We start from the raw sequence: 72,089 nt of genomic DNA on the forward strand, positions 1-72,089 counted from the left end.
AAGGCAGCCATCAGTGCAGCGCCAGTTCCCGAATTGCAGTCTCCCGTAGGTGTTCTTTGAGAGTGTTTTTGAAGGTGGGTAGTGATTCACATTCCTTTACAGCTTTGGGTAGGGCGTTCCACATTGATGTGGCATAATTGCGAAACGTGTTTAGTCCCTTGTTTGAGCCGAATCTGGGTTTAACATGATTTGTGGAGCTCCCTCTGGTGTTGTGATCGTGGTATTCACTGACCTTTGGGAAGTATTTTGACATGTACATGGGTACCTTGGTCGTGTAGTGTATCTTGTAGACCAGGCCCATTGCAAGTTGCTGTACTCTGTCGTCTACTCTAAGCCATCCTAGGTTGGCAAAGTGTGCAGGGGTGAGGTGGGTTCTAGGAGTCAGGTCAAGCAGTAGTCTGACTAGTTTGTTTTGAGATGTTTGTAATTTAGTTTTTAGCGCCTTTGAGGTGCTTTGGTACCATGAGGTGCAAGCATAGTCGTAGTACCCTTGAATGAGTGCTCCTGCCAGAGTCTTCAGGGTATTCTTGTTTACCAGAGAGGAGATCCGGTACAAGAATCTAGTTCGTTGGTTGACTTTTTTTTTATTACATTGGATGCCATTTTGTCACATGAAAGATTAGTTGAGCCCATTTCTGCAGACCCCTCTCTGATTGGTTGAGCGAAGCCCCTCTCTGATCGCTATAGTTTCCCAACAGGAGTAAAGTCTGGAACGCACCACAGCCTGTCACAAGCAGTAGAGATGTGTCGTAGCAATCCGAAGTGACATTAGGCGTGTTCGAGATGGATTTCAGTTCGCCTCGAAAGTAGACGAGAGTGAATGAATGAATGAATGAAAACTTTATTTAACAGATTGCAGAATGGGTACAATACAGTACGGCTCAATACACACAATTGTTAAGGGGATGCAGACCAGAGAAAGACTTTTGTCTTGTTTCCACCAGGGTCCCCCATTTTCAATTCATATAGACATTTATGACATACACAACATACATGACATATAGGTATTTAGTACTGATACATTTGTGACATAAACGGTATTCAAATATACAGTACTGTTACCCCTAGATCCTGACAGAGTATATACATATGATGGGGAGGGGACTGTACATTAGGAGTGGGTGGGTGGGTGGGAGAGAAATATACATACGGCGGGGAGGGAATATATACATGCGGTGGGGAGGAGACTGTCTATTAGGAGGTGCCACAGGTGGTGGGGGTTTTGGGCATTTACGGTGGCCAATTTCGAATTGCAGCCTCCCGTAGGTGCTCTTTAAGAGCGGTTTTGAATGTGGGTAGGGATTCACATTACTTTACAGCTTTGGGTAGGGCGTTCCACATTGATGTGGCATAATTGCGAAACGTGTTTAGTCCCTTGTTTGAGCCGAATCTGGGTTTAACATGATTTGTTGAGCTTCCTCTGGTGTTGTGATCGTGGTATTCACTGACCTTTGGGAAGTATTTTGACATGTACATGGGTACCTTGGTCGTATAGTGTATCTTGTAGACCAGGCCCATTGCAAGTTGCTGTACTCTGTCGTCTACTCTAAGCCATCCTAGGTTGTCAAAGTGGGCAGGGGTGAGGTGGGTTCTGGGGGTAAGGTCAAGTAGTAGTCTGACCAGTGTGTTTTGTGATGTTTGTAATCTTGTTTTAAGCGCCTTTGAGGTGCTTTGGTACCATGAGGTGCACGCATAGTCGAGTGAAGCCGGGGGAGGAGTTAAAAAGGCGGACACTTCAGATTTCACGAGAGCCTATACACACTGCTTGGAATACCTCCGGATGAACAACAATCTTCACAACAGAACATAGCCCACCCCTGGCTAGGGGGAAGAACTGGATATACATATTTTAAAACTTCTTTTTACTATTTGGAAATAGTTCCATTACTTTTGCACTTTATATTATCTAGGTGTTTAAACTTAGCAAAGCTCTTTCAAGATTTAAGTAAATGTTCTCTACTCTTTGAGGTTCTCTAATTTAGTTCAATACCTCTCTATTATTCTTCGGGTTGTTTTAACTTACACAAGTTCGTACAAGGTTTAAGTGAATATAGTATGATATTTGAGGCATATTTTTATTTTTATTTTTTATTTTTATTTTCATATCTCCTTTTTATTTAGCGGGAGAGTGGCCAAGCCACAGTTGACATTCTACTAATGGTAGAATTGAGAATGTTAGATCCTATGATATACATAGGAAAGTTAAGGATGACTGGTCGTGTACGGGAGGGAGGGATAGGGGAAGAGGGGATTATATGTATGGGTGTTCTATATGTTTGTTATCTTGCTCAAGCTCGGCTCTCAACAGGTCCTCAATAATTGGATATATATCTATTGTGAATCGCTACTCCAGACGAATTGCACACAAGAATACGGCAACATGTTTAGATTATGGCTAGTTTGAATATATTGATTTGGAATACTAGGGGACTAAACAAGCAACATAAACGCAAAAGCGTGCTTACATTGATGAAAAGCAAACAGGTTGATGTGGCTCTTGCGAAACGCACCTTTTAGTGGCTGAAAATGTAAAGCTGGCGGACAAAATATATCATAACATTAGCTACTCATCTTTTGGAACTAGATCCCGTGGGGTAGCTATAGTCGTGAAACGGAAGTTGAATATTAAATTGTTGGACGTATGGTCTGATGCAGACGGCCGAGTAACCATTGCTAAGATAGAATACAGTAACAGGAAAATTGCGTTGGTAGCGGCTTATGCCCCTAATCTTTACGACGCCAACTTCTACGCAACACTCACTAGTGCAATGTTGGACATCCCTGAGTATTCATTTATAATTGGTGCAGATTTTAATGCCATTTGGGATCCCTCGATTGATAAATCTAATCCCACCACTTCCAATGATCAGATACATGCATCTAATGCACTAAAGGAATGGGCCAAGGATACAGGTGTAAATGATCTATGGCGATCACTCAACCCAACGGCCCGAGAGTACTCTTTTTTCTCAGCAAGACACAAGTCATTCTCCAGAATAGATTGTGTTTTTGCATCCCCTAGACTATTTGATAGATTTGATGTGGAATTGGAACCCAGTGCACTATCAGATCACAGATATTTACTCCTGAAGGGCTCATTTGGGAGACTGACATCCCGAGCCCCAAGATGGCGCTTTAACTCGACACTGCTGAAAAACACTGAATACATTCTACAACTCAAAGATAAACTAGATAAATTCCTGGAGACTAATGTGGGTTTGGTACAGGACCCCAGAATGTTATGGATTTCGGTAAAGAGTTTTATCAAGGATAACACTACGGTCTTTGCCTCCATCCTCCGTAAGAAACGGCATTCCAAATTGGTAGAGCTGGAAACGCTTCACTCGTCGTTATTCTCTTCTTTACAACACAACTACTCGGGTCAATTGGAGTCTCAAATTAACGTGTTAAAAAAAGAGATTAACTCCATTTTAAGACAACAATCTGAATTTCAAATACGCAGTACAAGACAACATTATTACTTTCATGGCTCTAAACCAAGTCACCTACTAGCTATGAAGATACGATCCAATGCACAATTTGCTGATATCCCTACTATTAAGGACCAACAAGGGCTTGTTACAGACCCCAAAAAAATCAACGAGACTTTCAGAGAGTTTTACTCCAACTTGTACAAATCAGAAGTGGTTTTCGATCATAATAAAATGGATACATTTCATAATCAAATTAAACTACCTAAACTCTCAGAGGAAGACGCTAAACAGTTAGAAACACCTATTACACTAGAGGAACTTAGGGAGGCTATATCTGAATTGCAAAGTGGTAAGGCTCCTGGATGGGATGGTATCCCACCAGAACTGTACCTCTCATGTTGGGATGTAATTGGACCCCTATTACTTGATATGATTTTATACTCAATCAAAGAGAGGAACTTCCCCAGGGACGTCAATATGGCACTCATATCTGTCCTCCTTAAAAAAGACAAAGACCCCACCGAATGTGGTAGTTATAGACCCTTAAGCCTCCTCGGAACCGATCTCAAGCTGTATGCTAAGGTATAGCCATCAGACTTCAAAAGCATATGACATCTTTAGTTCATCCTGATCAGACAGGCTTCATAAGAGGCCGCCTGATCACGGATAATATTAGACAGTTACTACATGTGATAGACGCCAGCAAGGATGCCGTGCCTCCTACAGCTATATTATCCTTGGATAATGGGCAGTACTCGGAAGGATGGGGTTAGGAGTAGGATTCCTTAATATGATAAAAGTACTATACACAGAGCCATCGGCCATGGTTATAACAGGTAAATTCACCTCCCCTCTCTTTCCTGTTTCACGCTCGTCCAGACAGGGTTTTCCTCTTAGTCCCGGACTATTTGCTCTATCCTTAGAACCTTTAGCACAGTATATAAGACAATCCCAATCCATAGAGCCGATCTCAATTATGGGCACACAGCATCATATTAGTTTATATGCAGACGATGTAATATTGTTCATGCAAAACCCTACCACCTCACTGCCTCATCTTCTCAAGCTGATAGATGATTTTGGCAATCTATCGGGATTTAGGATAAACTGGCCAAAATCGGCCTTCCTTCCACTTAATGTCACTGCGAAGGCTACTTTCCTTCCAGAAAATATACAAATGGTAGAACACTTTAGATGTCTTGGAGTTGAAATATTCCCCACTATATGCCAAACAGTGAAGTATAATTATACAGGAATCCAAGATAGGATCACAAATTACTTTGACAGGTGGCCAAAACTTAAAAACTCAGTACAGGCCCGAGTATCAATAGTTAAGATGGATGTTTTACCCAGAATCAACTTATTCAGCTCAATGCTACCGTTACCCCCCCCCCCCCCCCCCCCTGCTGGTTACTGGAAAAAATTACACTCCGCCGCATATACATTTATTTGGAACAACAAACCTCCACGAATTAAAAGATCCACCGCACAGAGAAACAAAGCCGACGGCGGTTTAGCATTTCCAGACTTCTACCACTATTTTAAAGCGTACTCTTTAAGACCACTGATCACCTGGTTTGATTCTCAAGCATCTGTATCCTGGAGAACATTAGAAGAAAACATAGTGGCACCACAGAGACTGCAGGATGTAGTATACACCAATTTATCAATTAAGCAATGCGACTTGAAATTTGGCCCTCTTATTACACATGTGATCCGGATATGGCGTGACACACAGAAAAAATGTACTAACCTACATAAATGGCATAGCCATTCTCCCATATTTAATAACAATGCACTCCTTATTGCACAACAACCTATCAGATTTCCCAAATGGGAAAAGAAGGGCATACATACTTTGGGAGATATCTTCAATGACCGGGGTTTCTGTAGCTATCAAGATATACATAACAAATTTAACCTCACCAACTTTGAAGGCTCATGGAGTCCCATTAAAGATACCACTTGAGCACCACAGATATCACAAATTCTTTCATGAAAAGGAGACATCAAGAGGCTTCGTGTCTGACTTTTATCGTCACTTACTTACGTCTTCGTATGAAGTCCTTCCCCTAGAATCAGTTTGGAGGAAGGATATACCAGACTTGGAAGTAGATTTTGATTGGGCTGAAGTCTGGGCAAACGTTCGGCTATTGTCACGCAACCCGGATCATCAACAGATTAATCTTAATTTTATTCATAGGACTTACCTGACTCCTATACGACTGAACCGAATGGGGCTTAAACAAGACTCTCGATGTTCCTTATGTTTAAACGGTGATAGTGGTACATTTATGCATATGTATTGGGAATGCCCTACTGTTAAGATATTTTGGTAAGAAGTAACCACGCTATTATCAGAATTTTTATTTCTGACAATACCTGTACTGCCTTCTGTATTGTTGCTGAATAATGTCTCTCAGTTATCACACTTTGTACATGTAAAGAGGCTAATCTTGTCCGGTCTTACGGCTGCCAAAAAGCTAATAGCATCACGCTGGATTCAACCGGATAAAATGTGCCGGAGGGTATGGATTCTTACCTATCTTGATGTGATTTATCTAGAGATATCTACCGCACGAATTCTAGGTGTTAATGAAGCCAGCATAGCAATCTGGTCAGATGTGGTGGAGAGGATAAAGCATTATATGAACTATTAATCCTTGGTGTCAAAGTTAAACGGTATAATGGATGCTATCCAAGAGGGGGTCCTGTGGGGGGGGGGGGGGGGGGAAGAGCGAGCAAGAGCATAGTATATGTATTGTATTGTATTGTATTGTAATTAATTTGTGTATATTCTTTATCTACATCTATTTTGATTTAAAAACTGGGCTGTCATTATTGTTAGTATTATATCGGTAATAGTCCTGTGATTTATAGTGGATTTCTACTGTTAATGTTTGTGTGTAATGAAAAAAAAAGAAAAAAAAAGAAAAAAAAAATTGTTCCAAAAAAAAAAAAAAAAAAAAAAAAATGGATAGTTGATATAGGTTATAAGGTTAGGGTTAGCACCAGACCTCCACCTTCTGGGCTGCTGTCGTCCCTGGTCTCTCTTCAGTAGAGCGCAGAACTCCACCTCCAGGTCTCTCTTCAGTAGATCGCAGAACTCCACCTCCAGGGCATGTGAGCGGATCGGCGCGGGTGAGAAATCCGCTCTTCGCTCTTTAAAGCTTGGTCCGCTCCGCTAATTGCTCATGTTGATCCCGCCGCCACACCGCTCAGCGCGCCGCCAGCGCTCAACTTCATTTTGGCATCAAGCGCTCCTCGCTCCACCCCGCTCAGCAGAAAAAAAATTACAGCGGGGGAAATAAAAGAAAGTGCTGTTTTCCTGAAATTGGCTAATTAAACACATCGGATTTCCTGAAGGCCTTCGTTTCGAGCATGCGTAAATTCTTGATTTCGTTATTTAAAATATCATAGAATAATGAAAACAGACAGACCCAGTTTAAATGTATCAACCGAATATGGTATTTTTTTTATTTACCACTGCACCATGGGCAGGGCACCACCAAGACATTCAACGCAGTGACGGAAAAAACTAATTATGCACAGCCCTCGGCATATACAGTACCTTGTATTATCCGACGTAGCTAATTGAATTACACTGTAGGCCTATACCTTTTTGCATACTGTTAATAAAGTATTAAATCAACCAATCAATCTGAGGTAGAACATAATCACTGACAGCCAGGGCAGCATAAGACGGATACAAAATTACGCGTATGACATGAGCCTCAGAGGAGGCCGTAATAGGCCTAAGTCCTTGGCTTAGCATGCACTGAAGACAATTAATGCAACAGGCTTGTTATCAAACGAACTCAGGAAATCACATAGCTAATATGCCTATGAAAATAAAAATATAACTTACTCGACATAACTGTCTACAAAGTGTCTCACAGTAAAACACAAACGAAAATTTGCAAGTTCCCTATAGCCTTTGAAAAACTCGAATACAATCAACCAATATAAAAGTGCTGTTGGATATGCTACATTTATATAAATGTATAAAATTTAAAACAGAGTGCTACATTCTTATGTATAAAATAAAAAATAATGGCCATTAACTTTAGGCAGGCCTATTGCATTTTGCAATAAAGTAGGATATTATAGGCTATTCGTTTTTGTCACTTTGTGCATTTTAAACAAAATAAAACAATGCTCATGTGCCTATATCTGCCATGCAGTGCCACGGCAGCTACATTATCTTTGAGTTCACTTTCAAGAACACGAGTTTAGCCAATGTCTGAGGCTTCAAACTCATGCAGTGATTTCTTGACATCAAACCAGCAGCGGAAAACACCCGCTCTGCGCTCGCAGAGCCACTGGGAATACTAAACACTTTGCGGGCAACTTTACTCAGGCGTGGAAGGGACTTGGAATTTTGTTTCCAAAATGCAATGACATCTTTGACATCGTCAGGGTTTGATCTTGGGGACGAGAGGTAGGTTTCAACTTCAGTTTTCGCATTGCCTCCTCCCGTGGGCTGATTCTCTGAGAAGTATGATCCAAATATACGAGGCCTCTTGATTTCTTCGGGCGCGTCAGACTCTCCGCCGTCGGACTCGGGTTGACCTGCTGCCTCTCCAGCACCAGCGACTGCTGCGGTCATCTCCTCTGTTTCTTTGACGAGGAGGTCACGTATTTCTCCAAGTTTATTACAAACCAACTCATCACGGATTATCCACTCTGTTTTGAAACGAGGATCTAACAGCGACGCGAAGAGGAGGTGTTTATCATCATAGTACATTCTGAAGCGAGTGGACACGTTATTGGACAGTGTTTCCGCGAAAGAAGCTATTCCTAATGGAAGGGCAGCGTTGTTGTTGACAAGCAGGGATTTGAGCTTGCCTACAGCCGGGAGAATCATGCCCAAATTCCCAAGCTCCCGTTGCATGTTGTCTGTGAGGTCAGCCAGCGGTGACAATACTTCAACAAGGTGATTGAGCCGACGCACGTCATTAAGTGTGAGAATAGCGGCAGTGGTTTTAAGTTTGCTCTGCCACAATGCATCTTTTTTGAATAGCTTTAGGACAGACTCCACCATGTGCAGCTGGCTGCTCCATCGCGTCGGGCAAGCAGTGGTGGGTCGTACACCCAGAGAGTCAGTTTCCTCCGTGTTCAGACAACTCTTACGCACACTTTTCACTAGCTTTCCCACTTTAACTAGCAGGCGATTGATATCATCATGCTCGTTAACTGCGTCTTTGATAGCTAACTGAAGCAGATGAATTGGGCATCGCAGGTGTAAACTTGATACGGTGAAGTACTGGTTTACCATAGCCTCTACAGTATTAGTGACCACGTCCACTTGGTTTTGCGAGAGCGCAGGTTCCTCCTCCGCTATTTCCTCCCCTTCCTCCACCACCAGTGCCACTTCATCATCATCATCATCTTTCTCCTCTTTTCCTTCAGCGTCAGGCAGGATGTTAAATTCCTTGACCATGTTGCTGGCACTGTCTGTCACCACACGAATCACGCGTTGATGAATGTTCCAATTTTTCAGCACACTTTCATACTTTTGATATATGCGATCTGCAGTGTGAGACCCTGTTATGTGCTCACAGCCTAACAGAACCGTGTGGCCCTTGAACGTCCCGTCGATAAAACTTGCCACAATAGCAAGGAAACTGTGGCCTCTTCTACTTGTCCAAATATCAGATGCAAGAACGAACCCTTCACCCATTCCTATGAGCTCTCGTAGTTTGACTTCCATCTCTTGTATGGCATGTGGCATAAGTGTGTCCCGGACAGTATTGTAGCAGGGCGGGGTGTAACCTGGTTGGGCCATGCCGGCAAAATGTCTCATACCTTCACGTTCTCCTTTACTTAAGGGGTCGTAATCCATGGATATCATTTTAAAAAACGCTTCATCCAGCTCCCTTTTTCTTTCACGTGTCACGTTAGGTGCCTTTTTTCCAGTGAGGAAATTGTGCAGCGAGTCACGCTGTTTCTCTTTTTGTTGCTGCTGCGTCTGGGCATCTAAAACAAATAATAAATGCATGCTTTATATTAGGTCTACAATACATTAAGCTGTAATAAGGCTACCAATTTCAAAATGGCTAATAATGACAAGTAACAAACCTTTGGATTTCTTCTCATTATGTTCGCGAAATATGTGGTCATGCTTCCTCCCAATGTGTCTCTTTAGATTCCAAGAAGAATCTCTTCCGACGGTAATATAGTCTGCACATTCTGTCTCCTCACCATCATCGTTAGTTGTTTTCACGATACATTGGAACTTATTATCTGTTACTTTTTTTAAATACTTCGCAAACACGGCCATGCTTTCACGTTGTGGGATTTCTTGTAAGCACATGCAGTTCTGTTTACAGGACGGACACTGAGGACAGGTGCATTGTGGACCGGTGCCATCTGGTCTGGTCTGGTAGACGCCTCCCAGACCAGTGCCGTGCGCACTGAGGAGCGGACCTGAGCGGCTTGGAGCGGAGGAGAACTCTCGCTCCGGTCGTCGCGCCGACCCATTTTAAAACCCACTCCTCGCTCACGTCAAAACGGCCCGCTCCGCGCCCCGCGCCGCTCACATGGCCTGTCCACCTCCAGGTCTCTCTTCAGTAGAGCACAGACCTCCACCTCCAGGTCTCTCTTCAGTAGAGCACAGACCTCCACCTCCAGGTCTCTCTTCAGTAGAGCACAGACCTCCACCTCCAGGTCTCTCTTCAGTAGAGCACAGACCTCCACCTCCAGGTCTCTCTTCAGTAGAGCGCAGACCTCCACCTCCAGGTCTCTCTTCAGTAGAGCACAGACCTCCACATCCAGGTCTCTCTTCAGTAGAGCACAGACCTCCACCTCCAGGTCTCTCTTCAGTAGAGCACAGACCTCCACCTCCAGGTCTCTCTTCAGTAGAGCACAGACCTCCACCTCCAGGTCTCTCTTCAGTAGAGCGCAGAACTCCACCTCCAGGTCTCTCTTCAGTAGAGCACAGACCTCCACCTCCAGGTCTCTCTTCAGTAGAGCACAGACCTCCACCTCCTGGTCTCTCTTCAGTAGAGCACAGACCTCCACCTCCTGGTCTCTCTCCAGTAGAGCACAGACCTCCACCTCCAGGTCTCTCTTCAGTAGAGCACAGACCTCCACCTCCAGGTCTCTCTCTTCAGTAGAGCACAGACCTCCAGGTCTCTCTTCAGTAGAGCACAGACCTCCACCTCCTGGTCTCTCTTCAGTAGAGCGCAGACCTCCACCTCCTGGTCTCTCTTCAGTAGAGCACAGACCTCCACCTCCAGGTCTCTCTTCAGTAGAGCACAGACCTCCACCTCCAGGTCTCTCTTCAGTAGAGCACAGACCTCCACCTCCAGGTCTCTCTTCAGTAGAGCACAGACCTCCACCTCCAGGTTTCTCTCCAGTAGAGCACAGACCTCCACCTCCAGGTCTCTCTTCAGTAGAGCACAGACCTCCACCTCCTGGTCTCTCTTCAGTAGAGCACAGACCTCCACCTCCAGGTCTCTCTTCAGTAGAGCACAGACCTCCACCTCCAGGTCTCTCTTCAGTAGAGCACAGACCTCCACCTCCTGGTCTCTCTTCAGTAGAGCACAGACCTCCACCTCCAGGTCTCTCTTCAGTAGAGCACAGACCTCCACCTCCTGGTCTCTCTTCAGTAGAGCACAGACCTCCACCTCCAGGTCTCTCTTCAGTAGAGCACAGACCTCCACCTCCAGGTCTCTCTTCAGTAGAGCACAGACCTCCACCTCCAGGTCTCTCTTCAGTAGAGCACAGACCTCCACCTCCAGGTCTCTCTCCAGTAGAGCACAGACCTCCACCTCCAGGTCTCTCTTCAGTAGAGCACAGACCTCCACCTCCTGGTCTCTCTTCAGTAGAGCACAGACCTCCACCTCCTGGTCTCTCTTCAGTAGAGCACAGACCTCCACCTCCAGGTCTCTCTTCAGTAGAGCACAGACCTCCACCTCCAGGTCTCTCTTCAGTAGAGCACAGACCTCCACCTCCAGGTCTCTCTTCAGTAGAGCACAGACCTCCACCTCCAGGTCTCTCTCCAGTAGAGCACAGACCTCCACCTCCTGGTCTCTCTTCAGTAGAGCACAGACCTCCACCTCCAGGTCTCTCTTCAGTAGAGCACAGACCTCCACCTCCTGGTCTCTCTTCAGTAGAGCACAGACCTCCACCTCCAGGTCTCTCTTCAGTAGAGCACAGACCTCCACCTCCAGGTCTCTCTTCAGTAGAGCACAGACCTCCACATCCAGGTCTCTCTTCAGTAGAGCACAGACCTCCACCTCCTGGTCTCTCTTCAGTAGAGCACAGACCTCCACCTCCAGGTCTCTCTTCAGTAGAGCGCAGACCTCCACCTCCAGGTCTCTCTTCAGTAGAGCACAGACCTCCACCTCCTGGTCTCTCTTCAGTAGAGCACAGACCTCCACCTCCAGGTCTCTCTCCAGTAGAGCACAGACCTCCAGGTCTCTCTTCAGTAGAGCACAGACCTCCACATCCAGGTCTCTCTTCAGTAGAGCACAGACCTCCACCTCCAGGTCTCTCTTCAGTAGAGCACAGACCTCCACCTCCAGGTCTCTCTCCAGTAGAGCACAGACCTCCACCTCCAGGTCTCTCTTCAGTAGAGCACAGACCTCCACCTCCTGGTCTCTCTTCAGTAGAGCACAGACCTCCACCTCCTGGTCTCTCTTCAGTAGAGCACAGACCTCCACCTCCTGGTCTCTCTTCAGTAGAGCACAGACCTCCACCTCCAGGTCTCTCTTCAGTAGAGCACAGACCTCCACCTCCAGGTCTCTCTTCAGTAGAGCACAGACCTCCACCTCCAGGTCTCTCTTCAGTAGAGCACAGACCTCCACCTCCAGGTCTCTCTTCAGTAGAGCACAGACCTCCACCTCCTGGTCTCTCTTCAGTAGAGCACAGACCTCCACCTCCAGGTCTCTCTCCAGTAGAGCACAGACCTCCACCTCCAGGTCTCTCTTCAGTAGAGCACAGACCTCCACCTCCAGGTCTCTCTTCAGTAGAGCACAGACCTCCACCTCCTGGTCTCTCTTCAGTAGAGCACAGACCTCCACCTCCAGGTCTCTCTTCAGTAGAGCACAGACCTCCACCTCCTGGTCTCTCTTCAGTAGAGCACAGACCTCCACCTCCAGGTCTCTCTTCAGTAGAGCGCAGACCTCCACCTCCTGGTCTCTCTTCAGTAGAGCACAGACCTCCACCTCCTGGTCTCTCTTCAGTAGAGCACAGACCTCCACCTCCAGGTCTCTCTTCAGTAGAGCACAGACCTCCACCTCCAGGTCTCTCTTCAGTAGAGCACAGACCTCCACCTCCTGGTCTCTCTTCAGTAGAGCGCAGACCTCCACCTCCAGGTCTCTCTTCAGTAGAGCACAGACCTCCACCTCCAGGTCTCTCTCCAGTAGAGCACAGACCTCCACCTCCAGGTCTCTCTTCAGTAGAGCACAGACCTCCACCTCCAGGTCTCTCTTCAGTAGAGCACAGACCTCCACCTCCTGGTCTCTCTTCAGTAGAGCGCAGACCTCCACCTCCAGGTCTCTCTTCAGTAGAGCACAGACCTCCACCTCCTGGTCTCTCTTCAGTAGAGCACAGACCTCCACCTCCAGGTCTCTCTCCAGTAGAGCACAGACCTCCACCTCCAGGTCTCTCTTCAGTAGAGCACAGACCTCCACCTCCAGGTCTCTCTTCAGTAGAGCACAGACCTCCACCTCCAGGTCTCTCTCCAGTAGAGCACAGACCTCCACCTCCAGGTCTCTCTTCAGTAGAGCACAGACCTCCACCTCCTGGTCTCTCTTCAGTAGAGCACAGACCTCCACCTCCTGGTCTCTCTTCAGTAGAGCACAGACCTCCACCTCCAGGTCTCTCTCCAGTCATGACAAACCAATTACATAATACAACATATGTGTAAAGAAACAACATATTCCAGTTAACGGTATATTTTTTTAATGATTCATTACGGCGTAATCAATACTTCCATTTGTATAAATTGGGTTAAGCGGAGCGCAGTATTCCTGCCTGGCTGAGCTGGATGCATCTCGGCTGAGGAGCGCGTCGCGGCTCATGCGCATGCGCACGCTCGGCCAATCAGAGCAACGCGGAAGGGCAAGTTGGCCTCCGAAAGTATTCACGCGGCCAGGATGACTCTCATCCAGTAGAAGGGATCTGCAGATTCTGACGACATGATGCCAAACAGGGGGATCTGAGGGAAACACACGTCATTGGAGGGCGGGGTTTGAGCCAGAGGTCAATCGCTTCAGTGAACTATTACTGTTCAGCGTTTTTAAAACACTGCCAAGAAGCCTTAGGGCCCGTTAGAGGTACTGCAGTCAGGAGGTACAACACCAGGCACTGCATACGCTCCTCTGCGTCGGAAACAAGTGGAAATCAGCCGCACTGCTAGACTTGGCTGCTCTGGGAGAGACGGACCATTACACTAAAAGCCCTACTTTTAGTATAATTAGCCCCTAAGCACTAAAAGCCCTACTTTTAGTATAATTAGCCCCTAAGCACTAAAAGCCCTACTTTTAGTATAATTAGCCCCTAAGCACTAATATCCCTACTTTTAGTATAATTAGCCCCTAAGCACTAAAATCCCTACTTTAAATTAGCCCCTAAGCACTAAAAGCCCTACTTTTAGAATAATTAGCCCCTAAGCACTAAAAGCCCTACTTTTAGTATAATTAGCCCCTAAGCACTAAAAGCCCTACTTTTAGTATAATTAGCCCCTAAGCACTAAAAGCCCTACTTTTAGTATAATTAGCCCCTAAGCACTAAAAGCCCTACTTTTAGTATAATTAGCCCCTAAGCACTAAAAGCCCTACTTTTAGTATAATTAGCCCCTAAGCACTAAAAGCCCTACTTTTAGTATAATTAGCCCCTAAGCACTAAAAGCCCTACTTTTAGTATAATTAGCCCCTAAGCACTAAAAGCCCTACTTTTAGTATAATTAGCCCTAAGCACTAAAAGCCCTACTTTTAGTATAATTAGCCCCTAAGCACTAAAAGCCCTACTTTTAGTATAATTAGCCCCTAAGCACTAAAAGCCCTACTTTTAGTATAATTAGCCCCTAAGCACTAAAAGCCCTACTTTTAGTATAATTAGCCCCTAAGCACTAAAAGCCCTACTTTTAGTATAATTAGCCCTAAGCAGATGTAATTGAAAGTGATTGCATTTTGGCAATTGCTGGCGGATGCCTAAAATTAAACGCACAAGCTAATAGAAACACTGTGTCTTAATGTTTTTAACCACTGAACTTATGGCAATTGCTTGAAAACACAAGTTAATAAAGACCACATGTTCCCAGTATGATTATAGAACAAAATCTGCTGGACATTCTGTAGATCAACGTGGAACAATAATGGAGTTACACACTTGTGCATTGACCACATTTACACAGCTGCCGTTCTGCTCTTATGTCGTGCTCAGGTTGGGATTCCTTTCCAGCAGAAGGGAACATGAGCGTGACGTGAGCGACTGTCTCAATTAGGAACAGTCTGCTGTGGTGTTCATGTTACAGTTTGTCTGTTTATTATAATGCATTTCACACTACTTGGAAAAGGGAAAATTAAAATAACTTAAAGATCCAGTACAATGATGTTTTAATTCAGTCATAAATTGCTTATTGTGGAATGTCATAAGTATCATTCTTTCAGCTTCAGATTAATCATTTGATTTGTTATAAGTGTTTTAGGTTTAACCCTCTCCGAGCACAGCCAACTCTGTGGACGGGGGCGTGGCCTTCTGTTCAATAGACACTATATAGATGATTGACACATGGATAAAGGTTACACCACTCAGCTACATGTGACGGCGACAAGCCAATCGGAGCAACTAGATGACGGGCCAATCAGAGTTACCCGAGTATATCACCGAGATCTAACTAGAATTCAGTCATTTTAGCTCCACAAGTCTGACCACTAAGTGTGTCTGACTCTTAACGATAGGTTATGAATATAACCGTAGTTCTATGAGTATTAGTGACGCTCAGCGTCAACTGCACATATCTCACTCCAGTGACGTGCACTGAATAAAAACTTCACAAATGTACCTTTACATACCAACATCCGTCTGGCCACACCCCCATCTGCTACCTACAATAGCAGGGGTGGGGCCACACACTCATCTCCTTCTCAATCATTTCACCACAAGGAAAGATCAAGGGCCGCAGTGGCGTCTAGACGCTGAGCGTCACTAATACGCATAGAACTACGGTTATATTCATAACCTATCGTTCTATATCGTATTAGCTTCCGCTCAGCATCAACTGCACAACGGGAGCTGAGCGGGAGCTGAAGCTCGACAAATGTACCCCACTGAGGCCCCCCACAACCATCAGAACCGGGGAGGACCAAGCCCCCCGACCCTCCCTAATGGAGGGATACCCTCCCTATTGGAGGACGGGAGGGAGACGGATCCGACTGTGCGAAGAGGAACTCGAGCAACTCAACGCACAGGGTGAGCAGACCGTGGCTTGACCCCACGACTACGCACACGCACAACCCGCATGCCACCAGGGAACGAACGGAAGGAACAAACCTCGTTACCGCCCCCAAAATCACGGGGTCAAGAGCAAACCCAACCCCGTGGCAAGGCCGTAGCAGCGGAGCGCGAAGGAAGACCCAGACCCAGAAGGGACTGGATCCCCCCGGAAAAAGGGGGCCCGGAGAGGCCAATGACGCCACAGCATCAAGACCTCACCAGGCGGTCACTAGTGACACCGCCCCCCACATCGCCAGCGGATTCGGACAGGACCCATCCAAGAGCAGGCCCTTCCCCCCACTAGCACGCCACCTCGCACACTGACCCTGGAATACTCAGGAAGCCAGCATGGCTGTAACTTGAAGCACTCAAGAGGCTACACTACAGCGGGAGCAGGCAGCGCACCGGGGAGACGACCTCCAGAAGAGGCCGATCCCTCAATCCAGGCAGCAGGCACTTGACCCGAGCCTGGAGCACTGCGGACGAGACAGGTGCCAAAGGGGTCAACTGAAAACAGCAACCCGGCGGAAGGGGCGTATGCTGGCATTGTTTGAGCACCATGTCAAAGCCTCCACCAAAAAATCCCAGACGCTCTAGAGGGGCCGAGGCAGAGAAGGCTGACACGATTGGCAGACGTCATGAACGTGCAGGGGCACACTCAACCGGGTAACCCGGGAGTTGACTCCGCTCCAACACACCAGGGAATCAACCACCCTCTTGGTTCAACATGCGGTGGTTGTTCCTATAACCCCTCAGGAAAAAACTCCAAAACACACCTGCGGGTATACACTGGCTATACCGCGGTACAAGTGTTTCAGTTTTCAAAAAGGGGTTATCCCAGGCCTACGGGTAGACGAAAACGACTTCGGACCGGGCCCGGCGGACCGGGACGTACACAGGGATGCCAGAGGAGTACTATAAAAACCACCTCAACAGCCCCCTCTCAGCCAAAAAAAGAATGGAGAACGAACATCTCCATAATATCAAACCCCCCTGAAAAAAGCACAAGTCCCTCAGGGTACCAGAACAGCAGATCTGCGTCCCCGGCGGACAACGGGTTAACTGACCTGGACCAGTGTGACCAGAACCAGTCCCGTGCCCTAATCACGCCGACATCCCCAACTCTAAGAGGGGGGGTAGGTACGCGTGTCGATCTAAAACATTATAGAGGGCGCCACCCAGGCGGTCCCGTTCATACCGCGCTCAGTGGCCCACCCCAAGGGCGTGAGACCCCTCTACCTATGCTTTGATCTATTCCGTTAACATCCCCCAGATATGAACGAGAATTCGTCGAGACAAACCTAGTAAACTGGCACTCGGAAGAGACAAACTCCATCCCAGTTGCCCCATAAAAACGCTGTTTTAATGATGAGCAACCAAGGCGCACAAGCCTCATGCGTGATTCCTATCAGAAACACCCAGAGCCAGCACTATGTACACGTCGAGACCCAAAACACATCAATGGATAGTCTAACAAGACACCAGATACCATTCCTCCAAGCCGCCTGGGGAACGACAAAAGCCGCTTTTTCAATTTAAATTTTTTTCAGAAAAAAAGAAAAAATAATACGGACATGGGTCCCATGCGACGCGGCTGAGGGAAAACAACACCCCGTCAACCACACTTCATAAGAGGGGACGGTGAGCGACGTACCCCTATGACGGGGGGAAACCCATGACTCAACAGACCTGTAAGGCGAGGAGTCAGGGAAACCCTAAACAACAGAACAGCAGATCTGCGTCCCCGGCGGACAACGGGTTAACTGACCTGGACCAGTGTGACCAGAACCAGTCCCGTGCCCTAATCACGCCGACATCCCCAACTCTAAGAGGGGGGGTAGGTACGCGTGTCGATCTAAAACATTATAGAGGGCGCCACCCAGGCGGTACCGTTCATACCGCGCTCAGTGGCCCACCCCAAGGGCGTGAGACCCCTCTACCTATGCTTTGATCTATTCCGTTAACATCCCCCAGATATGAACGAGAATTCGTCGAGACAAACCTAGTAAACTGGCACTCGGAAGAGACAAACTCCATCCCAGTTGCCCCATAAAAACGCTGTTTTAATGATGAGCAACCAAGGCGCACAAGCCTCATGCGTGATTCCTATCAGAAACACCCAGAGCCAGCACTATGTACACGTCGAGACCCAAAACACATCAATGGATAGTCTAACAAGACACCAGATACCATTCCTCCAAGCCGCCTGGGGAACGACAAAAGCCGCTTTTTCAATTTCAATTTTTTTCAGAAAAAAAGAAAAAATAATACGGACATGGGTCCCATGCGACGCGGCTGAGGGAAAACAACACCCCGTCAACCACACTTCATAAGAGGGGACGGTGAGCGACGTACCCCTATGACGGGGGGAAACCCATGACTCAACAGACCTGTAAGGCGAGGAGTCAGGGAAACCCTAAACAATACCCCGTCCACCTACTCCAAAAAGGAGAGGACGGGGAACCCCCAGAGAGACTTCCCACGTGAGCTGTATAGATTGAAAAGACATATTGCAGCATTGAGCTATGTAACAATTGGGTTAGGACTCTCCGAGGAGGAGCTCTGAACTCCCTGAGGAGAAGACTCCGAACACCAGAGGAGGAGGCTCTGACCCAATACACACACTACCAGTAGGGAGCAGCGCAGAAGAACCACGTCTCTACTGCGTTGCATCACCCACCAAGCTCAATCACATACAACAGAGCAGCACTCCTTTTCGAAGTTCTACTCATCTTGACAATCGGAGGAGGAGGCTCCCTCACTGGGAGGGAGGTTCCGAACTCACAGAAGGCTCTTCTCCCTGAAGAAGAGCTCTGTGAGGAGGAGGCTCTGAAAACTCCCTGAAACAGAACCATAACATGGAACCTGACCAACTCAAGGAAGTCTTACCAATAGAAACGCGCCCAGTGACGTACTCTATGGCGGGGGAATTTCCGCGGTGCACACGCCCAATCTTTCAGGGCGTGGGACCAGGAAACTCCCCCCCCCCCCCTACCCTGTAACGTGCCGAACCAGCAACGTGACAGGAAGCCCGAAGGACAGGGGGTTTTAACCCCTGCCCAAACGGAAAAAGGTGGAGGAAGGGTTTTGGAAAACATCGTTATTACAAAACATTTAGAAGGGAAGGAAAGAAGAAGTGTTAAAGTCCGGAAGGACTCCTAACTCCACCCTGAGCGCAGGCCGAGAGGACTGCAACACTGGTTAACGGGACAGCCGAAGTCGAACCCGGCGTCTCCTGCGTTGGTGACGAGGGTAATGTCCGCTGCGCCACCCAGCCGCCGTTCTCCATGTTGATGAAGTCCTCGCTGGCATGGCACCCGGTGTAGGGTCGACTAACATCCTCTGTCAAAGATGACGTCATAGTCAGAGTGTTTAAGGCTTGTTATACTCACAGCAACATTCAATAGTGTAGCATTAAGCTAACAGCCGCTCCCGAGTGATAGCAACAAGCTAACGTTTCCTAGCCTAGTGACACAACGGGCTAGTGCCGCAGCTAACAGCTGACTGGCTAACAGTAGGCCACACACTAGCACGCAAGCTAAGCAGCTATCACCTGAACTGTACACAACGACATAACAAGCCACACTTCAGACAGGCCGCCGCCTGAGTCCCTCCTCATCCTAAGAGAGAAGAGAAAAAGAAATGTCAACACAGTTTTCAACAGTGATTTACCAGACATAACAGCGGAGTCGGCACAATTCCCATACGGGCTGCAGCCGACTTGAGCATGGAACTACTGATAAAGAAGATCCAGACCCACATTTCCTCGTGTTAAGGGTGTACTCTGACATTCATTTGAAAGATGGGGCCTTCACGGGACAGAGAAGCATCCGCTCGTCCAGAGAACCCCGGGTTTAAACCAGATCTCGGTCGCGGCCCACTAGTTTGACCATCATGGGCGTCAGACCAGGACCCTCCGTCCGTCGCCTAAGAGGCCGAGCAGAGGACCCCAATCTGGGGCTGGCCTTCGTAAAATTGTCAGCCAACCCCCATAGCAGACAACTGGTGCTCGCATAGCAAAATATTACTCACCCAGCCCAGAAAACAACCAGTTTCTCACAACAGCCGGTACCTCCTACAGTCCAGCTGTATAACCGGAGGTTCAATACCTATCCAGCCGCAGCAAGGAGGACTGCAGGTGGGGAGTAGATCAGCGACGCGAGCCCCTAATACGAAAAAGCCGGTGGAGGTCAGAATGATCATCATCTTCCAGACACCCCAGTGACGAAGACATTATCGCCGTATTTTCTCGAAAATAGTGAGAGAGAAAATAAAGATATAACGTCAACGTATCTCCTTGTTCTTCTGTTTTCCTTTCTTCAGCTAAATACTTTCTTTCCCACGTCAAGTGATTGGTATACAGGCACTCTCTTGGGGTGAAATTTGAGATGGAGATGAGTGTGTGGCCCCACCCCTGCTTATGTAGGTAGCAGATGGGGGTGTGGCCAGACGGATGTTGGTATGTAAAGGTACATTTGTGAAGTTTTTATTCAGTGCACGTCACTGGAGTGAGATATGTGCAGTTGATGCTGAGCGGAAGCTAATACGATATAGAACCACTCAGTGTGTCTGACTCTTAACCACTAAGTGTGTCTGACTCTTAACCACTACAGATGGAGGCATGGAGCACTGGAAAACCGAGCCTCTCCCGCCGGCACCAAGCTTGGTGACGCTATGTGAGGCGAGTTGACGGGAGGTGACGCAGCACTGCCTGGTTCAACCAGTAGGGGGAGTCGAGTTACACGGTGGAGAGAGGGAACTATCGTTCTATGTGTGTGTGTGTGTGTGTGTGTGATTGATTGATTGATTGATTGATTGAATAGTTTATTACACAATAAAGCCATAGGCTTGTTTCCATTGTGGTCCTTCAGAGGCAGAGTAGGGCGGTTCTTCGGATCGTGGATTATTGTGAAGTTCATGCTGTCCTGTGGATTTTGTCTGTTGCTGTACTGAATTTACTGGTAAGTTAACTTAGGTTTAACGTTAGTTTGTTTACTGCAGTTATGTCAGAACGACAATCAACTAAGGTAACGTTACAGTAGCAACTGCTCAAATGAAGCATATCCACATTGCTGTCAAGTTAACAAGTTAACGTTATGGTCCCTCGAAACTTGAATGCGATCTCAAGGCTTTTCAACACTGGCGTAACATTATCATTTAATTATTTTTTAAAGCATCTTCATGGTTTAATAATGCAAACATATGTTGCAGGGACTTATTATAATCTCATGTCCCCCCTCGTTCTGAACGCCAAGCTTTAAAGTCAATGCAATCAACCTTGTGTCGTCAGCCTCACTTCAGTTTTAACACAATCAATGGATTGATTTAATTTGATTTCAGTAGCATCCATCAGAGGTGCTCAGCCACTACATAGGCTACAATCATTGCAATGGTGAACACAATAATGAACAGTGATACAAACTCCATTTCACGTAAACAAAACACTGTCTTTTTGTTGTTTATTGCTTGTTTATTTTACAAGCCTTGCCAATAGAATTTGCAAACATTTACAATTTATTTTATTTTTGCAGGCGTGATGGTTTCACCCCAAACTACAACTCAAGGGTCTGGGTGGCATTTTCCCAAAGGCAAAGCAGCTGGGCCAAAGACTGAGGGAAAGACTTTCCCCGACCATCCCGTTCCTGTAATGTTTCTGTTCTGCCTGTCACTCTTAGTGTCTAGCAGAAAGAATTGAATGTCCACACGATGACAATAGCGGAAGGTTTCTTTAGTAGTCGTTTATTCAGTCATCTCACACAATACAATATACTTAATAAAGTGTCTTCATATATTAGCCTGTTATAGTCAGATTGCATACATATTTACCCATTTTCAACAGCATGAGTGAATATAATCCTATAGCCTAGTGTCTGGGCTGTAGTCAGACTAGTTGATCATATTAACACCTAACATTTTGCCATCCTTCCTCTGCAGAGTTCAAATAAAGCTGACTTGACCTGACTTGAAAAAAACACACTTTCTATTATCTAAAAACGTTATTATTTAGCCTTGCATAGCTCTTTTGGTCAACTAGCTGATTCAAATACAGTACCTTAATGTATTTTCTTGAATTAACAAACAGGCACCAGAGGGGCCATTGCGGGGATATACTGTGTATTGAACTTTAGGCTTCCTCAAGTGTTGAGACATTTGTCTTATTTGTTTGTTCCTCATTTCATATCTCAATAACAACTCCCTCTGTCTTCCCCCGGTAGACAGTCAGAGGGACGTCCCAACAGGCCACCTTGTTTATGGTTTGATTCAGTTTTAAATAGACTATAATAAAAATAGTAAGATAAAATAGACAGAGTAAAATAGTGCAGTGCAATAAAATAGTAGAATAGAATATAAAACTTTTTTTTACAGTGAAATAAAATAGTGATTAATGAATGAATGAACATTTTATTTAACAGATTGCATAATGGGTACAATACAGTACGGCTCAATACACACAATTGTTAAGGGGATGCAGACCAGAGAAAGACTTTCGTCTTGTTTACATCAGGGTCCCCCTTTCTTCTTTCATTATTCTATTTTCTGCTTTGACCTCCCATTATTTTCTATAATTAATGGCAAAACCTTTGTCAAACCAGTTATGAGGTTGTTGCACGTTTCTATGGTGAGTTTATTCGCCCAAAAAAAGTAGCTGGCATCCATCAAAGCATCCTTGGTGCGCGGTTTCGCCTCTCTCCGAATGAAATCCTTCAGCATGTGCCAAACAATTTGAATGGGGTTCAGATCTGGAGATTCAGCTGGCGTTTTGACCCAATTAATCCCCTCTGCTTCAATGCAAAGTTGTGCAGCCGTGTCTGAAAAGTCATGGATAGATTCATCTCCATACAGTCTGAACTTCACTTGGACATTTCCTGGTTGAAGAGCCTTCAGAGCAGATTAGTGGGAACTAGAGGGGTTCAGCAGAGTGGATAAACTTTTGTTAGGAGTGTTGAATCACTTACTGACGGACGTGAATTTGCCTCCTCGGACCCTTGACACAGTGCACTATCATGACACAGCAGAGATAAGGCTCAAAATGGGAACACGCCAACACGCAAATAAACACCATCATCACTACATATACAAATAAACATCATCTAAAGAGAGAACCATGTCTCATGGTTAATAAAGCCGTTATTCTGCACTTATTAACAGTTAACTATGCTTTTTGCAGCTACTGGATATAAAGCAAGAACAATGCCTTATTAAGGTCATCTTCTTTTATGCAACAGTGGAGTCTGTTCTCCTATATGGCAGTGAATGCTGGACCCTGAAGCCCACCCTGCAGAAGTCCCTGGATGGGTGCTACACCAGAATGCTGTGTGTGGTGCTCAACATCAACAGGGAGGAGCATGTCAGCATGGGGGGGGGGGGGGGGGGGGGTATTCTTTTCATCACTAAATTGTATATTGTAAAAATTATTCTGAAAACATTATATAAAACATCACTAATCACATCAACACAATGCAAATAAATGGAATATGTTACAATTGCACTATTTATTTTTTGTTGATGTGATTAGTGATGTTTTATATAATGTTTTCAGAATATTTTTTACAATATATAGTTTAAAGTTCACCCTGTCCCTAGTGGACTTACAGCAGCTTTCGTAGCTACAACGATGGAGTCTGTGAGGTTTCTGTCCTTGCCTTCTCACTCGTTCTGTTCCTTTAACCACCCTCGCTTTGTTTTCATTCATTTTTTCTGTCAAGTATTTCAATTCCCTCGTTCACACGTTTCTCCCCGCTGACGTCATCTGAGACGTCGCTGATTGGTTCCCTCACTTCCCCACGCTTTTCAATCACATTCCCCAGCTGTCACTGCCTTTCAATCAATCGATCCCTCATTATTTATACCCCGTTTTCCCCACCCTAAGTTGTTGATTCGTCTTGATTTGTCGCTGGATGTTTTTCCCCGTTGCTGCTGTTTCACTGTGCTATTCTCCAGGAATTCCTAAGAAGCCTCCGCTTTCCTAGAAGCCTCCGCTTTCCTAGAAGCCTCCGCTTGGATACCTGCTCCGTGGCGCGCGCTCGCCTCCACTGTTGTCCTGTTCCTTTACGCAGCTCGTCTGGGTGAGTTTATCTGGATTGACTGTCTTGACCTATTTCCGATTTTCGTGTGTAAACCTTTACACTGAAGTCTACCACCTTTTTGTCAGACAGTCACTCACCCAGCCATTATCGTTTTTGCTCTTTCCTTTTTTGGAATAATATTTTGGGGATCTTCCACCTCCCACTGTGTATTGACACGAAGATATTATTTCACATTTGGACTGTGTTTGGATTTTTGCTCACTGTGTATTTACACGAAGATATTGTTTCACATTTGGACTGTGTTGGATTTTTGCTCACTGTGTATTTACACGAAGATAGTATTTCACAATTGGACGGTGTTTGGATTTTTGCTCACTGTGTGTTTACATGAAGATATTCACTTGGGCTGTTTTTGGAATATTGCTCTTCACTGTGTTGTTTAACACGAAGAATATAACACCCTGTCCTCCAGCTCGTTTCAAGTCTGCTCTGTCACTGACCCGTTCCCTCTCTCCCTCTCTCGGTCTTGCACAACATCTGAGAGGTCCGCCGTGAGAGTCTGCAGAGCGGTACAGAGGTCTGCTCCTGCTTCCCAAGACTACCCTTCCGGGAGAAGCTGCAGAGCAGCAGAACTTTGCCCCTTGTTCATTGTACCTGTTCTTGTTGACCTGCTTTCCCTGTTTCACTTATTCTAGTCACCAAATAAACAAGCCCTTGTATTTGGCAACTCTGAATCCTACTCTCTTGTGTCGTTAGCGTTTGGGGTCGGTGTCAAACCATAACATTACGAACCAACCAATGACGACCCCAGCCGACACAGAGAGAGTAGTCACCTTGGGCATCGAGGGGGTGGTAAGGCGTGCCCTACGCTTCCATCGCGCTCCAGGCAATGTACCTGTTAACCGTCTCTTTGTCCCCAACTCAGTCCGGTCCCGGGTCCTCCAGTGGGGCCATACCAGCCGGTTCGCCTGCCACCCGGGCGTTCATCGCACGTTCTCCCTCCTGGCTCGTCGATTCTGGTGGCCCACCATGAGGAACGACGTCAAGGGGTTCGTACTGGCCTGCGCAGTCTGCGCCCGCAAGAGAGTCAGCACAGCAGCGGCAGTCCAGTTAGAGTCAGCCAAGGAACACGCCCTACAGCTGGATGCGGCTGCAGCTGCTGTACAGGGACTCCGAGAGCAGGTCCTGCTTGTTCAAGGTTCAATGGCCGCTTTGGCGGGACAACAGTCCGACATTCTCGCTCAGCTTCACTCGCTGGGCGACACCGTTAATGCCTTTCACCTCTCACACCCTTCAGGAACATTCCCCGCAGCCCCAGCAGATCTCGCATCTCGGGAACCCCTTCTCTCCGTCCCACGGCTGTTCGACGGTAATCCCGAGGAGTGTGCCACATTCATCATGCAATGTGAGTTGGTTTTCCGTCATCAACCAAGCCGTTTTTCTGCTCGTGGGTCCCAAGTGGCTTATATAACCAACCTACTTTCAGGCCATGCTGCCCAGTGGGTCACTTCCTCCTGGGCAATGGAGGCAGATTTTTTGTTCTCCTACCCAGACTTCGTGGCGGAGCTCCGCAGAGTGTTCCACCATCCAGCCCGAGGTCTGGACCCTGGAGCCCGGTTGGGGACCTTCCGACAGGGGAGCGGCAGGGTGACGGACTATGTCATGGAGTTTCGACTGGCGGCGGTGGAGAGTGGATGGAACGAACCTGCTCTTCGCCTAACCTTCATGAGGGGGCTCTGTGACGCAGTCAGGGACCAGCTCGCGACCCAGGAGGAACCTGGTTCCCTCGAGGACCTGTTCAGCCTCGCCATCCGCGTCGACGGACGCCTCCAGGAGAGAAGACGTGAGAGAACCCGACGGGGACCCCCAGACGCACCCCCCGAGGACCACGACCTCGAGGAGGATTTCGGTACCCCAGACGTACCCCCCGAGGACCACGACCTCGAGGAGGATTTCTTTACCCCAGACGTACCCCCCGAGTACTACGACCCCGAGGGGGTGTTCAGGGAGTCCAGGGCTCAGGTCTTTCCGCCTCGCCGGCCTTACGACTGTGCCGTCGACCGCCGCTCAGGGGCTCCCTTTCCCAGCGGCCGCCTCTACAGTGCTGTCCGTCCTGCCCCCTCCGTGACTGATGGGTTTGTTCCCTCCCGAGCCGTGACCAAGGAGGAACCCATGCAGCTGGGACGCAACCGCCTTAGCCCGGCCGAGCGGGAGTCCAGGCTCTTCTCCGGCCGTTGCCTCTACTGTGGCCGGGATGGACACCGTGTCTCCAATTGCCGTGCCCGGCCAAGAGGACCAGGCTCGCCAAGACCCCGGGAGATCCTGGTGAGCCGTCTTTCCTGTCCCCCGCCCCGGAGGCCCGCTGGTGAGTCGCCTCCGGACCTCTCGTCCATACCCACCCGTGCACCACCCAACCGTCTGGCGGACGTCACCCTAGCCTGGGCGGACCAGCGGGCGACGGTGGGTGCACTCATGGACTCTGGTGCTGAGGGGAGTTTCATGGACGTTGGGTTTGCCACCCGGGCCGGCATTCCGCTTGAGGACCTCGAGAGGCCCTTGGAGGTCTTCGCAATGGATCATCGCCGCCTGGCTGACGTCACTCAACGCACCTGTCCAGTCCTTCTCACCGTTGCTGGTGACCACGTTGAGAGGCTCCAGTTTTTCGTCACCAGCTCTCCTCTTGTCCCTGTGGTCCTGGGCAGGCCCTGGCTCGCGCTGCACGAGCCCCACATCGCCTGGTCCTCCGGTGCCATCAAGGGGTGGAGCCCCTCCTGTCGTGCCCGGTGTCTTCGGGTGCCGTCCAGCCCCCTCACCGGGTCCCAGTCCTCGTCTCCGGCCTCCCTCGCCGGTTCTCTGTCCCTGTGCCCGGCCTCCGCTGTCGGGTCCCAGTCCCCGTCTCCGGCCTCCCTCGCCGGTCCTCTGTCCACGTCTCCGGTCCCCCTCTCCGGGCCTCTGTCTTTGTCCCCCTCTCCAGTGCCCCTGATCGCCGGCTTCCTTGGGTCCCGTCCGGACAGGCCGGGGCCGTGTGGGTCGCCGGGTGCTGTAAGGTTTGGCTCTTTCCCCACCACGGGCTTCTTGAAGTACTGTGATGATTGGTCCGCTGCTCCAGACGTCTGAGCGCGCCTGTCGTGGTGCCGACCGGCGCCGGGTTCCTGCGCCGACTTACCGCCCTGGGCAGAGGGTGTGGCTCTCCGCAAGGGACCTCCCGCTACGGTCCTCGGCCAGGAGGCTCAAACCCCGTTTCGTCGGACCTTTCGAGGTCCTGAAGGTACTCAGTCCGGCGGCCCTGCGCCTGAAGCTTCCTGCATCCATGCACATCCGCCCCGTGTTCCATGTCTCCCGGGTTAAGCCCGTCTCCCTCAGTCCCCTTTATGCCTCCGGCTCCTGATCCACCGCCTCCTGTGCTAGTGGATGGTCACCCCCAGTGGCAGGTCCGCCGGTTGATGGGCGTTCGACGGCGGGGCCGGGGATTCCAATACCTGGTGGACTGGGAGGGTTACGGCCCTGAGGAGCGTAGCTGGGTCTCCCGGCAGCTCATCGTGGATCCCGGCTTGATCACCGACTTCCATCGGGCCCATCCTGACGAGCCGGGTCGGCCTGGTCGCCGGGCGGCTCCCGTTGAGGGGGGGGTACTGTGAGGTTTCTGTCCTTGCCTTCTCACTCGTTCTGTTCCTTTAACCACCCTCGCTTTGTTTTCATTCATTTTTTCTGTCAAGTATTTCAATTCCCTCGTTCACACGTTTCTCCCCGCTGACGTCATCTGAGACGTCGCTGATTGGTTCCCTCACTTCCCCACGCTTTTCAATCACATTCCCCAGCTGTCACTGCCTTTCAATCAATCGATCCCTCATTATTTATACCCCGTTTTCCCCACCCTAAGTTGTTGGTTCGTCTTGATTTGTCGCTGGATGTTTTTCCCCGTTGCTGCTGTTTCACTGTGCTATTCTCCAGGAATTCCTAAGAAGCCTCCGCTTTCCTAGAAGCCTCCGCTTTCCTAGAAGCCTCCGCTTGGATACCTGCTCCGTGGCGCGCGCTCGCCTCCACTGTTGTCCTGTTCCTTTACGCAGCTCGTCTGGGTGAGTTTATCTGGATTGACTGTCTTGACCTATTTCCGATTTTCGTGTGTAAACCTTTACACTGAAGTCTACCACCTTTTTGTCAGACAGTCACTCACCCAGCCATTATCGTTTTTGCTCTTTCCTTTTTTGGAATAATATTTTGGGGATCTTCCACCTCCCACTGTGTATTGACACGAAGATATTATTTCACATTTGGACTGTGTTTGGATTTTTGCTCACTGTGTATTTACACGAAGATATTGTTTCACATTTGGACTGTGTTGGATTTTTGCTCACTGTGTATTTACACGAAGATAGTATTTCACAATTGGACGGTGTTTGGATTTTTGCTCACTGTGTGTTTACATGAAGATATTCACTTGGGCTGTTTTTGGAATATTGCTCTTCACTGTGTTGTTTAACACGAAGAATATAACACCCTGTCCTCCAGCTCGTTTCAAGTCTGCTCTGTCACTGACCCGTTCCCTCTCTCCCTCTCTCGGTCTTGCACAACATCTGAGAGGTCCGCCGTGAGAGTCTGCAGAGCGGTACAGAGGTCTGCTCCTGCTTCCCAAGACTACCCTTCCGGGAGAAGCTGCAGAGCAGCAGAACTTTGCCCCTTGTTCATTGTACCTGTTCTTGTTGACCTGCTTTCCCTGTTTCACTTATTCTAGTCACCAAATAAACAAGCCCTTGTATTTGGCAACTCTGAATCCTACTCTCTTGTGTCGTTAGCGTTTGGGGTCGGTGTCAAACCATAACAGAGTCAAGAGACTCATCCTCGCCTGAAGCAGAGGGAGACTCTTATCCTACTCCATGGCGTGACCCTTACTAACTACTGGCAGGACGCCATCATCCCGAGGGGCCTGCTTATCGCCAAGGCAAGACATCGAGCGGCATAAGAGATGCTAGAGACGAAGAGACTACAAGACTACCTCCACACATGGTGCCTCCTGCAAGTTCATCGGTCCCGGAGATATACACTATTACAAACATTGGTAACATTGCAGCTGCATATTTGAGTGATTAGCACCACAATGTCCTTTCTTAAGGGTGAATGTTTGTACCGTTTTTCTCCTAATGCAATCTTATTGTTTATGGGACTCGTTAGTCTACAATGCTCTCTAGAGGGGGAGACAGGTTACTATTCATTTGATTAATGGAACTGTACCAAAGGGAATGAATGAAAAAAAATGTGTTATCCTGTTTCCTATAAGTGACTTTTTAACTTTTACTTTTATTATCAAGATTATATTATCATTATTATTATTATTATTATTGAATGGTGAAAAGTTTCCTTCTGTTGTTGTTCTTTGCTTATAGAATTTTGTGTTTGCTACTGGCTTATCTAAGTTTCTGGTTTATATTTGTTTTCAACATTCTACATTATTAAGTCCTTACTCTGGAGGTCAAAGTTCACTAGCATTCCCAAGCTCACCTCTATGATGTCACTTCCTGCCCACATGGTATATAGCTCCCATTTTTACAAGCTATCACGGTTAGCCTATTAACACTGAAGATGGAACACCTGTTCCGAAACATGTCTGTATCATAGGCTGCCATTAATTTTTTTTTTTTGAAATCTGAGAGTGCTGGTCCGGCCTTCGCCTTTTTTCCTCATAATCCTTGGGATTTCAGCACCCAGTGTCAGATACTGAGAAGCGCGGTCTACCTTGACTACTAATCAAATGTTTTTTAAAGAGCTGTTCAAACGTGTGTTTGTGTGCTTCACATTGTATTTATATGTAATTTCCTATTCAACATGTAGTGCTCATTCCAGATGGGGGAGCTGTGTAAAACATAAGTGCAAAATAATTTTTTTATTAACCTTAATAAGACATGGTTGTCACTTTAGTTCCAGTAGTCCCAGTGTTCATAAGTACATAGTTAACTGCTAATAAATGAAGATTTTTTTTTTTTTTTTAAATCTTAATAAAGCAACAAAAAAGCGTAGCAAAGGTTAACAATGTCAGAATAGGTAAGTTAGTAAGACTCAATACATTTGTTTGTAATGCTATTATATAATAAATCATAAGGATTTTATTAATGTTCTTAAGCAGTCTAAATTGTGACCGAGCCCAGCAGTTTGTGGCACAAGTTCTCCCTCTGTAATTTTTCAGGTATTTACAGATTATGAAAGTACAGAATGTAAGCTTTCAAATGATGTGTCATATAATGAAATCTGAACATATCTGAAGAAGATTATGCTTATTTGAATCTAGTTAAACCTCAAGTCTCACAGAGAAACAGAGAAAATCCAATCTAAAGTTTGGCTGCATTTTTAACACCTTGGCAGTCAGGTCCTAGGTGTCACAAACTGCCTACCAAAGGTATTTACTATTTAGAGATACTATAATTGTTAGCTGTTACAGTATGTTCTTATACATTTAAATCCCCCCCCCCCCCCTCTTACCACTGGGCCCGGTCACAATTGTTAACACGTCTTTTTTCTTTTATAACTGTCTTGTAATCTAACAATAAATGTGTTTAGGATGCTATTACTAACAGGTATATAGTCTTATTAACACATAATAATACATCTTAATCTAATCTATTTGTTTTTATAAAACATGTAATATTTTTTATTTTTATTTTTTATTCTACCCTTCCCTGTCTCAAACGTTGTTAGACCATGCCTCCCACAAGCCGGCTGCAATGTGGACAAAGCCTTGCATCACGTGTCCCCTCCGGTACTCGAGGAGGCAGCCGTAGCATCTTTTCACCTGCACAGCGCGATCTCTCAGCGGCGAGGGTCTGCGTGGGAGGGACACGCCACCCTCGTCACTTCCTGATTCTACTGCGCAGGCGCACCAACCGACCTGTAGGAGTCGCTGTCCACAATGTCCAATCCCCACCCACCAGCTTCCCACCCCAATTGTATTAGTATGAACGACCAGCCAAGCTGGTAGCAACGGCTCGAACCCAGCATCTCCTGCGTTGGTAGCGAGCGCTTTGCCCACTGCGCCACCTAGCCGCACTAAAACATGTAATATTATTAAACATTAATTAACTTAATCAAACAATATACTGTTGACATTTCAATGTCGCTGCCTCAGGTTGCCTGGATTTGTCTGGCTTCTCCTCCCATGCAGCATGATAGTAAAATACCATTAATACTAAGACTGAACTACAAAAGACTATATGAAACTAATCTAGTCTGAACTAAACAAGTATTTACATTTAAAAAAAAAAAGCTTCCTCCAACACATGTCCAGCCAGCCCATCGCTTCTTTTCACCTGGCAGCGCGGACTCTCACTGAGAGAGTGTAACGCTGTGCAGGCGCCCCGACCGACCTGTAGGAGTCGCTGTCCACAACGACCCAGACCCACCCACCGGCTTTCCACCCTCTAACACTGCCAATTGTGTTAGTATGACGGCAAGCCAAGCCGGAAGCAATGCTGACAGCTGGGCTCGATACCAGTGTCTCTTGCATTGGTGACGAGCGCCTTGCCCGCTGCGCCACCCAGCCGCTTAAACAAGGCTTTTTTAAACTAGTGATAAAGGAGATCACCTGAATATCACAGTATCAAAGGGAACATTTCTGGGAACATTCTGTCAAAGCTTTAAATGAAGTGGAGTCCAGTGTTCAATCTGGATGTGAACTGAGCTCCTTGGAGATCCTACTCTGAGCCCTGAGCCCTGAGCTCTTCATCATAAAATCACCCTATTCTTAGCCCTGAGCTCCTCTTCATCATAAAACCATCCTATTCTGAGCCCTGAGTTCCTCTTCATCATAAAACCACCCTACTCTGAGCCCTGAGCTCCTCTTCTGCCAGTGGTGACCTCAGGAAGCTCCAGGTGGTCCAGAACAGGGCAGCACGGTTGGTACTGGGCTGCTCACTAAGGTCTAATGTGAGCTGTATGCATGCCCGCCTCTCTTGGCTTAAAGTTGACAATAGGTTGTCTTTTAATACACTTGTGCTGTTCAAGTCGGTCATGAGCAGTAAAACTCCTGTTTTTATACATAAACAGATTGTTTTTAGTAATACTGTGCATGATCATTACACTAGAGGTTCCAGTAGTGGACAGCTTGAATTGCCAGGTCCAAAAACTAACGCTTTAAGGAGATCTTTTATTTTGAGATCATTGACACTTTGGAATAACCTGCCTCAAAACCTCTGCTGCATTTACAGTAAAAATAATCTGAAATTGTATTTAACACTGTAAAGTATTTTTGTTTTGTTTTTTAGTTTTCTGTTTCTTTGCTCACATGTCATTTTTGGTGCTGTCAGGCGATTAAAAAAATGTATCCAATTAATTACAGGATTTGTAATGAATGAATCTAATTAATCACATTTTAATCGCATAACTATTTTATGCCTGATATTCTATATTCTATAATCATATTTCAAATTGCATGTGTCCAGCTGGCAGAATTCAGTACTGTATCTACAAAACCTTCTGTTTAATCATCTTCCATCTATTCATTTGCTTAGATTTTTCAGGTCTGGTCAATTTGAGCATGGTGTTATTCACAGTCAAAGATAAAAAAAAATGTATTGATATTCTCATTTGGTTCATTACAATTTACTCAAAATAAAATGTTCATTCAATCAATCACTGCGCAGATTGATTGATTGAATGAAAATGTTATTAACAGATTGCAGAATGGGTACAATACAGTACGGCTCAATACACACAATTGTTAAGTGGATGCAGACCAGAGAAAGACTTTCGTCTTGTTTACATCAGGGTCCCCCATTTTCAATTCATAATGAATTGTAAGTAAGGGTGCAACTTGCACCGTGCAATCCATTCTTTGTGGATCTAGCCCACAGTATTTCTGACACTAGGAATACATTCCCTGAGATGCATAGATGTCCCTAGAATCAGATACCAAGAACATGTAAATGGACCATATTAAAAAATAAAGTCTGTAAATGTGTATTCTACATAATTTTTTTTTATATTTGATATTTTTATTAGTTTTTTTAGACATTACAGTAGACAATACGAACGTAACAAACAAAATATTTTTTTTTAATTTTTTTTAAAGAGATCAACACCAAAATATTTGTAGAAAGAAATATATATATATAATAATAATATATATATAATATATAATAATAATATACATAACATAATATCGAATAATATATATATATATCATTATATATAATAATAATAATAATAATAATAATAATAATAATAATAATAATAATAATAATAATAATAATAATAATAATAATAATAATAATAATAATAATAATAATAATAATAATAATAATAATAATAATAATAATAATAATAATAATAATAATAATAATAATAATAAGATTAATAAAAAAAAAAAAAAAAAAAAAATATATATATAGGATATATATATATATGAATAAAAGAAAAGATAAAAAATAAAAAGTTCTCAGAGTATTTCGTGTTACAGTCGTTCCTATACAGTGTCCTTGTTTCAGGAGGTGAGAGACGTAGTCAACCGTTCCACATACGAGATAAAGGGTTGCCACACCACATCAAATTTCCCACTTGATTCCTGTAAAGTATATTTAATCTTTTCAACTTTTAAATGGTACATTACATCGCAAATCCATCTGCCAAATGAGGGAGGATGTTCATCTTTCCAGTTCATAAGAAGGGAGGAGTAAGCGATGCAGTTCAGTTGTGCTTTTGGTAGATGTAAGTTGTCGGAGAGAACACCAAAAAAAAACAGGAAGTGACACGGTTCCAGTACCCGACCTGCCAGGTCTGAGTAGAGCTTAAATATGGACGACCAGAAGTCTGCTAAGCTAGGACACGACCAAAATGTGTGGTACAGTCTGGCCGGGGCTTGTTTGCATCTGTTACAAGTAGGACTAAGCTCAGGGAACATTTTTGACAGTTTGAGTTTGGATATATGTAGCCGATGTACAATCTTAAATTGAATAAGCCTGTGTCTCGCACAAATAGATGAAGCATGAAAATGTTTTAGTATTCTTGACCACACCTCTTCTGATATGTCTATTCCAAAGTCCCTTTCCCATTGCCCCTTTATTATTGAGAGTGACGAGTCCTCCATCTCGAAAATGTTCATATAAAGCTTAGACATAGTTCCCTTGAGCTCAGGTTTTATCTCCAGGATTGAGTCCAGTGATGTATCTGGAGGCAGGGATGGAAATGTAGTGGATTGACTATGTATAAAGTTTCTAATTTGTAGGTAACGAAAGAAGTGGTGTGATGGCAGATCATATTTGTTCTTAATTTGTTCAAATGACATAAATATGTTGCTTTCATAGAGCAGTCTCGTGTTCAAAACTCCCTTTTTGAACCACTGATCAAATACGTTATCTAGGAGGGAGGCCGGAAACAGATGATTTGCTGCAATTGGAGCATAAGTAGACATAGATTAAACCATAACTTTTTCTAAATTGGGAACACATTTTCAGGGAGTGTAACACTACAGGATTTAGACAGGGCTGGGGAGATTACAGGGGAATTGAAGAGCACAAAAGAGCGGAGAGTGAAATGCGGGCGGTAGAACTAGCTTCAATGTGTAACCAGGCAGGAACGTCCGGAGCAGATGTATCATGTAGCCAGAACAGTAAACTTCTAATATTCGCGGCCCAATAATATATTTGGACGTTTGGTAGGGCCAAACCCCCACCCATTTTCAGTCTTTGTAAAAATATTTTCCGGATTCTGGGTGGTTTGTTGTTCCAAATAAATGTTGAAATTAGGCTGTTAAGTTTTGTAAAGAATATTTTGGTGAGGAAGATCGGGACACATTGGAAGAGGTATAAGAACTTTGGAAGAATCCTCATCTTAATTATATTAATTCTCCCAACTAAAGATAGGGGCATGGTGGACCAACGTATAAGATCTTGGCGTGTTCGGTCCAAGAGTGGTGTAAAGTTGGCCTTTAGTAATTGGGAGTGGGACTTTGTGATAGATATACCCAGATAGGTAAATCTATCGTTTGTGACCTTAAAGGGCAAAGAATTAAAAGAAACCTGGCTGGCCACATTGTTAATGGGTACAAGTTCACTTTTATCAAGGTTGAGTTTATACCCTGAGAATTCACCGAATTTCCTGAGTGTGTCAAGGATATGTGGGATAGACAAAAGATTATCAGATATATAGAGGAGTACATCGTCAGCGTATAAGGAGATTTTGTGCTCCCGCGTCGCTCTAACTATCCCTTTAATATCTGGGCATTGTCGAACGGACGTTGCCAGAGGTTCCATAACCAGGGCAAAAAGCAGTGGGGATAGAGGGCATCCCTGTCTCGTCCCGCGCTGAAGGGGGAAATATGTTGAATGTACATTATTTGTTCTAACTGAGGCCACGGGGTCGGTGTATAACAGTCTGACCCAGGAGATAAAAACGTCACAGAAGCCGAACCGCCGGAGAGCGTAGAACAGGTAGCCCCATTCCACACGATCGAAGGCTTTCTCAGCGTCCAGCGACATGAGTACCTCTGGGCACTGTATTGACGTCTCTGTGTACAGGATATTAAATGCACATCTAATATTGAAGAAGGAGTGTGTTTCTGATGAAGCCTGTTTGGTCCAAATTGATAATAGATGGCAAAACAGATTCTAGGCGGAGAGCTAGCACCTTAGCTAAGATCTTAACATCGACGTTAAGCAAACTTATTGGACGATATGAGGAGCAACTAAGAGGATCTTTACCTTTCTTTAAGAGCACGGAAATTGACGCCTGGCGGAGGGTTGGGGGTAGGCTTGACTGAGTCAAACTATCATCAAAAACGGCTGCAAATAAGGGATTCAATTGGAAAACCATCTGGTCCTGGGCATTTGCCACTTTGCATACACATAACAGCATTATTTATTTCATCTAATGTAATGGAGTTATCTAGGGTCTCTCTAGAGTCCTCATCAACGGTGGGTATGTCTAGTCCTTCAAAGAAAGTGTCCATCAGGCCCGATTCAGTTGGATGTTCAGTTTCATATAGATTAGAATAGAAATTACGAAATTGTTCATTAATACCTGAGGGGTCAGTCTTTAAGCCAGTCGGAGTGTCAATTTGGTCAATGACCTGAGTGGCAAATGCTTGTCTCAAACTATGTGCGAGGGCTCTACTCGGTTTCTCACCCTGTTCATAAGAGATGTGCCTAGCCTTCAGAAGAGCACGTTCTGCCTGTCCAGTTGAGAGTGTATCAAACTCTGTCTGATGTAACAGCCGTTCTTTATAAAGCTCTGGAGTTGGGATAGAAGCATAAGCTCTGTCTGCGTTCAAGATCAGTTTTAGGAGTTGCGATTGTCTTTCTACTCGTGCCTTATAAGTAAAGGCACTGTAGGAAATTATCTGACCCCTCAGGTAGGCTTTAATGGTCTCCCAAATCAGAGAGGGGGAGGTTTCATTATTCAAATTGGTTTTAAAAAAAAATTCAATGTGTGAATTAATGAAAGAAATGAAAGCCTCCTCTGACAATAGAAGTGAGTTAAGCCTCCAAGGGGATCTATTTGGCTTATTGTTGGGGAAAGCTAATGCTAATGTTACAGGGGCATGGTCAGAAATTACTATACTATTGTAGACACATGACTGCACCAAGGGGAATAAGGTTTTGTCCAAAAAAAAGTAATCTATTAGCGAGAAAGTATGGTGGACGGGTGAGAAGAAAGAATATTCTCTCTTAGTTGGGTATAGGAATCGCCAGGGGTCTGACATAGCACACGCCTCCAAAAAGCCCTTTAAGTGCTCAGATGTTTTAGAGTTGGCACCTCTCCTCCTAGAGGATCTGTCCAGTAAAGGGTCAAGCACACAGTTAAAATCCCCGGACAGGATCAGTTGGTGAGTGTCTATGTGTGGTATAGATGACAGAAAATTGGTCATAAATCGAGAGTCATCACAATTGGGGGCGTATACACATGCGAGTGTAACAGGTACAACCTAGTACCTGCCACGAAACTTCGACCGCGCCTTGAGTGGGAGTCGAGCCCCGGGCGTCCGCACGGGGGGAAGCAACACAAACCGCTGCGCCAAGAGAGGAACTCCTCCCTAAGCGCTCAGTTTGAATGCCTCTGGGGAGTGAGTTTTACTTCCATGTACCGTAGTCACACTATCGCGGTACATATCCGTTACACGAGTATCACAAGTGTTTGATAGAGCTTACCAACAACAATAACAAAGCGCCCATTAGGATCAAAAATAGTTTTGGTTGCTGCAAACGGAATTGATTTTCTAATTAGAATCGCTGCACCCCTGGCTCTACTCTGATAGCTTGACTGAAATACCTGCCAAACCCAACCCTGTTTCAGATTAGTATTGTCGGAAGTTGGTATATGCGTTTCAGTGAGGAAGGCTATATCCGTTTTCAGAAGCTTGAGGTGGGTAAGTACCCTAGTGCGTTTAAAGGAAAACTCCAACATTTTGGGAAATTAGCTTATTTAACATCTTCCCTGGAGTTAGACAAGAAGATACATACCTTTTTTGTCTCTGTGCGTGCATTTAGCTTTGGGAACAGTAGCTCTGTTAGCGTAGCTTAGCTTCATCACTGGAAGTGGGGGGGGGGGGGGGGGGGGGGGCAATAGCATGACGTTCCCTACAGGGTCCTACAGTCACCAAATACACTCCAAATACAACTCCAAAACGTTCCTGTAAACATGTTGTGACCTGTGTATTTACCACGTAGAGAAATAAAAAATAATTGAATTAGACAATTACGTTTTCTAAGCAGATATACTCGGAACTATTTTTTGCCTAAGCACTCGTCTCTGGGCGCAGTCAGTGATTTCTACGTGAAGCCGTGTTTGTTTACATTCTCATTTCATTCAAATGAAACTGGCCACCATAAATGCCCAAAACCCCCACCACCTCCTAATAGACAGTCTCCTCCCCACCGCATGTATATATTCCCTCCCCGACGTATGTATATTTCTCTCCCACCCACCCACCCCCTCCTAATGTACAGTCCCCTCCCCATCATATGTATATACTCTGTCAGGATCTAGGGGTAACAGTACTGTATATTTGAATACCGTTTATGTCACAAATGTATCAGTACTAAATACCTATATGTCCCTATGCCATAAATGTCATGTATGTTGTGTATGTCATAAATGTCTATATGAATTGAAAATGGGGGACCCTGATGGAAACAAGACAAACGTCTTTCTCAGGTCTGCATCCCCTTAACAATTGTGTGTATTGAGCCGTACTGTATTGTACCCATTCTGCAATGTGTTAAATAAAGTTCATTCATTCATGATCCGAAACCGATTGAAGTGTATGGATACCATGACTTAAAATCCTCTCACCTTGACGATTAAAAGCCTCCCCAATTTAGAAAACAGTAATCCAATGGCTGGTATTGATAATATAATACTAACTACTGCACGAAGCTAACCGGAGCTAACACAGACCCGGACGGTCGCTAAAGCAAATATAATGACTTCCTTTCTGGGGTTTTCAACAACAATATCCTTTGCTGTTTACTAAATAATATTCAGTATGTATGTACGCCTTGAAATTACGTGTGGGATTTTACCCGAGTTCGATACCCGTATGCCTATAAAAATCTGTCCCTATTGGCGCACCGTTAATCAGTACAGCTGGAAGCACCTGTGAAGTGATGTAGTCGGTCTGCAGCAGGAACGTTTGGTGCGTCTTTGTTTCGCCTTTGTATTCCTGTGCGTCGCGACTTTTATCCTTTTGTATCATGTATTGATCGTGTGTTTTAAACGGAAGAAAGGACCTTTTCGTTTACATTCCTTGGAGAGCGCAACAAGGTATGCTTTGTTGTTTATTTGATTATGGTTGTAACTTTGTATAAATGTAATTTGTGAATGAATGATTTTATGTCTTGTGTAAGAATGTAATCCTTGTAGTTTTGATACCAATGTTATTTAGTTTAGTGTTTGTACTGTGCTGTGGAAACCATTATGTGAAATGTTTGTTTGTCTGTTTATGTACGTTTCCAATGCAGTTTTCATGGCGCTAAGATGACGTCACGGAGAGACAATCAAATAAAGATCGTCTTATGCATCAGTCGAGACTCTGTCGTTTGGATCCAAGGGCTGTAACAGGCTGGTATTGATAATATAATACTAACTACTGCACGAAGCTAACCGGAGCTAACACAGACCCGGACGGTCACTAAAGCAAATATAATGACTTCCTTTCTGGGGTTTTCAAAATAAAAGAGCGACGTCTATAGCAGCGGAAAACTTTTATTTTGTACATTATCTAACGTTAACACGAACCTAAACTAACTTTAGGTTAGTTGTAACGTTAGTTTAGGTTCGTGTTAACGTTAGATAATGTACAAAATAAACGTTTTCCGCTGCTATAGACGTCGCTCTTTTATTTTGAAAACCCCAGAAAGGAAGTCATTATATTTGCTTTAGCGACCGTCCGGGTCTGTGTTAGCTCCGGCTAGCTTCGTGCAGTAGTTAGTATTATATTATCAATACCAGCCATTGGAATACTGTTTTCTAAATTGGGGAGGCTTTTAATCGTCAAGGTAAGAGGATTTTAAGTCATGGTATCCATACACTTCAATCGGTTCGGATCATTTGAATGAAATGAGAATGTAAACAAACACGGCTTCACGTAGAAATCACTGACTGCGCCCAGAGACGAGTGCTTAGGCAAAAAATTGTTCCGAGTATATCTGCTTAGAAAACGTAATTGTCGAATTCAATAATTTTTTATTTCTCCACGTGGTAAATACACAGGTCACAACATGTTTACAGGAACGTTTTGGAGTTGTATTTGGAGTGTATTTGGTGACTGTAGGACCCTGTAGGGAACGTCATGCTATTGCCCCCCCCCCCACTTCCAGTGATGAAGCTAAGCTACGCTAACGGAGCTACTGTTCCCAAAGCTAAATGCAGGCACAGAGACAAAAAATGTATGTATCTTCTTAGCTAACTCCAGGGAAGATGTTAAATAAGCTAATTTCCCAAAATGTTGGAGTTTTCTTTTAATAGGGTTGTTCAGTCCCTTCACGTTAGTAAAATTAGTCAAACACCTGGTCCCGATCAGGGGGGTCCCTGTATGATTAGCCATAACAGCCCAATGAGTTTATGCTAAACGGATGGAGCATCTGTAGGTGATGGAACATGGCTCCTATCAATTTTTTTTATTTCAAGTGGACTCTGAGACTTTGATAAATACAAACTGCAAGGAAAAAATTAAAACTAGTATTAATACATGGTGTGAAAAGGTAAAACAGAAAAAGCTAAAATATAACATTTAACACAAAACCAACATTAACCCCCCACCCTCCAGCACTACCCCATTCGAAGTGCATAGTCCCCAGGGCAATTGGCCCAACTAGCTAGGGTTTTTTCTGGCTAACCTAAACAAACCCATAGCTAAGTAAACAACAATAATATAAAAGAAAAGGGTATATCCCTATTGCAATGCAGGCAACCTACACTCAAGGTACCCGAACATATATTTTTGGTCACTACCGTGGTATTTTATATTAACGAATAACCCTAGTTGCCATAATACATGGAACATGGAGTTTGAAAAAGAGATGCATTTTTTCTTTTCTTTTTTAAACACCTCCAGAGAGGTAGAGAAACAACAGGGAAAGAAGAGGGGGTAGTAAAAGGACCCCCCCCCCCCTTTTTTTTTTTTTTTTTTTAAATCTAAATCTATAGTCTATATATAATATACAGATGTATAGCAATATTAACATAAGATTCTACATTCTTATGGAATGAATGATACAAAAAAAATATTAAATATTTCTTTTTTCTTTTTTTTGTAATAAATTTTGAGTAAATGTTCATAACACGACAATTTGCTGTGTAATTAATTAATCTAAATAACACGATAAACTGACAGCCCTAATAATTTTAGCTATCTCATTTGTTAGCCTCATTATGCATTGTCTGTTGAGTACTGACTTTTAATAATTTTGTCTTGCAACAATAATTGTTTTTGTACGTTTTTTTTTGTGTGGACCCCAGGAAGACTAGCTGGTTGCTATGGCACCAGGTAATGGGGATCCTTAATAAAAAAAATCAAATAAAAAAAAATCTTCATCATAAAACCATCCTACTCTGAGCTCCTCTTCATCATAAAACCACCCTATACTGAGCCCTGAGCTCCTGCCCCCTCCTCCTTCTCCAGGCGCTTGGCTTCAGCTCTGGAACCAGGCTGGTTGTAGTAATCACGTCTGGCTTCAGTGTTGACAGCTGGCAGAGGAGCGTGATTTTTTTCCGTAGCCGGCAGGGGAGAGTCTGCAACACAAACATGTGGATATGACAACATTCACAACATCACAGCAGATCACATGACATCACAGCTGATCACATCACAAAGTACTCTCATTAAAGACATGGTTAGCACTACAACGTGCATGCACCCCCAGTAGCACAGTCCTGACTGAATGAAATGTCCATTTCCTGTTTTCATGTTCTCATTCTCTGCTGCAGTGCGCTCTGAGTCAGAAGTTGCTGTGCTACTTAATATACTTTTTGTGAAGGTACATAGTACATGTTATATACCTTTGATTTGGGAGTATTTGGGGTTTCAGGGAATCAACCAGAACGATTCGGGCTTATGGCACATAATGAGTTTTATCTCGCGATCTACGGAAAAAGGCTGGATTATCTTGGAAATGCGTGTAATAAACTACAAACTACAGTGTGTTGAAACAAACTCTTTTTTCCATGTTGGACTACAAGTCACAAACAATTGTGATGGAGCAGCTCTGTCACAGACACACACACACGCACGCACGCACGCACGCACGCACACACACACACACACACACACACACACACACACACACACACACACACACACACACACACACACACACACACACACACACACACACACACACACACACACACACACACACACACACACACACACACACACACACACACACACACACACACACACACACACACACACACACACACACACACACACACACACACACACACACACACACACACACTCACACACCTTGGGTGTGTTGAAGGTGGTTGTTGTGGTGTTCATGACACTAGAAAGAGTAGGACCCACTTTAACACATTGCCTCCTATTAGACAAGTATGAAGACATCCATGCCAGTGCTGTGTTAGACAAATGTAAATGAGACCATTTTGACAGCATTACAGCATGGTTCACTGTGTCTAAAGCTTTGCTCAGATCTAAAAACACAGTGCCAGCTACAGCTTCCTTATCAAGCCTGGATTTGACTTGTTTTATAAAGTGCAAATGTGCAGTTTCAGTAGAATGATTCGCTCTCAAACCGAACTGCATGCGGTGCAGCCCAAACTCACCTGTGTTGAGAAAAGTGGTCAGCTGGTTAGCGACCACTTTTTCAGCAACCTTAGAGAGTATGGGCAGCAGCCTGCCCACCACCTCAGCCAACAGCACACTACCTCTGGAGACATCAGCCCCAACCCTGACCATCACTAACAGCCAGGTCAGGAGACATCAGCCCCAACCCTGACCATCACTAACAGCCAGGTCAGGAGACATCAGCCCCAACCCTGACCATCACTAACAGCCAGGTCAGAGGACATCAGCCCCAACCCTGACCATCACTAACAGCCAGGTCAGGAGACATCAGCCCCAACCCTGACCATCACTAACAGCCAGGTCAGGAGACATCAGCCCCAACCCTGACCATCACTAACAGCCAGGTCAGGAGACATCAGCCCCAACCCTGACCATCACTAACAGCCAGGTCAGGAGACATCAGCCCCAACCCTGACCATCACTAACAGCCAGGTCAGGAGACATCAGCCCCAACCCTGACCATCACTAACAGCCAGGTCAGGAGACATCAGCCCCAACCCTGACCATCACTAACAGCCAGGTCAGAGGACATCAGCCCCAACCCTGACCATCACTAACAGCCAGGTCAGGAGACATCAGCCCCAACCCTGACCATCACTAACAGCCAGGTCAGGAGACATCAGCCCCAACCCTGACCATCACTAACAGCCAGGTCAGGAGACACCAGCGCCAACCCTGACCATCACTAACAGCCAGGTCAGGAGACATCAGCCCCAACCCTGACCATCACTAACAGCCAGGTCAGGAGACATCAGCCCCAACCCTGACCATCACTAACAGCCAGGTCAGGAGACATCAGCCCCAACCCTGACCATCACTAACAGCCAGGTCAGGAGGCATCAGCCCCAACCCTGACCATCACTAACAGCCAGGTCAGGAGACATCAGCCCCAACCCTGACCATCACTAACAGCCAGGTCAGGAGACATCAGCGCCAACCCTGACCATCACTAACAGCCAGGTCAGGAGACATCAGCCCCAACCCTGACCATCACTAACAGCCAGGTCAGAGGACATATATATATATTTCTTGCACTACCTATCTTTGTGAAAGTGGCTTCTCAGCTCTGGTCCAGCTGAAGACAAAGCAGAGGAACAGATTGAACATTGAGCACAACCTCAGAGTTGCTTTGTCTACCATCACCCAAGACTTTGAGACTCTTGTCAGGAGTAAACAACATCCCCAGTTATCCCATTAGTTCCCTGGGATGTTAAGCTAAGAAGTCTGCTAAGAAGGATATTATTTATTTATTATTATTATTATTATTTTATTTCATTGTGTTTTTATCCCTAGTTGCACTTTTGTTGCAACCCGAGTTATCTCTTTAGTTCCCCCAAACTTACTGTAGGTCTGTTATGTTAAGCTAAGAAGTCTGCTAAGAAGCATAATTATTTATTATTATTATTTTATTTCATTGGGTTTTTAGCCCTAGTTGCAACCCCAGTTATCCCATTAGTTCCCCCAAACTTAGGTCTGTTATGTTAAGCTAAAAAGTCTGCTAAGAAGCATATATTATTTATTATTATTTTATTTCTTTGGGTTTTTATCCCTAGTTGCACTTTTGTGTTTATTTCATGTTTTTAACAGTGCATGAAAGATTGTGTATTACTGCAACAATTTTTTTTTAAATAAATCAGTGGTTAAAAAATTTGGGTCGCGACTTAATGACTAAGGAAAATGTTGGGTCCCGAGGCTAGAATAGTTGAGAACCACTGGGCTAGAGCAGGGGTTCCCAAACTTTTCAGGCCAGGGCCCAGAAAATAAGGCGTCAGAGAGCCGCGGCCCAATGCACATCGTCGGGCTTTTTTTTTTTTTTTTTTTGCCAGGCGACCGATTTTTTAAGCCAAATATCACTTCAATCCTATTAAGTTAGTTCAAGTTAGTTATTCATTTATATGTGCTATTTATGAGAGGGCTAACTTGTTGCAAAATAATAATGATAATAATAATAGCCTCATTAAAATACTATTGTTGCTTCGGTTGTTTTCAGCGTTTTATGTGCATAATCTGTTATTTAGTTTGAAATGTTCGTTGAAATAAGTAGATTTTTCGTTTTTGTTTATTTATTAAGTTAATATAAAACCATATAGTCACATTTTAGAATACAATAGAATAGAATTTTAGAATACAACCAGAAACACTGTCCTGGCCTGCTTCTAAGCTCAGTGGCCTGACAAAAAAAAATGATAAAAAAATAATTTTTTTTTTTAATTTTTTTTTTAATCATCTCGCGGCCCACCTGTGGCTGCTCGTGGCCCACCTTTGGGTCGCGACCCCGACTTTGGGAACCACTGGGCTAGAGGATGAACTAAAATATTGTGAAAACATAAATCAATTCAAATCTAGACAAAAAAATACAGAAAAAACGTATGATACTGTATTGTACGCTATATCATATCACATTATATAATCATATTATAATACATTTTTATATTATATTGAACTATATTTGCAGTATATGTTATTATATTATGGTACTATATTATATTGTATATATAATATATCCGGTTATCAGGATGTTGCCAGCATTATAGTGTACACGGTGTAAGACCTACCAAAACTTATGACTCTCCATGTTCCCGTCTACAAGTAAAGTACAAACCAAAGGGATAACAAGCGCGTCATGTGGCTTTATTATTATATAGAGGTTACCACAATTATGTTGCGCCCCATTTAGTTTGCTCCTCTTTTTGTGGAATACAACACTTGAATTTAACACTGTTCCAGTACTCTCATTCTTTATTGCTGACAGGTTTGTTTATTATTTCAAGCTGGTTACAACCTAAGTCTGTCATAATCACAGCACGAGCGTACTTCACTCCCCCTCCTTTTCCCCTCACATTCACCACACTCCTCTCCATCCTCCCTTCCATCCACCACGCACTCCTCTTCATCCTCCCTTCCATCCACCACGCACTCCTCTTCATCCTCCCTTCCACCACGGAAGCCTCACGCCCTTATATGGCCAGCATCCCTTCACTTCCCGTCACTCAGCCCAGCTGCACTTCATCCCCCTGATTCACACGCTGTCAGGCACCTCACTCCTCACAGCTGTATCCCATCCCCCGTTGATGAAGACCCTACTTCTACCGGACGACGCTGACCAGAAGTCGTCGTGGTGTTAGTATCACTACCTAGGTACGACGTCTCGGCCTGAAGCCCTGCTAACCTGCTCTTGTGATTATTCCTTGCTCTAATCTGTTTCTCTTGTGCCCAGGACCCCCGTTCCAGTGCACCTTCCTGCCTGGACATCTCGTGCTGCACAAGGAGTGCTCCTGCTCTCTCTCCCGACACAGACCTGTGTCTTCTGCCCACAGCTGCACTAGGAGTGCACCTGTCCTCACCCCCCAAGAACATTCTAATCCCTGTCTGTTGCACATTCCTGATGTTGTAATACTTGTCTGCTTGGGAAATACCATTAAAACCCCTTGAAACGCTCCATTCTCCTCTCCTGTGTTCAGCGATTGGGCTGTGCTTAAAACCCACTTCTCACAGAACACCACGACCAAGATGACAGAACCAGCTACACACAAGATCGAGGAATGGAGATTTCAGAAGCAGTCCGTGAGTATTATCAACGGCCAGTCCGCTCGAGTAGACCAACTCGCCCTCTCCATAGACGCCATCACTGCTCAGCTTACCGCTCTCACACTCAGCAAGCCCCACCACTCTCCCCTCACTGCTGCGATTCCCCCGAACAGGGAGCCCCATGTCCCCGCGCCGGAGCGTTATGACGGAAGCGTCTCCAAATGCAGAGCTTTTATCTTTCAGTGTTCGCTAGTTTTCGGACAACAATCACACACATTCCAAAGCGAGAGGTCTAAGGTAGCTTACCTGTCGGCCCTGCTCACGGGCGCTGCGCTCGAATGGGCAACCGCTCTCCACTTCAATAATTCTCCCCTCTGCGAGTCATACTCTGCGTATATCGACGACATGCGCAAAGTCTTTGACCACCCTCCAGGTGGCTCGGATAGAGCCGCCGGCTTATTTACGATCCACCAAGGAAGTCGCAGTGTGAGCGAATACGCTATCGATTTCCATATCCTGGCAGCCGGCTCCGACTGGGGTGACACGCCACTGCGAGGGGCTTTCCACCAAGGCCTTAGCGACGTTTTGAAAGACGAACTTGCGTCCAAAGAAAGACCAAATTCCCTAGACGAGCTAATCCATTTGGCCAGGGAACTGGACATGCGCCTCCGTGAACGCCGCCGAGAGAAGGCTAGCACCGCTCGTCCACCTATACCCTGCCCAACTTGCTCTCCCCGCACCGTCCGCGCTGAAAGTAGTTTCCCCGAGCCCATGGATCTAGACCGCTCACGCCTCCCCCCAACGAACGCCGTCACAGGCTCGCTACAGGGGCATGCCTATACTGCGGCCAACTTGGTCACTCCGTTGCCTCATGCTCGCTTCGCCCAAACGACGGAGCTCGACAGTGACGCTGGGCGTCTGTTCGAGCCTTGACATCGCTCCCAGCTCCGGTCCAAACATGCTATTCAGCGCCACGCTGTGTCTCAATGGCCAATCACTCCCGCTGTTTGCCCTGGTCGACTCAGGGGCCGACGAGAACCTCATCGACGCTGGGGTAGTCTCCCGCTACCACATCGCTACGGACGCCCTGCCGATACCCTGTGACGCCCGCGGGTTAAACGGAAAATTGCTCACGCGAATAACTCGCCACACCGTACCCCTCCGCCTCCTGTTATCCGGAAGTCATAGCGAGAGTATTCGTTTTCATGTTACCAGCTCTCCCCACAATCCCATTGTCCTTGGCATGCCTTGGCTCAAATTACACAACCCCGTCATCAACTGGCCTACCGGCTTAGTGACCAGCTGGAGTGTTCACTGCCACGTTGCCTGCCTACAATCGGTCGCCACTAGGGGTCGCTGGTTCCCACCTCCCCAACGAAACCATTGACCTGTCTGCTATTCCTCCTGTCTACCATGACTTAAAGGCTGTATTTAGCAAACAGGCTCTCTCCCTGCCTCCCCATCGCCAATACGACTGTGCTATTGATTTACTCCCAGGAGCGCCACTCCCCACTAGTTGCCTGTTCAACCTCTCACGCCCAGAGAGGGAGTCGATGGAGAAGTACGTCCACAAGTCCTTGGCCTCAGGCATTATCACTCCCTCCTCCTCTACTGTCGGCGCAGGGTTCTTCTTTGTCTCCAAGAAGGATCGTTCCCTTCGCCCCTGTATCGACTACCGGGGTCTCAACAATATCAGTCAAAAACAAGTACCCCTTGCCTTTAATTGACTCTGCTTTTGAGCCCCTGCAAGGTGCCACCATCTTCACAAAGCTGGACCTCAGGAACGCCTATCACCTTGTCCGCATACGGGAAGGAGATGAATGGAAGACGCCCTTTAAGACACCACTCTGCCACTTCGAGTACAAGGTAATGCCCTTTGGGCTGACCAATGCCCCTGCTGTCTTTTAGGCCCTCGTCAATGACGTTCTCCGCGATGTACTCAACCGCTCCGTTTTTGTTTATTTGGATGACATTTTGATCTTTTCCCGCTCCATGGAGGAGCACGTCCAGCACGTCCGCCGGGTCCTCCAGCATCTTCTGGAGAATAAGCTGTTTGTCAAGGCGGAGAAGTGTGAGTTCCACGTCTCCTCCATCGGCTTCCTCGGCTACATCATCGAGGGCGGCAAGATCCGGGCGGACCCTGAGAAGATCAAGGCGGTGTCCGACTGGCCCCGTCCCACCAACGTCAAGAAGTTTGCCAACTTCTATCGGCGCTTCATCAGGAACTACAGCCGGGTCGCGGCACCCCTCACCCAACTCACCTCGCCTTCCGTGCCCTTCGTCTGGTCCGACAAAGTGGACTCCGCCTTCGCCGAGCTGCGCTGGCGCTTCACCACCGCACCCATCCTCGTCCAGCCGGACGCGTCCCGCCAGTTCGTGGTGGAGGTGGACGCCTCCTGTACCGGAGTGGGGGTGGTCCTTTCCCAACGCTCCGTCCCCGATCAGAAACTGCACCCCTGCGCCTTCTTCTCGCGCCGCCTGACCCCAGCCGAGGTCAACTATGACATCAGAAACCTGGAGCTCCTGGCAGTCAAACTAGCCCTGGAGGAATGGAGGCACTGGCTGGAGGGTTCAGAGGTCCCCTTCCTGGTTTGGACGGACCACAAGAACCTCGCCTACATCCAGACGGCCAAGCGCCTGAACTCCCGCCAGGCCCGCTGGGCGCTGTTCTTCGCCAGGTTTATTTCACCCTTACCTACAGGCCTGGTTCCAAGAACACCAAGCCAGACGCTCTCTCCCGGCAGTTTGTCCCAGAGGAGGGTCCCGTGCACCCCGACACCATCCTCTCCACATCCTGCTTGGTGGCCGCCGTCACCTGGGAGATCCAGTCCATCGTCAGGGAGGCTCAGTAGGCCCAGCCGGACCCAGGTAACGGTCCGCCTAACCGGCTTTTTGTTCCTGACCTTGTCCGCTCCCAGGTGCTCCAGTGGGTTCACGCTTCCCGGTTCGCCTGCCACCCTGGGATCGACCGTACCCTGTCCCTGCTGAAACGGCACTTCTGGTGGGTCTCCATGAGAGAGGACACCCCTGCCTTCGTCCTGGCATGCACCGTCTGTGCTTGTGCAAAGGCCTCCCATCGACCGCCCGCCGGGCTCCTTCGTCCGCTCCCTGTTCCCGGTCGGCCCTGGTCGCACGTCGCCCTGGACTTCATCACCGGCCTTCCCCTCTGACACGGTAACACAGCCATCCTCACTATTGTTGACCGTTTCTCGAAGGCTGTGCACTTTGTTGCTCTTCCCAAACTCCCCTCTGCTGCAGAGACCGCGGATCTGTACTCCACGTCTTTCGCCTCCACGGGATCCCGGTGGACATCGTCTCCGACAGGGGCCCTCAATTCATCTCCCAGGTCTGGAGGGCTTTCTGTCGGGCCCTGGGGGCCACGGTCAGCCTCTCCTCCGGGTACCACCCACAGACCAACGGCCAGTCGGAGCGGGCCAACCAGGACCTGGGATCCGCCCTCCGCTGCGTGACAGCCCGGGACACTTCCGGCTGGAGCACCTTCCTGCCGTGGATCGAATACGCCCACAATTCTGTCTTTGGTGGCCACAGGTCAGTCCCCCTTTGAGTCCTCTCTGGGCTACCAACCCCCGCTGTTCCCTGCCCAGGAAGAGGAGATCGCTGTTCCAACGGTGCAGGACCACCTCCGCCGCTGCAGGAGAATTTGGGAGGACACAAGGGCCGCGCTTCTCCGCTCTACGGACCAGAACCGTCGCTTCGCCGACCGCCACCGGACCCCGGCTCTCGACTATCAACCAGGTCAGATGGTATGGCTCTCGTCTCGGGACCTGCCGCTCAAGTCCGTTTCCCGTAAACTAACACCCCGTTTCGTTGGTCCCTACAAAATCCTGTCTCTCATCAATCCCTCTGTCGTCAGACTCCAGCTCCCCTCCCATATGCGGATTCACCCCTCCTTCCATGTCTCCCAGCTGAAGCTGGTGGTCTCCAGTCCCCTGTCTCCCCCTGCTCCGGAGCCTCCTCCTCCGCTGGTCATCGACGACCACCCGGCCTACATTGTCCGGGGGTTGCTGGCCGTGCGGCGCCGCGGCCGCGGCTACCAGTACCTGGTCGACTGGGAGGGCTACGGCCCGGAGAAGCGGAGCTGGATCTCCCGCCAGATGATCCTGGACCCAGACCTCGTCCGGGATTTCCATCGGGCCAACCCTGACAAGCATGGGCCGCCAGGAGGCACCCGTAGAGGGGGGGGGTCCTGTCATAATCACAGCACGAGCGTACTTCACTCCCCCTCCTTTTCCCCTCACATTCACCACACACTCCTCTCCATCCTCCCTTCCATCCACCACGCACTCCTCTTCATCCTCCCTTCCATCCACCACGCACTCCTCTTCATCCTCCCTTCCACCACGGAAGCCTCATGCCCTTATATGGCCAGCATCCCTTCACCTCCCGTCACTCAGCCCAGCTGCACTTCATCCCCCTGATTCACACGCTGTCAGGCACCTCACTCCTCACAGCTGTATCCCATCCCCCGTTGATGAAGACCCTACTTCTACCGGACGACGCTGACCAGAAGTCATCGTGGTGTTAGTATCACTACCTAGGTACGACGTCTAGGCCTGAAGCCCTGCTAAAAGCATGTGCATATCGGTGTGTGGAGTGAAGTTGTGGAATAATTTACCCGAATACATCAAACTGAGTAAACATGTGGCACAATTTAAAAAGCAGCTAAAAAAATACACATTAGAAAAATACAGAAATGAGTAGTGAGGATAAACAGAATTATGTTATATTGTGTATGTAGTGATGTACTATATTCACTGCAGTCAAGTGAATCATGTTTTTTATTGTACATTTTTAATATAAGTAAAAATAATATACTATATTGTAATATACTAAATTATGTAAATTCTAGTAATATTAATGGAAGAACAAATACAAATGTAAGAGGGTAGGGATCAATAAGCTAAGCTTCACTCTACTCCTTTTTTTGGACATGTCTGCTAACCAAACACAATGCTCTTTTGTTTATAATTCCTGTTTTTTCTTTGTTTATTGTTCTTTTTTTTAAATGTTTTTTTCCTTTAAGGATTTTTTTAATTTGTTGTTATGATTGTTTGGTCTGACGGATCAAGACACTGTGAGTTGTTTGAAGAAATAAGAAGAATAACATGTCCAAGAAATAAACTTTTCATTCATTCATTCATTCATCATTCATTCATTCAACCTGCTCTTGTGATTATTCCTTGCTCTAATCTGTTTCTCTTGTGCCCAGGACCTCCGCTCCAGTGCACCTTCCTGCCTGGACATCTCGTGCTGCACAAGGAGTGCTCCTGCTCTCTCTCCCGACACAGACCTGTGTCTTCTGCCCACAGCTGCACTAGGAGTGCACCTGTCCTCACCCCCCAAGAACATTCTAATCCCTGTCTGTTGCACATTCCTGATGTTGTAATACTTGTCTGCTTGGGAAATACCATTAAAACCCCTTGAAACGCTCCATTCTCCTCTCCTGTGTTCAGCGATTGGGCTGTGCTTAAAACCCACTTCTCACAAAGTCACCTAATGAATTAACAATGCAAATGTAAACCACTGACAGTCATTGAGACATTGAGGAATGTGAGACTGTAAAGATCAGCAGCTGAATGTGATGTTATTGTTTAGAGTTACCTGAGCAGATCACCTCCAGGCTGGAAGAAGCAGACCAGGAATGAGGATCAGCCCTCACTGGTCCTCCTCTACACTCCCTCAGTGCAGACTCAGAGCCAGAACAGTCAGATCCAAAGACCCATACAGGTTGGGATGAACCACGCCTCTCTTCTGTTGAAACAGCAGAGCCACAGTCCAGCTGTCTGCACACTACAGCTGCTGCCTTCATGGTCCATGATGGTAACCACATGTCTCCTGCAGGTCTCCAGACTCCCTGGTGGTGGATCTCCAGTCTCCCAGCACAGTGGCTGCCTCCTTCCACCAACCTCACATCACCATCTGCACAGAAACAAGAGAAACTACTACATTTAGAGGCATGTTTATCTGTAATTAATGACCAATGACCAATAATAATAATAATAATAATAATAATAATACACTTTATTTGTATAGCACCTTTCATAGAATTGCAGCTCAAAGTGCTTTACAACAGAAAAAGATAGGCATAAAATGAGCACATAAAGTGAAGACATAAAATCACAGTTTTTCACATTAGGATCTAAATAGTGCAATCAAATAGTAAAATATAATAGACATAAAATGAGCACATAAAGTGCAGACATTACAGTTTAGAACCTGTAATAAAAAGTTATATAGAATGGGTAAAATTATGCAATAGTGCATTGCAATAAGGCCCTAAGAGAAGCCCTTTTTGTCACAAGTCTGTTGGAGAATGAGACCCAAATGTGTCTGAAGTAACATCATTGCCAGTGGTCCAGTTCACACGTATCATTAGTGTTGGCCAGTAGCACGTTACTTAGTCATTGTATTACTTTCCCAGTAACTTTGTAAGACTTTACAATTTCCAAAATAGAAATGATATTAGTTAGTTACTAATCCAAGTAACGCTGTGTTACTACAATACTTACTATTAAAGTATATTTCGTTTTTAAGAATTGTAAAGATTAGGCAAAAATAAGCATGTGCTTCAGCCTATTCCTTTTTTTGGTCATTGAGTTTGGATTTTGTGTGTGAGCTTACTTTTAATATGTACATTTGTGATTTGTTTTCTTTTGAAAGTCCACACATGTGTTTTTGATTTATCTGTAAAAAAAGACTGAAAATAAACTATTCATCATCAATGTTGCCAGAATGCAATGTGTTTTGTCCTCCACAGTGAGAGCATGTCAGCTACTAGCAGCATGGAGGCTGAGGAAGAGAGGTAACGTTACGTTCAATAGGTGTCTGTTGTAAACTATGTGGGGGGAGCAAAATGTTTGCAACCGTGAAAAATACAACATCGAATTTGTATGATACTGTATTGTATGCTATATCCCCATGTCCCCGCGCCGGAGCGTTATGACGGAAGCGTCTCCAAATGCCGAGCTTTTATCTTTCAGTGTTCGCTAGTTTTCGGACAATCACACACATTCCAAAGCGAGAGGTCTAAGGTAGCTTACCTGTCGGCCCTGCTCACGGGCGCTGCGCTCGAATGGGCAACCGCTCTCCACTTCAATAATTCTCCCCTCTGCGAGTCATACTCTGCGTATATCGACGACATGCGCAAAGTCTTTGACCACCCTCCAGGTGGCTCGGATAGAGCCACCGGCTTATTTACGATCCACCAAGGAAGTCGCAGTGTGAGCGAATACGCTATCGATTTCCATATCCTGGCAGCCGGCTCCGACTGGGGTGACACGCCACTGCGAGGGGCTTTCCACCAAGGCCTTAGCGATGTTTTGAAAGACGAACTTGCGTCCAAAGAAAGACCAAATTCCCTAGACGAGCTAATCCATTTGGCCAGGGAACTGGACATGCGCCTCCGTGAACGCTGCCGAGAGAAGGCTAGCACCGCTCGTCCACCTATACCCTGCCCAACTCGCTCTCCCCGCACCGTCCGCGCTGAAAGTAGTTTCCCCGAGCCCATGGATCTAGACCGCTCACGCCTCCCCCCAACGAACGCCGTCACAGGCTCGCTACAGGGGCATGCCTATACTGCGGCCAACTTGGTCACTCCGTTGCCTCATGCTCGCTTCGCCCAAACGACGGATCTCGACAGTGACGCTGGGCGTCTGTTCGAGCCTTGACATCGCTCCCAGCTCCGGTCCAAACATGCTATTCAGCGCCACGCTGTGTCTCAATGGCCAATCACTCCCGCTGTTTGCCCTGGTCGACTCAGGGGCCGACGAGAACCTCATCGACGCTGGGGTACTGTCTCCCGCTACCACATCGCTACGGACGCCCTGCCGATACCCTGTGACGCCCGCGGGTTAAACGGAAAATTGCTCACGCGAATAACTCGCCACACCGTACCCCTCCGCCTCCTGTTATCCGGAAATCATAGCGAGAGTATTCGTTTTCATGTTACCAGCTCTCCCCACAATCCCATTGTCCTTGGCATGCCTTGGCTCAAATTACACAACCCCGTCATCAACTGGCCTACCGGCTTAGTGACCAGCTGGAGTGCTCACTGCCACGTTGCCTGCCTACAATCAGCTCGGTCGCCACTAGGGGTCGCTGGTTCCCACCTCCCCAACGAAACCATTGACCTGTCTGCTATTCCTCCTGTCTACCATGACTTAAAGGCTGTATTTAGCAAACAACAGGCTCTCTCCCTGCCTCCCCATCACCAATACGACTGTGCTATTGATTTACTCCCAGGAGCGCCCCTCCCCACTAGTCGCCTGTTCAACCTCTCACGCCCAGAGAGGGAGTCGATGGAGAAGTACATCCACGAGTCCTTGGCCTCAGGCATTATCACTCCCTCCTCCTCTACTGTCGGTGCAGGGTTCTTCTTTGTCTCCAAGAAGGATCGTTCCCTTCGCCCCTGTATCGACTACCGGGGTCTCAACAATATCACAGTCAAAAACAAGTACCCCTTGCCTTTAATTGACTCTGCTTTTGAGCCCCTGCAAGGTGCCACCATCTTCACAAAGCTGGACCTCAGGAACGCCTATCACCTTGTCCGCATACGGGAAGGAGACGAATGGAAGACGCCCTTTAAGACACCACTCTGCCACTTCGAGTACAAGGTAATGCCCTTTGGGCTGACCAACGCCCCTGCTGTCTTTTAGGCCCTCGTCAATGACGTTCTCCGCGATGTACTCAACCGCTCCGTTTTTGTTTATTTGGATGACATTTTGATCTTTTCCCGCTCCATGGAGGAGCACGTCCAGCACGTCCGCCGGGTCCTCCAGCATCTTCTGGAGAATAAGCTGTTTGTCAAGGCGGAGAAGTGTGAGTTCCACGTCTCCTCCATCGGCTTCCTCGGCTACATCATCGAGGGCGGCAAGATCCGGGCGGACCCTGAGAAGATCAAGGCGGTGTCCGACTGGCCCCGTCCCACCAACGTCAAGAAGTTTGCCAACTTCTATCGGCGCTTCATCAGGAACTACAGCCGGGTCGCGGCACTCCTCACCCAACTCACCTCGCCTTCCGTGCCCTTCGTCTGGTCCGACAAAGTGGACTCCGCCTTCGCCGAGCTGCGCCGGCGCTTCACCACCGCACCCATCCTCGTCCAGCCGGACGCGTCCCGCCAGTTCGTGGTGGAGGTGGACGCCTCCTGTACCGGAGTGGGGGTGGTCCTTTCCCAACGCTCCGTCTCCGATCAGAAACTGCACCCCTGCGCCTTCTTCTCGCGCCGCCTGACCCCAGCCGAGGTCAACTATGACATCGGAAACCTGGAGCTCCTGGCAGTCAAACTAGCCCTGGAGGAATGGAGGCACTGGCTGGAGGGTTCAGAGGTCCCCTTCCTGGTTTGGACGGACCACAAGAACCTCGCCTACATCCAGACGGCCAAGCGCCTGAACTCCCGCCAGGCCCGCTGGGCGCTGTTCTTCGCCAGGTTTATTTCACCCTTACCTACAGGCCTGGTTCCAAGAACACCAAGCCAGACGCTCTCTCCCGGCAGTTTGTCCCAGAGGAGGGTCCCGTGCACCCCGACACCATCCTCTCCACATCCTGCTTGGTGGCCGCCGTCACCTGGGAGATCCAGTCCATCGTCAGGGAGGCTCAGTGTGCCCAGCCGGACCCAGGTAACGGTCCGCCTAACCGGCTTTTTGTTCCTGACCTTGTCCGCTCCCAGGTGCTCCAGTGGGTTCACGCTTCCCGGTTCGCCTGCCACCCTGGGATCGACCGTACCCTGTCCCTGCTGAAACGGCACTTCTGGTGGGTCTCCATGAGAGAGGACACCCCTGCCTTCGTCCTGGCATGCACCGTCTGTGCTTGTGCAAAGGCCTCCCATCGACCGCCCGCCGGGCTCCTTCGTCCGCTCCCTGTTCCCGGTCGGCCCTGGTCGCACGTCGCCCTGGACTTCGTCACCGGCCTTCCCCTCTGACACGGTAACACAGCCATCCTCACTATTGTTGACCGTTTCTCGAAGGCTGTGCACTTTGTTGCTCTTCCCAAACTCCCCTCTGCTGCAGAGACCGCGGATCTGTACTCCACGTCTTTCGCCTCCACGGGATCCCGGTGGACATCGTCTCCGACAGGGGCCCTCAATTAATCTCCCAGGTCTGGAGGGCTTTCTGTCGGGCCCTGGGGGCCACGGTCAGCCTCTCCTCCGGGTACCACCCACAGACCAACGGCCAGTCGGAGCGGGCCAACCAGGACCTGGGACCTGGGCGTGACAGCCCGGGACACTTCCGGCTGGAGCACCTTCCTGCCGTGGATCGAATACGCCCACAATTCTGTCTTTGGTGGCCACAGGTCAGTCCCCCTTTGAGTCCTCTCTGGGCTACCAACCCCCGCTGTTCCCTGCCCAGGAAGAGGAGATCGCTGTTCCATCGGTGCAGGACCACCTCCGCTGCTGCAGGAGAATTTGGGAGGACACAAGGGCCGCGCTTCTCCACTCTACGGACCAGAACCGTCGCTTCGCCGACCGCCACCGGACCCCGGCTCTCGACTATCAACCAGGTCAGATGGTATGGCTCTCGTCTCGGGACCTGCCGCTCAAGTCCGTTTCCTGTAAACTAACACCCCGTTTCGTTGGTCCCTACAAAATCCTGTCTCTCATCAATCCCTCTGTCGTCAGACTCCAGCTCCCCTCCCATATGCGGATTCACCCCTCCTTCCATGTCTCCCAGCTGAAGCTGGTGGTCTCCAGTCCCCTGTCTCCCCCAGCTCCGGAGCCTCCTCCTCCGCTGGTCATCGACGACCACCCGGCCTACATTGTCCGGGGGTTGCTGGCCGTGCAGCGCCGCGGCCGCGGCTACCAGTACCTGGTCGACTGGGAGGGCTACGGCCCGGAGGAGCGCAGCTGGATCTCCCGCCAGATGATCCTGGACCCAGACCTCGTCCGGGATTTCCATCGGGCCAACCCTGACAAGCCTGGGCCGCCAGGAGGCACCCGTAGAGGGGGGGGGTCCTGTCATAATCACAGCACGAGCGTACTTCACTCCCCCTCCTTTTCCCCTCACATTCACCACACACTCCTCTCCATCCTCCCTTCCATCCACCACGCACTCCTCTTCATCCTCCCTTCCATCCACCACGCACTCCTCTTCATCCTCCCTTCCACCACGGAAGCCTCATGCCCTTATATGGCCAGCATCCCTTCACTTCCCGTCACTCAGCCCAGCTGCACTTCATCCCCCTGATTCACACGCTGTCAGGCACCTCACTCCTCACAGCTGTATCCCATCCCCCGTTGATGAAGACCCTACTTCTACCGGACGACGCTGACCAGAAGTCATCGTGGTGTTAGTATCACTACCTAGGTACGACGTCTCGGCCTGAAGCCCTGCTAAAAGCATGTGCATATCGGTGTGTGGAGTGGAATAATTTACCCGAATACATCAAACTGAGTAAACATGTGGCACAATTTAAAAAGCAGCTAAAAAAATACACATTAGAAAAATACAGAAATGAGTAGTGAGGATAAACAGAATTATGTTATATTGTGTATGTAGTGATGTACTATATTCACTGCAGTCAAGTGAATCATGTTTTTTATTGTACATTTTTAATATAAGTAAAAATAATATACTATATTGTAATATACTAGATTATGTAAATTCTAGTAATATTAATGGAAGAACAAATACAAATGTAAGAGGGTAGGGATCAATAAGTTAAGCTTCACTCTACTCCTTTTTTTGGACATGTCTGCTAACCAAACACAATGCTCTTTTGTTTATAATTCCTGTTTTTTCTTTGTTTATTGTTCTTTTTTTTAAATGTTTTTTTCCTTTAAGGATTTTTTTAATTTGTTGTTATGATTGTTTGGTCTGACGGATCAAGACACTGTGAGTTGTTTGAAGAAATAAGAAGAATAACATGTCCAAGAAATAAACTTTTCATTCATTCATTCATTCATCATTCATTCATTCAACCTGCTCTTGTGATTATTCCTTGCTCTAATCTGTTTCTCTTGTGCCCAGGACCACCGTTCCAGTGCACCTTCCTGCCTGGACATCTCGTGCTGCACAAGGAGTGCTCCTGCTCTCTCTCGACACAGACCTGTGTCTTCTGCCCACAGCTGCACTAGGAGTGCACCTGTCCTCACCCCCCAAGAACATTCTAATCCCTGTCTGTTGCACATTCCTGATGTTGTAATACTTGTCTGCTTGGGAAATACCATTAAAACCCCTTGAAACGCTCCATTCTCCTCTCCTGTGTTCAGCGATTGGGCTGTGCTTAAAACCCACTTCTCACAGTCACCTAATGAATTAACAATGCAAATGTAAACCACTGACAGTCATTGAGACATTGAGGAATGTGAGACTGTAAAGATCAGCAGCTGAATGTGATGTTATTGTTTAGAGTTACCTGAGCAGATCACCTCCAGGCTGGAAGAAGCAGACCAGGAATGAGGATCAGCCCTCACTGGTCCTCCTCTACACTCCCTCAGTGCAGACTCGGAGCCAGAACAGTCAGATCCAAAGACCCATACAGGTTGGGATGAACCACGCCTCTCTTCTGTTGAAACAGCAAAGCCACAGTCCAGCTGTCTGCACACTACAGCTGCTGCCTTCATGGTCCATGATGGTAACCACATGTCTCCTGCAAGTCTCCAGACTCCCTGGTGGTTGATCTCCAGTCTCCCAGCACAGCGGTTGCCTCCTTCCACCAACCTCACATCATCAGGCTCTGCACAGAAACAAGAGAAACTACTACATAAAACTGAGATGATAATTGTTGGCCTCCTAGACTGAGCTGTATGTTTAAGGACACCTCCCTGAAATGTGAGAATTGTCTTATTTCACAGAAGCTCCACCATTAAACACCTCTGCATGCTTTTTCATCCTTCTCTCTCATTTGATTGACACATCAGAGATATCACCAGAATGGCCTTATTTCATCTTTGTAATATTTAAAACATCTGATCTCTATAGTATTAACCCTTGTAGGGTGTTTGCATTTATGTTACTCTGGTGGAACAAAAACATTATTGGGATTTTAAAACAATACATCCATAACAATTTATGTAAAATTATGACATATGTTAACTTTATCTCAAATTTCAAGTAATTTAAACGGCATATACTATGGTTAATGTTTCCCATTTACCTCTGCTAGATCACAATTATGAATAAAAGTGATATTTGTTTTTTGTGATCAAATGTGATGTCTGTCAAAATAAAATCCATGATAATCGAGACATTAATTTAATAAATCACGTTTATCTTGAAAAATATGAATGAAACAAGGTGGAAGCAGACAGTAAAGGAACACAGTGAACCTTTTTGTTACATTTCTACCATGTTTACTTGTTTTCATCAACAATCTCCACAGTCTGGGGTCCAGTTACACCACGTATGTAAGATAGATGTGTAGGGGTGCAGTGTGTTCTCTTACATGTTCTTCACAGAAAATGAGACAAGGCCAATGACCAATAATAATAATAATAATAATAATAATAATACACTTTATTTGTATAGCACCTTCCATAGAATTGCAGCTCAAAGTGCTTTACAACAGAAAAAGATAGGGATACAATGAGCACATAAAATGCAGACATATAAAATCACAGTTTTTCACATTCGGATCTAAATAGTGCAATCAAATAGTAAAATATAATAGACATAAAATGAGCACATAAAGTGCACAGTTTAGAACCTGTAATAAAAAGTTATATAGAATGGGCAGAGTAAAATTATGCAATAGTGCATTGCAATAAGGTAGTTCTGAATGACTGTTTAACCGTTTAAAACCGTCTTTACCTTCCCTGTTTGATATCCACAGTTTAGAACCCGACAGTCTTCCTTCCTGTTTGATACCCACTTTGACCCTTCGAACCTCCCCCTCAGGGCGCAGTTCTAGGTCTGGGTCCCACATAGTTTTAAAAACCTGACAGTCTTTCTTCCTGCTTGATACTCACATAGTTTGATACCTGACAGTTTAGAACCTGTGATAAAAGTAATAAAAGAGTCAAATAGAATGGACAGAGTAAAATAGTGTCAGTACAATCAGCAGTGGAGTCTATTAAAAGGCTATGGTGAAGAGATACGTGTTTAGCTTATTTTTGAAGATATTTAGAGATCTAGCTTCCCTAATGTCCATAACTTTGGTGCATAGTTTGCGAAGGCTGCGTCCACGATTTTCTTTAGGCTGTGGTTTGGAACCTTCAAATAGACCAGTAGTAGATGATCGTAATATTCTAGAAGGCACATAGTTGACTAGATACGACTCATTGTATCATTTATCGTAGTTAAACATCCCTCAAACCAGAACACCACACAAGGGTTAACTGTGTCTGTTGAAGTCAGAGGTTCTATGTAGGATTGTATAACTGCATATATAACTGTTTCCACTAGAGGGCGCTCTAGGCGGAGCCACTCAAGAACACCACCAGGTGGCGAGTATACATAGAGATGTCTCCTCCTACTCTACCTCTTTCCCCCCAGCCTCTCAGTGAGAGGAGAACTCTAGAACTGCTGCTCATACCATGTGAATAAATAAACCATGCCAGTTAAAGGCTAAAGATAGAAACCATGCCTCTTGACCACATTATTGTCGCCCTATAGCCGGATTCTGTCAAAGGGGTTATGGGCCCAGATAACGCCGGGGCGAAATAATAAGGGTAGCAAGCTTAGCTAAAGTATAGGCTAGGTTAGCGCCGGGAGCACCGCGTGGCTAGACGCTAGGCCAACAAGAGCTAAAGCTACGCCTACCATCAACGAAGAGGATGGAAACCAAGTGAAGGAGCAAATGGCCCTCATTCAATGGAAAAGCAGAGGACTACGAGCTCTGGGAAGAGCGCATGCTATGCTGCATGCACGGTGCGGGACTGAAGGAGACGATCCTGGCAGTCCCCACGGGAGAACTGACTGCAAAAGAGCAAGCCCTGGACGACCAGCGTAACGCAGACGCACTGTGAGTTAGTGCCACTGCTCGACGACACCAGCTTGGGGCTGATATTCCGCGACACTAAAGACAAAGGCTGAGAAAGCGTGGAGGCGTTGAGAGAGCATTACATCGGGCGAGGAAGACCCCGAGTCGTGGCCCTCTACATAGCACTAACGGCCCTGAGGAAGGCGCACACAGAGACTGTGACAGAATACGTCAACAGAGCGGAGCAGATCACGACGCCATTGAGTGCAGGAGAAGCACCCAGCGATGGGCTAATGATGGCGATGATGATGAGAGGACTACCGGAGCTGTACAAACCGTTCACACTCCTGGTAACACACGGTTCAGCGGACATGACGCTGGGACAGTTCAAGGCCAAGTTAAGAAACTTCGAGGCCTCAGAGGATACCCACCCAGCCGCCACGGAGGTGGGAGAGGGGGTGCTAAAGGCCCAAGTGACGCCAAGGGAGAGGACCAGGACCACGGCGGACTCTAATCAGGTTTAAATACCTGATTAGAGTCCATGTCTAAATACTGAAATGGATCCTATGTTTAATTGAGTCCATGTCTAAATACTGAAATGGATCCTATGTTTAATTCCATGTTTAAGTACAGAGGTGGATGACTTACCATGTTCTCAATGATTTAACCATGTGGGAAAGACCCTGAAACGTTTTGACATGCAAGAATGTAGATCAAGGGAAACACCATGTGATCAAAAACTAAACTATCAGGAGGATGCTCAGAAACTGACAGATGTAAAAATGTACAGAGAAGCTGTGGGTAGCCTCATTTATTTAACAACATGTACCCGCCCTGACCTATGTTTTGTACTGAGTAAACTGTCACAGCATTTTGCTGACCCCACAGAGGAGCATTGGATTACAGCAAAACATGTCTTTTGTTATCTTAAAGGTACAACAGATAAACAATTGTGTTTCAGAAAGAGCAACGAGGGTCTAGGACTTAAAGCCCACAGTGATGCAGACTGGGCAGCTGACACCACAGATAGAAGGAGTACCACAGGATATTGTGTGAGTTTGAACACAGACAGCTCACTGGTTTCGTGGAAAACAAAGAAGCAGCCCACAGTGGCACTATCAACTTGCGAAGCCGAATACAATACAATAAATACAGGAGTGTATTTATCCAGAACAACTGCTCGAAGTGATGGAGATAAGATTATGAGTATATTGCTTAATATGTAATAGGAAATTGGAATGTATCCTCTATACCGAATATGGTGGTTTTGAAGATGAGGGGCGTTTTGTCAACATCATTTAAAATGATGGACACTGTGTATATATGAAGACTGTTGTTTATGAGGGCAACCAGGGAACCATTGTGAGTGCTAGGAACCCAGTGTGTCGACATAGATGTAAATATGTCGATATAGAAAATATCATCTCATCAGATCAAAAAGAATGACACTGATTTACTGTCCAACGGATAACAGGGTAGCAGACGCTATGAGGAAACCTGTTCCAAATAAAAAATTGAAGGGATTTGCTAAGGTCATGTTTAATGTGCAAATATTGACTGCCATACTCTGATGTTTTGGATTATATTATTTCCTTTGTAAAATGTTTTTCGGAGAAGTTATCCAGTGTTAATACAACCCTAAGTGGGGGAGTGTTGAAGTCAGAGGTTCTATGTAGGATTGTTATTAACTGTATAACTGCATATATAACTGTTTCCACTAGAGGGCGCTCTAGGCGGAGCCACTCAAGAACACCACCAGGTGGCGAGTATAAATAGAGATGTCTCCTCCTACTCTACCTCTTTCCCCCCCAGCCTCTCAGTGAGAGAAGAACTCTAGAACTGCTGCTCATACCATGTGAATAAATAAACCACGCCAGTTAAAGGCTAAAGATAGAAACCATGCCTCTTGACCACATTATTGTCGCCCTATAGCCGGATTCTGTCAACAGTGTCTGATGCTGAAACCATAGTACATGCTTTTGTTTTGTCCAGACTCGATTACTGTAATAAATTATATGGACTACAACATTCTACTGTGAAAAGTCTTCAACTCATAAGAAATGCAGCTGCTAGTGTGTGTGTGTGTGTGTGTGTGTGTGTGTGTGTGTGTGTGTGTGTGTGTGTGTGTGTGTGTGTGTGTGTGTGTGTGTGTGTGTGTGTGTTATGGACTGTGTGGTGATCATCAGCTTAGGCAGAGAACAGTTGTATCTCTATGGTGATCAGCCTCGGCTCGCTCTCGTCGTAAGGCGGCGAGCAGCAGGGCGAACGGCCTGGCTTTGATGTTGCGCTGGAGCCGGACGAGAGTTCTCCTGCCTCGTCTCCATTTCCGATGGAGACTGAGGATTACATGGAGGGGGCGAGAGCTCTCTTGTTCGAAGGCCCAATAGAGACGTATCACTCTCCCCCTCGGGGAGTGGCAGGGAGTGTTGCGTCTCCTTGAGGTCCCTTGTACTTCAGGGTTGGGTTAGAACCTCCGACCCCGAGACAAGATGCCCAGCTATCTGCCGCGTTGGATGGTGGCGCCCGAGGCAGCCTCCCGTACGTGAGGGACGCGAGTGACGTGGAGGGAGGTAGGCAAGGGGAGTTGCTTGCCTTGTTCCCTGAGCTCATGGCGGCCGCCGCAGCCGCTAATGATGTGGCGTCCTGTGAGAGAGACGGGCGTTGTCTGCCCATTCTTCCCAGCAATGGAGTCCTACGTGACACAGGGACAGGTAATCTCCCGCATTGTTGGCCTTACCCCCGCCTACGTGCCAGTCACGCGGGTGGTGGGTTTGGTCCAGGGGCTAAAGGACGGGGTGCCTCGACTTGATAGCCCGATGGCATCCATACTTTGTCCCGAAATGGTGTGGAATAATTATAATAATAATAATAATAATAATAATAATAATAATAATAATAATAATAATAATAATAATAATAATAATAATAATAATAATAATAATAATAATAATAATAATAATAAATAATAAATAATAATAATAATAATAATAATAATAATAATTGTAATGAACTTTTTGTTCACTAGGATCACAAAGTGCTACAGGGTTAAAACATAGTTAAAAATCAAATAATTTTTTTTAATAATTATTAACCCATTCTCCGCCAATCACGTGTTAAAGTGGAGATGAAGCATAGCGATAACCACATAGTCATAGCATCAAATTAGTATTTAGATAAACCACAGAAAAAATCACGTTATAAAAATAAGGCGTTTCTAAAAAAAGAAAATGTCCTTAAGAAAATGTCCATTTATGTAGCATTTATGAACATGTGCGCCGCCATTTTGTTGCTGACGTCACGGTGTTGGTTTGGTGTATACACTGCTGGGTAGCTGCATAGTAAACATTGACTCTCGGGTCAGTCAAATGTTGCCTACCAAACAACGGGACCGCAGTGGTTCTTTTTGTATTGCTCCTGGCTGTTCAAACTAATTTTACCGTGTGAAAGAGAGAGGAAAGTTCGTTCATTTCCACAAACTACCAGTGAAAAAAAACAGTGTTGTTTGCACGTTGGCTGGCTGCACTCAGGCGGCGCGATCAGCCTGTTGGACAGGGAATGAAGATCTCCAGCGAACACTTCATTGCCTCGGATTATGTTGTTGGGGTGGGAGGTTTGTCCAGAAGACCACTAATCAGCTGAAGCCCGATGCGGTTCCCTCGGTCTTCGACAGACAGAGGCCGGCAGTTCAGCGTCGGGATCATTTAGTCTGCTGGCTACCTAGCTCCACTTCAACCAGCGTTGGGAGCTCCAACGTTAGCTTGCCGATGCTACCAGCACATCGACAAGCTGCTGGAGCCAGCTAACGTTCGCTTGCTGATGCTACCAGCACATCAACAAGCTGCTGGAGCTCCCAACGCTGGTTGAAGTGGAGCTAGGTAGCCAGCAGGCTAAATGCTCCCGACGACATCGACAAGCTGCTGGAGCCAGCTAACATTAGCTTGACTGGTTGCTGGCTAACTAACGTGGCTACTCGTCCCAGGAGATAATGGCGCTGCCTGGCTGGTTGTTGGCTAACTAATGTAGCTGCTCGTCCCAGGAGATAACGGCGCTACCTGGCTGGTTAGCGTTAGTTAGCCAGCAACCAGCCAGGCAGCGGCGTTATCTCCCGGGACGAGTAGCTACATTAGTTAGCCAACAACCAGCCAGGCAGCGCCGTTATCTCCCGGGACGAGTAGCTACATTAGTTAGCCAACAACCAGCCAGGCAGCGCCGTTATCTCCCGGGACGAGTAGCTACATTAGTTAGCCAACAACCAGCCAGGCAGCGCCGTTATCTCCCGGGACGAGTAGCTACATTAGTTAGCCAACAACCAGCCAGGCAGCGCCGTTATCTCCCGGGACGAGTAGCTACATTAGTTAGCCAGCAACCAGCCAGGCAGCGCCGTTATCTCCCGGGACGAGTAGCTACATTAGTTAGCCAGCAACCAGCCAGGCAGCGCCGTTATCTCCCGGGACGAGTAGCTACATTAGTTAGCCAACAACCAGCCAGGCAGCGCCGTTATCTCCCGGGACGAGTAGCTACATTAGTTAGCCAGCAACCAGCCAGGCAGCGCCGTTATCTCCCGGGACGAGTAGCTACATTAGTTAGCCAGCAACCAGCCAGGTAGCGCCGTTATCTCCCGGGACGAGTAGCTACATTAGTTAGCCAACAACCAGCCAGGCAGCGCCGTTATCTCCCGGGACGAGTAGCTACATTAGTTAGCCAGCAACCAGCCAGGCAGCGGCGTTATCTCCCGGGACGAGTAGCTACATTAGTTAGCCAGCAACCAGCCAGGCAGCGGCGTTATCTCCCGGGACGAGTAGCTACATTAGTTAGCCAGCAACCAGCCAGGCAGCGCCGTTATCTCCCGGGACAAGTAGCTACATTAGTTAGCCAGCAACCAGCCAGGCAGCGCCGTTATCTCCCGGGACTAGTAGCTACATTAGTTAGCCAGCAACCAGTCAAGCTAACGTTAGCTGGCTCCAGTAGCTTGTTGATGTCGTCGGGAGCATTTAGCCTGCTGGCTACCTAGCTCCACTTCAACCAGCATCGGGAGATCCAGCAGCTTGTCGATGTGCTAATAGCCTCAGCAACCTAACGTTAGCTGGCTCCAGCAGATCGACCAGCAGATCGACCAGCAGATCGACAAGCTGCTGGAGCCAGCTAACGTTAGCTTGCTGAGGCTATTAGCACATCGACAAGCTGCTGGATCTCCCGATGCTGGTTGAAGTGTAGCTAGGTAGCCAGCAGGCTAAATGCTCCGCGACGCTGAACTGCATGCGCCAGTCTGTCTGTCGAAGACCGAGGGAACCGCATCGGGCTTCAGCTGATTAGTGGTCTTCTGGACAAACCTCCCACCCCAACAACATAATCCGAGGCAATGAAGTGTTCGCTGGAGATCTTCATTCCCTGTCCAACAGGCTGATCGCGCCGCCTGAGTGCAGCCAGCCTGAGCCAACGTGCCAACAACACTGTTTTTTTCACTGGTAGTTTGTGGAAATGAACCAACTTTCCTCTCTTTCACATGGTAAAATTAGTTTGAACAGCCAGGAGCAATACAAAAAGAACCACCGCGGTCCCGTTGTTTTGTAGGCAACATTTTATTTACTGACTGACCCAACAATCCATGTTTACTATGCAGCTACCCAGCAGTGTATACACCAAACCAACACTGTGATGTCAGCAACAAAATGGCGCCGCCCATGGCGAAAACAGGGAAATTATATTTGATTTTTTAGACAAATAAGCAGGATTTCACATTTTATTATAGGACCCTGTCTTACACAAGGTACACAACAAACAAACTAGGATCACATTGTTCACTGCTTCATCTCCCCTTTAAGGCGGGTTTCTCCACCATGCGTTGTCTGCCAATCACGCCGTAAGGCGTGTTTGAGATCAATATTTCATATTTTCGTCATGGTATTCATATTTCACCCACGGAGTCTTGGCTGATGCTGTCTGAGCCATCACAACTCTGCAACGCACCGGAAGTGCCCATTGGAGCTCGGTCCGTCCCCTATTTTCGTCCAGCCACTCGTTTATCGTCCCGGGGCTCAATACAGACACCGTGGATATGGATCTTTGCCATAACTCAATAATCAACATGATTTAGACGTGTATTAGTAATATACAAACCGGAAATGGATCGCATCGATCAACATCCCATAATTGGGATCTGTTTGCTCCACTCTCATCGTCCAACGCTACGAGGAGACTGACATGAGTTTCAGCGTTTTTCTTTATCATTTTCGATACAAACTGCTCTGATCAATATATCACCCATACTACATAAATCATTTAACGTCGGTCATTGAATTATAAATGACCCCTACCCCGCAGATGATCAGTCATGACGTTTAGGACCATGTACAGTTGACATTTTTTATATAGCATGGATCGGTATCAAACTGCATTTGATAATCTAATATAATGCATTTATGCCTATATCTCACGTTCTATGAAATACTGCAGAAAACGATAAAAACATATTTATTTAGACGGTATTTTAGTATGAATGTGTGAATGAAAAAGTAAAACATTCCTACATCCTGAACGATAGATAATTGATGTTGAATGGGCCATAGTAATGTCAATTTAGCAATACAATTTAAAAAGTTATAGCCCTGCAAAGAAGGTGAACATCTCCATAGACAAATAGCGCTGGCAGAGGATGGTTTAGGATGATCAAAGTGGTGGCAGAGAATGGGTTAATAATAATAAAATAAAATACAGAATAAAAATAAAATAAAAATAGAACATAGTTAAAAACATAGTATAAACAGAAAATGAAAATCAACAGCACAAGAAAGAAAAAAAATCACAAGAAAAAGTAGCAATCAAAGGCCTTTTGAAATAAGTAGGTTTTCAGGCCTGCTTTAATAGCGTCTAGTATATAAGTATGTTTTTAAGCTTTTCTGCAGTAATTCCTAAAACGCGAGTTATAGGCCCTGACGCATATGATAGATAATCGATTGGCGTTTCTTTCCTATACACGCTATATTAAAAAATTCAAATGTATATGATCGGTATACATTATGCTTCATCATGCGTGAAGGAAAGAGGGGGGGGGTCGTTTATAATTCCCTGATCGTCAGTAACGGCTTTATTTAGTATGGGTTGATATATTGATCAGACTGTTTGCAAACAAAGAAATGCACAATCGGGTTGAAAATAACGTTAGTGTCCTCTTACCATTCACTGATGATACTAGAGGAAAAAGATCCCAATTATTCCACGCCGATCTCCTAGATCCATTTCGGGTTTGTATGGCGCAATAAACGCCGAAATCATAGGGCTGGGCGATATGGAAAAAAATCATATCGCGATAACGATATGATAATTTTATTTTATTTCTCGATATCGATAATTATCGAATTGTTATAAGCATAAAAAAAAAAAAAAAAAAAAAAAAAACATATTTTTTTTTACAACAGATGTATGTTTATTTTGCAGCAATTCTTTGTCATTGCCGCCATCTTTAGTGTTACATCCCCTCACACTCCAGTTCTCAGGCTGCAGCTGGTTTAAAAGCTAAAGTAAACCGGCTTCTCTGCTGGCTGTGGCTCCAGAGGAGTTGAACAGTTCTGGCTCTGCTAGTTTATTTTCGATCTTTTGGCGCTTTTTTGGTGGACAAACCACCGCACATGTGCACTGTGACTCGTGACTGGAGTCTAGTTCTGCTAGCACACATAGCCTACTGTGTACAGACGGTTTCAAAATGTATTTTAAATTAGAAAGCAAACAAAATAAATGGACAAGAGAAAAAGAAATCTGAATTTGGTCAGTATTGTCATTTGGACAAGCAAAGCCATTACTTTAAGTTGCAGGGAAGAAAGACAAGTCTGTCCACTGTCTCTGGTTTTAAAACTGCCCTGTTGCAGGTAAAAAATTAAAATTAAAAAAAATAAAAAAATAAATAAAAAAACGATTTTTCGATTTTTTTTTATTTCGATATTCGATATCGATTATTAAAATATATCGCGATATTTATCGTTATCGTTATATCGCCCAGCCCTACGAAATCATATTGATTATTGAGTTATGGAAGCGATCCAAATGCACTACAGTGTTTGTCTGGACCCGCGTAACAAGATTTGACTGCCGGAGGGATTCCCTCGACGCACCGACCGCCACTTCCGGTTTTTACGTGAATGTAACTCGCCCGACCATCCACCAGGCGGCGGTATTGAGGCGTTGCAATACCAGAACAGGGTCCAGCTGGCTCCCGGAGGGAGGCTGGATGAATTATGAATGCCATGGCGAAAAAATTCAATATTGGTCGTTCCTGGCGTTCAACGCGTGGCGGGCAATAACGATTTTCGCCGTTCTTGGCACTGGATGTGTTAACACAACAATGTATGAATGTGTGTGTTTGTTTCCCCGACAGAAGCTCCTCTCTCTCTCTCTCTCTCTCCCTCTCTATCTCTCTCTCTCCCTCTCTCTTGCTCGCTCGTTCTCTCTCTGCCTCGCTCTGTTTGAGGAAGTGAAGATATTTCCACTCGCTCTGCTGTCGCTGTCAACCATAGAGGGGTTAGTTATGCAAATCAGTACCCTATTCACGTCAGCAATACCGTCAAATCAGAACGGCTTAGTTGAGTGAGGGAAGATCTCGTGAACTCGAGACTAGACTGATGAGTCAATATGGTAATTAGAGACACAGACCCATTGATACTAACCCCTATTGCTATGATACAATGGTAAATACTGGAAAAAGCCATTTATAATGCATGTCCCCTTTAAAACTTTGCTCATAATGAAAAAAGCACAAGAACCAATTGAATTACCAGACAGAATAATGATCTGACTCAAGAGTGCTTTTAACCATGTGACTTGTTGAGCTTTGAAATATATGTAACTGAATTAATCATCTGCAAATTGTCACTCTGAGAATTATGGCACCAAAACATCGTTCAGTGTTGTATGTCAGTATGTTTATTTGGTTTGCGATCACTTAAAAAATAATCCTATAGTATAGGCTACACCCTATAGTCATCATTAGTTAAATTATTATTATTATTATTATTATTATTTTGTGTGGGATTTATTTTTCAACATTATGTTTTAAACAGTAATATATCCATGAAATTGACAAAAGGTGTTTTATGAGATTTCACATTGGGTCGTCAGCAGAGACACCCAAAATGAGGCACTAGAAAGGTCACTGAACTCCTTGGCGATGATTGCATGTCTTTGCAGTATTTAATGCATGCTTATATTTATTTAGCAGGAAGATTAATCTCGTAATTAATGTGAAAATTCGACAAACAGAGTGACTTACTGGTTGTTGGGACAGCTGTAGTACTCAGTTCTGTTGTTCCGATAGTTGTTGAATCTGTAAGAGAAAGATAATTTTTACAATTACCTGATACAGTATACTGCAATGAAAATAAAGACAATTCAAGTCAACATATTGTTCATTTGCTTTCTTCAACACCGCTGCCATATTGCTTGATTTGACACAATCAAGTGGTATGAGGCAGACGCACAGATTCCCCTTCGATATTAAAACTTTGATAATAATGAAAAAAGCACAAGAACCAATTGAATTACCAGACAGAATAATGATCTGACTCAGAGTGCTTTTAACCATGACAGGGCCGGACTGGGGAAATAATTCATACCGGAGAAATATAGCGCGAAATATAGCCCCAGTCAGGCCACTTTTTAAGCGGGGGGTCTGGGGGTCCCCCACCAGGATTTTTTTTGTTACAAAGACTTAATTTCCTGCATTCTGGTGAATTTTAGTGCATGTGAATCACAAACTAATGAGCCAACAATTGCTTAGTACAATGTACTGTTATGAACCTCAAATAAAACTGTTGTGGCACTAGCAATGCTACTCTCCACCTTCAAAAAGAAAAAAGCAAGAACACAACATATTTGTCTATTTACTATTACAATACAGTTAATCACTCTCTCCACCTATTCAAACAGAGCAAGAGCACAATACCATATTCACTTTACTGATGCACTACCCATCAACAGTTAAAATAGCCCTTACACAAACATTAAATAACAGACCTTTCATTATTACAAAACTACCTGGCTCACTGCCTGGCTGTTACAGTATTCTGCAGAGTGCCATCTGCCATTCCATTCGCCGCCTCCACTGTCAATCAGTTGTATCACCTGGTCCCGCCTCCACCAATCACAAGCGGCAGACGGCTCCATTGTGTGTGTGTGATCCGAGGGAGAGAGTCAGATAGTTCTCCAACTCTGTCGCACAGTGAAATCCTGGTTGTTCCCCACCCACCTAGGTTATCTAACTATCGCGCCGCGCCGCCGCCACAACTAGAAACAATGGCCTGGCAAAAAAAAATAAAAAATTATATAAAAAAAAAATTACCATTTTTTTGTAATATTTTTATTTATTTATTTTTATCTGTGCAGGCCAGGCCACCGGGAAAACTCCCGGTGCTCCCGATGGCCAGTCCGGGCCTGCCTCAGAGGATACCCACCCAGCCGCCGCGGAGGCGGGAGAGAGGGTGCTAAAGGCCCGAGCGACGCCAAGGGAGCGGACCAGGACCACGGCGGAACTGGCGTGTTGGCGATGGCACACAGACAGAGCGTGCATGAAGAAACACAACCAGAGCGCGCGATACGCGCATGGACAAGATGACGGCCATGGACGAGAGGGCGGCCATGGACGAGACGGCGGCCACGGACAAAATGGCGGCTACGGACAAGATGGCGGCTACGGACAAGATGACAACTGTGGACAAAATGGCGGCAGCGGACACAATGGCAGCGACGGTCGACGTGAGACGGATCGAGACGACGCCCGGAGAATAACGGGACAGGAAGACTACGCTTTCAGGGCGCGGACGGCGTGCATCGCCGGGCCGGCACAGCTGCAGCGGGCCCAGAGGAGGGGACTGATCGTGGACACAAGTGCATCGTCCCATGTCATCAACGACAGGAGTCGGTTCAAGAACTTTGACAACACTTTCCACCCGGAGAGGCATAGCCAGAATGCACCGATTTGGATCAGTGTGTTATGCGTACCTGCAGGACAGGGGAAAGCCCGAGTCCAGATGTGTAAAAGGACTTTTTGTAGGACACGACAATTTATCATCCCGGTAAAGGGAGAGTGCAGAAACACATGCTAGTCGAGTTTGTCACAAAGGCAACATGTGAGAGCGAGACACAGACAGAGGAGCCAGAGCTGGACTCCAGAGTAAGGTGTGTAGAAACAGAGACATGTCAGCCCAGTGTACTTAGTACGGTTGTGCAGGCAAACAGTCAGCCACCCCCAGAGGGCGGTGACGAGGAGCACCCGAGGGTGACGTCAAGTGCCCCAAGCAGTGGGAGGTATCCCTCAAGGGAACACAAACCCCCAAAGTATCTGACAGACTATGCCCAGAAAGGGAGTGACGAGGACAGTACACCTACCCCCGTTGATTACTGTTACAGGGTAGTCAGTGGGGTAACCCCGACCTTTAAAGAGGTCACATTGTCCCCCGAATCAAGTAAATGGGGGAGAGCAAGGGATGAGGAGATGAGGTCCCT

Source organism: Notolepis coatsorum, assembly GCF_963971535.1.
Source record: "Notolepis coatsorum genome assembly, chromosome: 19".
Lineage (NCBI taxonomy): Eukaryota > Metazoa > Chordata > Actinopteri > Aulopiformes > Paralepididae > Notolepis > Notolepis coatsorum.